This window comes from Scomber scombrus, chromosome 23, assembly GCF_963691925.1.
Source record: "Scomber scombrus chromosome 23, fScoSco1.1, whole genome shotgun sequence".
NCBI classification, from domain to species: Eukaryota; Metazoa; Chordata; class Actinopteri; order Scombriformes; family Scombridae; genus Scomber; species Scomber scombrus.
This window is the reverse complement of record NC_084992.1, coordinates 23,839,107-23,911,195: the sequence shown is the minus strand read 5'-3', so window position 1 is coordinate 23,911,195 and position 72,089 is coordinate 23,839,107. Positions and strand designations below refer to the sequence as shown.

The window sequence follows — 72,089 nt, the reverse complement described above, 5'->3', positions numbered from 1 at the left end:
TTAGCATTGATTTATATGTTGACATCATGCACTAGGGTGTGTGATATGATGATATTAGATCGTAAACGATTAGAATGTGTCCACATTCTTCTTTACAGAGATTGTTAGTGTTGTTCTTCAGTTTAAATTGTATCAGTTCAGCTCTGTGATGCTGTGCAGTCTGCTAGCTGGATGCTAACGGATAACAGCACCGACATGGTGAGAGCCTCCTTCCACATCTCCACCTTGGGGGTGAGCTCCACAGCAGTTTTAATGTCCTGTTAGGAAGCTCACCTGCTGTACATTATATTAATCTGACAGCTGGGCTGCAGTTAAACGCCACGGTTTAGCTGTTAGCTCGCCTGCTAGCTGGTAGCACTAAATCTGTCATGGTGCAAGCTAGCATGATTCAGCTCTGGTGTGCTGTGTTGGGCAAACTATCAACACTAATATATAACATCAACTGTTTGCTTTTCAGCAGTGAAATTAGTTTGGTTTTACTGTTTTATAATATTCATTTTAAACAAGTCCAAATAGGCTGTCACTACTTTTTAATGCAGCTCTGCACACCTGCTCTTGTTTAATTATGGACTTGTTTGTGTTTTAATGTCATTTTATGTGAGCCTTTAAGTACATGTTTTTATGTTGTTTGTGATCCTCTTGTGTGATACACAATAATGTTTTTTGAATCTTGAGCACTGTTCAGTAACTTATAAATAGTAAACAAACATGAAAAATAATGTTGATAAGATCGTGGATCGTGATCCTGTCTGAAAAAATCATGATATGATATTTTGGCCCACCGCATCATGCACTTTGTCATAGATAGATATTGTGATGGCTCTGTAATAAGTCCTGTGTTGCTGTGTGTTAGATGTAGAAGTAGGCAATTGTTTCCTAACATGATTGCAGTAACAACTTCATAATTAGCGTATGTCAGGAGTAGCAGTGTCTGCTGGTTCCATGCTGCGTCTTTAAGGTGCTCTCAGACAGTGTTAACCACTGAATTCTGCACTTGTCTGCTTTAGTCTGTTCCACTCTGAAGACATTTAACCAACTAAAAGGAAGTAGACAGCAGTGATGTTTTTCAGCTTGCGGCTGTCTGCTTATCATGTGACTGTGGTGACCACAGGAACCACACTGAAACTGTGTCAGAGCTAAATGTACTGGTTGTACTTTTAATCACAGGACACCTCCTCACTAAAGATACAAATATGTCTCTGTTAAACACAGGCCAAGAGCAACATCAAAGTTAGATTATGTTAAAAAAAAAAAAAAAAAAAAAAAAGATGTAGTGAGGGTGGACTGTGTACATGCATATAGACATAAAAACTGTGCAAAAAAAAGGAAGCAGATTAGAAGCAAATAATGAATAAATGAATATAATACCAATGTAAATAAATAAATAAATAAATATTAATTTGAGTGTAAACAAACTATGTCTGTATATTAACACATATGTGCAGTTAACCATTTAAAAAATAAAATCTTTATACTAGCCGCGCTAACGTCAGCAGCGGTTAACCACCGCTAACGTCAGCAACCGTTGGTGGCTGTTAATAGCCGTTGGTGCTAATGGTGCTAACGTTAGCAGCCATTAGCAACCACTAGCGTTGGTAGCCATTTATAGCCGTTGATGCTAACGACGCTAATGTTAGAAATTGTTGCTATTAAGTTGTTATCTAGTAGCTATTTTGAGTTGTGTGTGTATATAGAAATCAGTTTGTATATAAGTTAATGTTAAAGTTGTATTAGTTGTACTGTAATTATCATATTTTGTGGTCTTAAGTTTATATAACCTGTGTGTAATTGTATTATTGATTTTTAATGTCTTAATGATTGAAAAGGAAAAAAAGAGAGAAGAGAAAATATGATAAGATGATAAGGAAGAATGCAAGATTTATTTTATTTAGTTTATTAAAATTTCAATCAAATGATAATTTGTAAATATAGAACAAGAGTGATTTTGAAAAAGAAAAAGGTATTTGATCTGTGTAGTGATTATTACTTTTTTTTGGCTTTGTGATTACAAGGCCAGGTTCCCCTCCTCTGCCTCTTCTTCGTCTACGTGATCCCCGTCCTCTTCTTCATCCACTCCATCCTCTTCATCCCCTTCATCCTTGTCATCATCTCCATCGTCTGCTTTGTAACCACCAGAGATCTTCATTCTTCAGCTCGGCTGGTAGTGAACATTACAGTAGGCCTGAAGTGGCGAGCCAACCCCTGAACCTGATAGAAAAGTTGATGTCTTGTTTTGTTTCTTTTTATTGATAATTGAGTTTTTGATATTGTTGTTATTGTTATTATTATTTTGTTAGCATTTTATTTTGTTGAGTTTATAAAGGGAAGAACAGGGTTGAACGAACCACCTGTGGGGTAGAGACAACAAAAAAATAGGATTTATCAAACCAAAATAGGAATAAATAGTTTAGTTATAGCCTAATTAGTAAAACAAACAAATATAAATACATTTACCACTTAATATTAATATTAAATTAATAATGAACAATAATTAGATTCTTACCTGATAGGATTCCTAATCAGAGGGAAAAGTGTATTTATGTTTGTATATATATATTTTTAATTTATACATGTGATAGTGATTGTGATTGTTGTATTTGGTAAATGTTGAAAATATAAGAAAGTGATTACTGATTAATGATCTTTTGACCTTTTAAATCAAAACCGTTAAGTCTTGTGTTTTGTGTCCAGTTTGCTGTTCAATGCCCATTTCTCCTAAGCAACTTTAGACTTCAGAGACACTGGTACAAATTGTATGTTGAGTCCTCTCTTGTGTTATAGAGAGGCTATCTAATTTTAAAGGAAACTACTTCTGGTTGTTTCACACTCTCGAACTGACCTTGGAATTGTAAATGACTGTTAGGGGAGGGCAGTGTGTGTCTGATGATCTTTTCTGCACACCGCACAACATGCTGCAGTTTAGAGTGATGATGCAGAGTCAAACCACACAGGATGGATGAGGAAATTGTTTATTTGATGATGTCTCTGAAGAACTCACCAGCAGCACTTGTGACACATTTTTTAGCTGCCTTAAGAAGTGCAAGTGCTGCTGGGTCTTCTTGGTGATGCTTGATATTGGTCATGTTCCAACATCAAGTTGGTCAGTTTTTCTTTGCTTGAGGTTAAATCTGAGGGTGTCTGGGAGAGACATCTTTGTCTTGGAAAAGCGAGTGGAACAACATTGTTGAGATGAATCGTAGTTGAGGGAGTAAATGGTGAACTCTGAGTAGCACAGAAAGCCGGAGAACACCAGTAGGAATGTAGATTCTAAGACTTTGTCAATGTAGGGAGTCCGTGTGGCAGCACCTATCCTGAGGGAGTGAGGGAGTACTGCAGAAGGCTTTTTGGGTCTCAGTAAATTAAAGAGGATGGTCTTGACTTGTGTCATGAGATAACTTTTGTTGGCAGGGAAAATCAGGACTTCCTTGTTGAAGGCAGTGTGTGACGTCATTGGTGTGTGACCTCATCAGTGTGCGACGTGCAGCGGGGTGACATTAGACAGTGAACCCCGAAGAGCGTGAGTGAAGGGTAGCCCATCTGGTCCGATCCCACAGAAGGGCTACTCTAGCACAAATTACTGATAAAGTGAAAGCTGGCTGTGATAGACAGGAGTCAGAACACACAGTGCATCACAGCTTGTTGTGTACGTGGGCTGCATAGCCACAGACCAGTTAGAGCAGGGGTGTCAAACATGCGGCCCCTGGGCCAGAACCGGCCCGCCAAGGGGTCCAATCTGGCCCACTAGATTACTTTGCAAAGTAAAGACACCTTTTAACAGGTTTTAACTTATTACAATGGTTGCGGCTGTTTTGCAGGTTTGTTAAAATGCACATTTTGTATTTTTGTTGGTTTTATGACATTTGCAAAACATTTTTACCAAAAGACTGAATGCTCCTGAAAATGTCAAATGGTGTAACCACAAAAGAATGATAAATATTAAATATTGTATCCACCTACAGTGTATTAAAGTGTTCTTATACAAATAATTACTTCATTTAAAACATCAAATGAAAAGAATTTTTTTTGGAGTATTTCTATATTTAAATTTTAAAGCATTTTGTCAATATTGAGCAGGACATATCCCAAAAACACCCATATTATGTAAATAGGTTTTGACAAATTATGTAAAATTAGTTAAAAAAACATAGTGTTGCATTGCTATAGGTGAATTATATTTATTCCACATTTATTTAATCTCTATATAATGTGATTTTTATGAAAAATACTGGTTACACCAATTGACACTGGGTTACATCATGTCATTGACCCACATATATACACTTAACAACAATATAAACGCAACACTTTTGTTTTTGCTCCCATTTTTCATGAGCTGAACTAAAAGATCTAAAACATTGTCTATATACACAAAAGACCTATTTCTCTCAAATAGTGTTCACAAATCTGTCTAAATCTGTGTTAGTGAGCACTTCTCCTTAGCCGAGATAATCCATCCCACCTCACAGGTGTGGCATATCAAGATGCTGATTAGACAGCATGAATATTGCACAGGTGTGCCTTAGGCTGGCCACAATAAAAGGCCACTCTGAAATGTGCCGTTTTGCTTTATTGAGGGGGTCTGGGGGGGTCAGAAAACCAATCAGTATCTGGTGTGACCATCATTTGCTCATTTAGCGTCACAAGGGGGAAACTACTACTACACAATATTAGACAGGTGGCTTTAATGTTTTGGCTGATCAGTGAATATATAGTTAGCTAGTTAGTTTGTTAAATGTCAAAAGACAAAAAGGTTGGAAACCACTGGTTTCATCTTTAACAATGTGTTGTATTTAAAAGCTTGTTATATTATCCATTGTGTCAAATCTTCATCTGAAAAGTAACTAAAGCTGTCAAATAAATGTAGTGGAGTAGAAAGTACAATATTTCACTCTGAGATGTTGTAGATTTGAAACATAAAGGACAACACATGGAAATACTCAAGTAATCTACAAGTACCTGACAATTGTACTTGAATACAGTGCGTCAGTAAATGTAATTGGTAACTTTCCTCAGCTTAATACACACAATCACAGCTTGGTATCCAACTACAATACTTCTTCAGTCTTAACGGTAATGTGTAAATAGTATTAAAACTGTTAAGTACCAATAGTGGGCATCATAGGTCTGGTGAGATTCATGATCTTGTGGACTAAAAAGTCAAACAGCTCATTAAAATTAGGATTTTGCTAATTCGAGACAGTGTTCTGTAAAAACACGTTTTTGAACAGCACTGATACACAGAGCACTGATACATTCAAGAAGTTTGGGTTTTGTATTTTAATGTTTTTAGTTAAAGTTACTTTGATCCCAAAGCAAGATATCAAACCAATAACGCTGAGACACTATGACCCCAATCTAACCATAACCCACTTTCTGAGTTTGTGTCTTTTGTGTAACAAAAATGAACTCAACCTAAACATAGTTATCAACCCTGAAGTAGAATCTTGTCTACAGAATAAGCTTAACAAAAATGTTGTTACTGTTTTGAAATCAAACCAAGGATAACAGTACACGCACGCACTCGAGGGCCTCTACAAAGCTTTCCATCTAACTCCTTTACTGTATCCTCTAAACATCTGGCTCCAAGGGCTCTAGGGGAGTTCACGTTGCAGTTTCTCCGCCTGTGGAAAGCATTTCTGTGGTGTTGTTCACAGCCAGTGCATAAAAGTATCTACATCTACCTCATGTAACATATGCAATAAGTGCAACATGTGCAATAGACTGTGTGTGTGTGTGTGTGTGTGTGTGTGTGTGTGTGTGTGTGTGTGTGTGTGTGTGTGTGTGTGTGTAAATAGCTCTTGAAGTAGTTATTGTTTTTATGTGTAGTATTTATTTATTTACTTTTTATTGCACCACGGGAAGAGATGCCGAACCAATCTCGTTGTTACACTTGTGTACAATGACAATAAAGGATATTCTATTCTATTCTATTCTAAAAACTGCACATCACCCTTTAAATTACTCGCATAAGCCTGATGAAAATCTTTAGGCTGATATCATATCAATTGTTTGGGTTAAGCTGTTGTACAGGCCTCTGCTATACTGAGAAAGAGAAGGGATTATGTCTTTTGAAGCCCTAGCACCATTGACTGTATATGACTGCTGTGCTGTTTTGATGCCATGCCATGTATGTCATTTAACTGGAGACTGTGGTAGACCAGTGTTCATTGTGTACTTGCCTCTCACCTAATGTGAGCTGGGATTGCCTCTAGCTCCCAGCGAGTGAATTGCCTTTTTTTTGTTAACTCTGGCTTTAACCTCTCAGGCTCCATGGTGTCTTTGAGGAAGTTCAGCATTCACTACTCAGGACTAAAGAAAAAGTCTTCTTGAATCTTGGGATCAAGAAAATTAAAATGTTTTTATTTCTAGATGATTCTCCTTAAAATCAGTCAAATTATGATCATCACCCAAGACGATGCAGTAAAAGACAAGATGCAAGTAAAACATTTGAGTTTAAAGCTTCATTCTTGACATCTAAAGAAGTATTTTAAAACTTTAGTAAAATGTTTTTATAATTTTAATTTTATTATTATAAACCACCAGGAAATTATAGGTGATTTAAGGGTTGGTTTAATATAATGCAGCAATTTTGGTATACTGCCATTCTTATTGAAAGCTTGATAACCAATTTGATTCAAATTGGTTATTTGCTAGATGACGTGCATTTCCTGCTTTTTCTTGGGGGTGAGGGGCCTTTTGAACACAAAGGTAAAATTCTCCTTTCATCTTTCCTCCAGCAGTGTCCAGCCAGCTGCTCGCTCCATCTTCTCGTCCCCTGATGCTCAGGGGCCCTCTCTGGGCTCCTGTCAACCTCACACCCACATCATGTTCCTCAAGACCCACAAGACAGCCAGCAGCACTGTGCTCAACATGCTCTACCGCTTCGGAGAGGAGCGCAACCTCCGCTTTGCCCTACCACTGGGCTACCAGTTGGGCTACCCACTGCCCTTCAACGCTCATAGGGTCAAAGGTTACCGAGGTCCCAGAGCCATCGAGTTCCACATCATGGGCAATCATATGAGATTTAATAAGCTAGAGGTGATTTAATCAGAATAGAAGTGGCTGGAAGTGGGATATGTGCTTGACACAATGATGATGTTATATTCTGTAGTCATGTGTACACACTGTAGCTAGGGGGCTCAGTGGGGAAAAAAGAAAATACCAGAGAAAGCATGAGGGAGAGTGTGCAGGTTCAAAAATATATATTTAAAAAAAAAAAAAAAAAAAAAAAATTAATAAATAAACATTGAAATATATGAACATTTGTATAATTATACTTTTATATTGTATTTGTCTTTATATTTACACATTTATTTATCTTTATGTTTACACATTTATGACATTTCTGGCATTGTATGTTACTACCCACACTCAAAACTGTTTGTCTTCTTCTGTCTCTTAGGTAGAAAAGGTGATGCCTGCAGACACCTTCTACTTCTCCATCCTCAGGGACCCAGTGGCTCTGGCTGAGTCCTCTTTTGCTTATTACAAAGAAGTAGCACCTGCCTTTCGGAAAGCCAAAGGCTTGGGTGATTTTGCTGATGACCCAAGGAAATACTATGACCCTCGTCTCCGCAACAACCACTACGCCCGCAACCTGCTGTGGTTTGACTTTGGCATGGACCACAATGCTAATTTCTCAGTGGCTTTGGCTCAGCGTGGAGAGGCCATGATCCATCAAGCTTTTAAGCTGATTCTGATATCAGAGTACTTTGACCAGTCCATGATCCTGCTGAGGCATGCGCTCTGCTGGCCACTGGACGCTGTTGTCTCATTCAGCCTCAACGCTAGGCAGCAGAAGCCGAGCAGCACGGGAGGGATGAGTGGCAGCTGGATGGGCAAGGCAGCAGCAGTGGCTGGTGTCAACGTTAGAGGTGCACGCTCACAAGTCAAGACACCGCCCAATCTTTCCCTAACAGAGGAACAGCGGGAGAAGCTGCGGCAATGGAACGCCTTAGACTGGTCCTTATACAAAGCCTTTAACCGGACCTTCTGGGAGGAAATAGATAGGTTTGGTCATGCCCAGATGGAGGAAGAAGTGGCTCTTCTTAGGATGCGACGGGACGATCTGGCCCGGGTTTGCCTGAGGGATGGTGGGAAGCCTGTGGAGGCCCACAGGATCCGTGACAAAACCATCCGGCCATTCCAGAGCGGATTAGTGAAGATTCTGGGCTACGAGCTCCATCCAGGGCTGGACAACATCACAAGGACGGCCTGTCTGAGGATGATCAGGCCTGAGATTCAGTACAAAGACGTGTTGGATGTTAAACAGTTCCCACGGGCTCAGCCTGTCCAAGCCCAGCCAGGGCAACTGGGCCAGGGACTGATGATAGCAGCCGGTGGTTCTTTTTTAAGACAAGACTCGTCCAGGACAGGAGGAGAGAAGCTGGTGGGGGGAGGGGCAGGGGGGAGGATGGTGGAGGAGAGGGAGAGAGACTGGGATGGAAGCCATTTAATAAGGAGCAACCAGACTTTGATACAAGCGCAAGAAAAAGGAAGGTTGAGATAGTTTGAGGTGAGTCTTGTCTCTAACTATAGTACCTTTGACTAACAAAACTGAGTGGAGAAAAATAAAAGTTCCTCCTTTGCACTTCCACTTTTGGTCATTTGCTCGTTTTCTTAAAAACTGTCTCTGCTTTTAGTTAGTTTCATTATCGTGGACTTGCCCTTTGACCTCTGAGCGCCTGGGATGCTTTCATGGCTGCAGTTACTAGCTGAAGGATGATGGTGTGTTTTCCGTCAAAAAGTGAAGGGACCACTTTGTTTTTGGTACAGTAAAATACTCCCAAAGTGTTGGCAGGTGCTTCTGCTGCTGTGAATCACACAGTGATATGTGAGGGTACGCACATAAGCCTGTTTTGTTCCTGGTTCATATTAGTATTATTATTTTCAATGTTCAGTTTTCATGTTGAAGTTGGTACACACGCTTATAACTTTTTTGTGTCTCTCATGTGTCTCTCATGCAGTTATCCAAGTCAAACAATCAAGAATCTGATTTTCTAAAATATAAATACCTGATCTTTGAAAACACAGGCCTTTAAAAATATAGGAACAGGGGTGAGGAAAGCCACACAGACAGACAGAGTGAATGAGAGACATCCTCCTGTCACACAAATTGTTGTTACATGTGCTGCCAGTGTTTTGCTGGTCTGCATCCAGCTCGCACTCTGATTGGTTCCCACGAGTTCCCAGCTTCTCTGCTCTCACCAATGTGTTGCTTCTAAAACTCTCTCTCTCTCTCTCTCTCTCTCTCTCTCTCTCTCTCTCTCTCTCTCTCTCTCTCTCTCTCTCTCCCTTTCCCTTTCCCTCTCTCTCTCTCTCTCTCTCTCTCTCTCTCTCTCTCTCTCTCTCTCTCTCTCTCTCTCTCTCTCTCTCTCTCTCTCTCTCTCTCTCTCTCTCTGTCTGTCTGTCTGTGTCTGACAGGGAGAGATAGCAAATAGAGCTGCTGCTGCTGCTGCTTCCCCACCAGAAGAAGCAGCAGCTTCAGAGTGAGCATGACACAGACTGACAAAACACCAGCAGCATGAGTGACACCAAGGTGGTCAGTGGGGCAGAGAGGAGGAGGAGGCACCACCATGACAACACTCTCACATGCTGCCTCTGTCATCTTTCTCTCTCTCCCTCTCTTTCTCTCTCTTCATTCTCCTCACATCTGGCTCTGAGTCAGCATTTGGTACATGGATCTGTCTTGTCAGGCTTCCAGTTCTGCATTTGTGACCAGAACAACTGCGTTTGGAAACTGTGTCTGGCAGCTATGTGTATGGTGTGATGATAGAAGAAATTAGCCTATTTATATAGATATAGACAGTGATAGACAGATGGTTCATCTGCCAAGTATTTTTTAAAGTGCCTGCCATGTAACAAACCAACTAGCACATCAGGTTATGATGACACATGAGAGGCACAAACTGGACTTAGAGTATCTATACTGCACTAATGTTCCATTGCTGATATGTTCTGTAAAGTCAGAATTGCCTGGTCCTTTTAGGAGAAATAAACTTCTCTTTGGATTTAAAATTTCTCTTGTGCACAAACTTAGTTTAGCTTTAAAGTCAGTATTGAGCCCCCATTCATCTGAACAGCTTGTTGAATATCTCTAACTAATAATCCAAAAGGGAATGCTTCTGTTCTCACTCAGCCTGTAGGAGTCTGGTAAATAACAATCCTTTCTTCCACTGTCTGATAAAGTAGATGGAATGTGTCCGCATGCAGAGCCATCCCATGTAGATCAACTTCTTTGTTATGATGTCAGGAATTAAAAATGCAGTTCATCAATGTGGGCCAAAACTACATCTTAAAGCAACCGCATGATCCACACTATCCACAATAATGTCCTCAATTCCCCAGAATTCCTCCCAGATCATTGCTGAGTCAGCAAACACAATGACAACGTGTATCTTTGAATTTGAACCTTGTGAATATAACTAGACAGACACAGCTGATGATGTAAAGACAAACTAACACTACATTTATTGTTTAAGGAGCTCACAAAGCTGGTAGCTTAAAAAGCAATATAGATACAATTGATTCTTTTTTAAGTGATGCCTTAAAATGAATATCAATAAAACAGCTCAAATATGGAACTAATTAAAGAAATGATTATGTCAAAAATATAACCCATATTTTTGTTTTGGAGTTGTGATTGTGTGTAAACTATCCAACTTCCCACAGGACAGTATAGTGTGTTCTCCATCCTGTGTAGAGTGGTGTCAGCTTGCAGCACATGGCCCTCTGGGAGATTGGGTGTACTGCATTTTTTCAGAATGGCTTCCTCCTCTGTTCCCTGTGGTGAAAGGAGATTGTTAATAAGCTTTTACAGTCACCTGCTTTAGACACTGAGTCAAAGGGATGATAAAGAATGAACTAAGCTTTAACATTAAACTACTGCATTATATTTATTTCACTAAATCTCAAACTCCACATGAAGACTTGAAAGGTGCTTCAGTTATAAAGTCCATCATTACAGTGACCTTTGTATGCAAAATAGAATGTGACCAATACTTATAGTCAGCCCTACATCTCCTGGTAACATTTCAGTGGTTCAGCAGCTAATCAAATGTGTTACAGGACAAATGACTCTCAATACACATACAGTACCATACAGTTTCTCATGGATACCGTGCCACATGTAGATGGTGTTTTTAATACGGTATCTTGTATTAACTTGAAGGGATCTTTCATGATCAGAATTATTTGTATTTTTTGTTACTTTGCACTGTCTGGACAGTGTGTTCCCACATTAGAAGTTGCTACAATCCACTGGGTTTGTATCTGTGACATTAATGATTGACATTCATGAGCTGCTCATTCACTGAGATGCCAACATTCCAGGAGATTATAAATTGGAGCCAAATTAAAAAAAATAATCTGCCAATGTTTGTTTTTCTGATTTAAACATAGAACATAAACATTTTTGATAAGGGTCACTTACAGACTTGTGCCTATTATGACATTGCTCAGTTAAAAAAAACTAGCTGTTGGCATTTCTGCACTGACATTACTTATCAAACAAAATCACTATCTCTGTGATCTCAAGGTCTCAATGTATTGGTCAGGCTCTATCCATAACCCATGTGTGCATATGCTTATTAATGAATAAAACATATTTTTGATGAAGCTCTAACCTTCCCTCCAGAGCCACCAGCAGGTCAGAATTTACATTTGTTCACCACAAATACAAAATTCAAACGGCCACATTTAATGTCCATGAAAAATCAGCATATTGACCAATCAATAAGCTTTTTTTTAATTCATTTTTTAAAGCAAAATGTCAGGTGTGGATACAAACATATTCTTATCAAATTCATGCTCCCAGTTTTTAATTCAAGTGGTCCTGTGACCTTTCCTCTAGCCCCAGCATCAGGGCAAACTTTGTGTGTTTAGCTGTAAAAACAATACATTTGCTCTTGTGAGAGATATTATTTGCACCAATGCCATACTTTTATTGTGCTGATATAAACAAGCTCTACATGCTCATATTACAGAGAAGAAGTGGAATAAATCTGTGCTTACTGAACTGAAACACACTGATGCACAGAACAGTAACACTAGGATTAGTCTCATGCCTTAGGATGCAGTCATATTATTGACCAGAGTCCTTCTCTATTTATTATTCAAACTGATATTTGTACATACTGTATTTATAAGGGTTTGTTCTTTGTGGTGATCAGTGGTGACATGAGGAGGAGTGGGTATGTCACAGTATTGATGTTGATGAGAACGTATGGAATCTGCTCACACTCATCCCATGATTGAAACACTGATGATAAATGCCACTCTGTAATTAGGGCTGGGTGATAATTCAATATTATTATGTTCAAAGTAATTTTATTTTGGTTTCACTGGTATTGTAGCGTGATTATAACGTCATGCCGTGTTTTTGTTTTATTAAATGTCATCGTACAAAATTCAGAATTTAAGCAAATGGTATTTAACAGCTAACAAAAAAAAAGACTTGTTTTAAATGAAGTTTGTTTTGCATGTTGATGAGAGTTTGTGTAATACATGATAATTGAATAGTTCAGTACATGAAAAAGTACTTTGATCATTTCATATGTGATTGATTTTGTATACATATTATAAGTGATTTCAGCCACATCGCCCAGCCCTGTCTTTATGAAAGTATCAGTATTCATTCATCAATAAGTAAAGAGTAGGCATACAAATCATTGAAATATTCATATTACCATTATTACTGACTGTTGTTATCTCAATATAAAGAGGTCATTACATCATGATCATCAGAACATGGTACGATCTCCCAGTATTTAAATGACAGTATTGGGATAACTAAAACAGATATGACATGTTGATCTCAGTAACCACAGTGTATTGGCTTCACTGAACAAAAAGAAAAAGTAAATGGCTATCTTGTAATTATGACCCTGTATCTTTATTCCGTGTCTCAATATCTTGTGATAACGAGATGAAGATCATAATTACTGTCTGTTACACACAAGATGTTTATTTCATAACTGAGAGATGCAGATCTTGTTATTCTGATATATTTTCTTTTAATTATTATACACAGATATCGTAATTATGAGATGCTAAGTTACATTTAGAAGATACAAAAGCATCTCTTTGTTTTCTATGGTGAATACAGTGTGGTTCATCCCTATGAACACTCCCATTTCCACAAACACACTATCTCTGCTGATTGGTAACAGAAAATGAAAACCTAATGTTCATGCTTGTCTTCCTAACATACTTTGTTTTTATTCGTTCAGGCAAAATCTGGTTGAAAAAAGTCTAACTGATGTGGTAATGTGACTCATTTTGTAGCTTGTTACTATCATCCTAGTTTTCATATGTTACATAGTGTGTAGGAATGGTACAGAGTATAAATGGTACGTCTGGTGACTTGAGGACAGAATGAGCAGAAGCTGTGGTACACAGTATGATTCATCTTTTATCATGCACACTTCATTTTAACAGCTTCCGTCACTGTCCTTCAATTCCACAACCCCAGCTTACTACTGACAGGAGATACTTCATCTAACTGATGTTCTCTCACTCTCTCATTTCACTGAATTTGAAGTGCAAGAGTTCATTCAGAAAGCAGCAGTGTACCTTGGCTTGGATTTTACTTGAAACTGTGTATTTTTGTTGACATTTTTAGCAGATCAAGCTCTTTGTGTGCATCAACAGAGTTGTTTTTTTTCTTGTACTGAATAAAAGCAACATTTCTTTCACTTAAGTCATTTGTGTCCTTGATTTTCACATTAGTTAGTCATATCAAGTGATATCTGTCCATAAGCACACAGGATTATAGCACACAAAGCACAAATACACAGAGAATATCAATGTAAACACAATGGGTCATAATCCTGTAACCAAACTTTTTTTTTTTTTTTGAATTGATGAGGTAGTTAGCTATGTGATGAAAATGTGAATGATTGTAGAAATGTAGCAGGTTGATGAACAAGCTTCACCAACATTTTCCCTTTGCTATAAAAAGTTTCCCAAGGTTTTTTATGCACTTCTTCACTGTCATGAAGATCACTGAACTTTGAACATTTATAGTGATGCGTACAGTAGGTCATCCATGAACAGACTAACAACACATAGAACAACCTCCTGAAGTCCCTGCTTAAACTAACATATGTGCTGTCAATAGGCTGCAGTGACCTCTGTTGGCTAATGTAAATAGAGCAACATCTAAATCACATCACAGTATAATTAGCATTTGGCTTAAAAGTTTACAGAAAGTTTTCAGTTTTACTGTCATGTAACCTCTTACTTGTAGATTGTAGCGTTCTCCCATTTAAATATTAGATAATAGACAAATATAAAGTTTGATCAGCTGGTAGCAATTCTTTTTTAATAGAAATAATAATATAATAATAATAATAACAAGAACAAAATCATAAACAAACAATACAATCAACAATGAATTGAAAAAACATGATTATTTAAATGAATGACTTCTTTTTTAGTGAAAGTGTGGAACTCATGTCCTGAAACATGGCAGCATAATATGGATTATTCACATCTGATGGAGCTCTGTTCTGCAGGTTGCTCTTTTATCAGTACACTTCAGCTGACGGGCTGTGGTGGCAGTCTTTCATTTCCATTAAAAAAAAAAAAAAGGTTTACATGCCAGATAGTATAGGCACTGACTCTTAATGTATTTTTGATTTGCCCAAACAGCTCCTTTTAACAGATTTTGCAGATTATTATAAAGATGATTTTGAATTGTGAACATATTAGAGTCTGACCCACCTTGCTCATTTATGTAACACTACCAAAAAACAAACAACAACAACAACAACAAAAACGAATACAAGACATCTGATCAATGACCATATAAAAAGGAGTGCCCACTCTGAAAAAAAAAACCCTGCTGGTAATTTTGTGGCGCCAGCTCTGTATAAGGGGCTTGTCTGTCAGCAATAACATTAACAGATTATAAAGTGTTCTAGTGCCACAGCAGGATTAGTAATAGAGAGTATAACCAATGTCAGAGATGGACAAATTATTTAACAAATCCTGAAGATTAAAGTTCTTAGAATTTCTTGTGGTCATAATCTGAGATTGAAATTTAGTGAGACAACAATGAGACAGTGAGCACTAATGTGAAGGGTAAACACTCTAGAAGTAAGTATGATATCAATTAATGTGGATTTAAAATAATGATTTCAAACAGGTGTGGTGGGTTAGTTACAGGTGCTGTTTACATTTGTTAGAGTGGTCAGTGAACCAGTTCAGGTTAAGATTCCCAGTTATTAACTCAGAGGAGGTATATAGTGACCAGAGCTTTAAAGCATCCAACACAGTATATTCATGTTTCTTTAGCTTAGAACACGAGGTGATTTTGTCATCAGTGAGTCTTTTACATAGATCAGTTCATGGAAGTCATCCTGTGGAGATCATTTAATGGCAAGCATGGCATCAACCCCAGTGTCAATCTGTAACACGTTTCATTCCAAATATACAAATATTATTAAATGCACACACAGAAATATTTGCATTTGCATTTTTAATTAATTTCAGGTACATATCTGGGAACAAATTACATTTTCAAAAGCATAAGTTAAGAAAGCAACACATGGACATATGAACAATATACATAATATTCAATCCTTTCACAGGGCAAAAACTACTTTATTTTTCTTTAAGATTGTGCATGTTCCTATTATACAGCAGTTGTTTGTTATGTTCAGGTAAGCGCTAAGCAGGTATTACTGTCATCACAGTTTTGTCAATTTTTCATTTCTTTGGTCATCGATGTTTGTGTATGGAAAACCTAAAAGAGAAAAAAGGGATAGGTATTAGAGCTGATGATCACCATGAGGCCATCTCACAGGTTAACGTGCCAACAAATGTAAAATATCTGTTTTAAGGCAAGCAAGTGTGATGTTTCCTTAACTGGAACCTCAAAAATAAACTTCAAAAGCTTCCTTCTTGCATTCAAACATATTTACACAGTAGCAGATTTTCTTTATTTAGCTAGAGATAGCTTCAGACCTGCACAGGAGTTGTAGTCATAGTGATCATTCTTACTTGTGGGTTTCATGCTGAGTTTTTGCTCCTCACGCTTGATTTTCCTGTGGAGATAAAGATGTTAAAAATTCAACAAAATAAGAAATATTTCCTTTAACAAGTTCAACTCTTAAATGTCACTTTTCAAAGAGTTTAAAAGTAAAAGTAAAAGAATACTCCCCACAGAAGCAGACATCTTTCTGCACGTTATTAACACGTTAAAAAGAGAAAGTAGTTTTTCATGCCAGTGAAGCAAATTTGAAGTTTGAACGGAGGTGAGAGACTTAAACCTGGATACGACCACATGCCTGAACAGAGGAACTATAGATATATAGTTACAGTATGATGAGTGCCTCAGTGAATCAAACCCTTCTCAGTGCTGATACATTATGTTCCCAGAAATTCCCACAAAGGTGATAAACTTGGAATTTTCTCTCACCCACTGTGAGATGACCGCTGCTTCTGAATTACATAAACTTGTGACCTGGAATGAAAATTAAACTTTTTTCTTTACCAAACTGGACAACAGAAAAGAAGAACTGATATAGTCTAACCCCATCATAAAAAAACCTATTGAACATATATAACATTTTGAATTCATTTAGCATGTGGTTTATGTGTTTTCAGTGTAGTTTTATATGTCAAATATGTGTGTTGTATATATCAGGGCCTTGATGCGGTAAGAGTATATTCTGTGTGTCTGGCGGCGGTGTAGACTCACTTGGATTTGCATTTGCACACACACACAATTGTTGTCACAATAATGATGATGACAGCCACTGAGACCAGGACCGCAATCAGGATGATCCATTTGGTTTCTGTAAGACAACAATTAAATCATCTCAAAACTCTGATTCTTATGGAAGTATCTGTCTATGTAGAAAGGATCTAAATATATTTTAAGAAGTCAAAACAAGAGAAATAAAAATATAAAAATTCTGCCTCATCAAGTCCTTCATAACTTGAAGACTTTTATTTGATTATTTTAAAAGAGTATCTACAGTCTGTTAATCAGTTGTCCTAATGCTGCAGAAGTGGGATACCACACATAGACTTAGACTTATAAAACCATGGTTTAGTTGTAGTCATTAGTTTATTATTTGCATTGGAAGAGTTACAGTTGATGTGTAAGCTTCAGTTTTTGTTTTTGTTCTGAAGAGTTAAAAAGATGATTAAGCAGGTCTTACCAAGTCCTCCAGTCTGTGTGATCTCCACCTCACAATTTGTGCCCTCGAAGCCCTCAGCACACTGGCATGTGTACGTGGTGTTGCTGCTCTCCTTACATGTTCCTCCATTCTGACAAGGGGAACTGAGACAGGGGCTCGCTGTAACACAGAATGAGACATTATTAAAATGATGATTATTGTAATGTTACACTGACAATGCAAACAGCCTACACTCTCAGGCAGAGATTAGGAGACAATGGCATTCCATTACATATCAAGAGGAGAAGTGTAAGTTCATTATAAGTTGTAAGTTAAAAATAATAGTTAAGAGTTTGTTTACTACAATAGCAGAGAGCTCTGATATTTATTAACACAGGACAGAGCTGGTGGAAGCCTTTTGTTGCCAGTCATATTAACTTGAAGTTTGTACTGATTACATCAGAAACATAATAAAAGAGTATTACGATTTATTAACAAGCTTATCATGTTTTTCTCTTTGTTTTTCTCTTGAGTTTCAAACATTTTTCAAGGACAGTAACGGCACGAACAGAAAAAGCTACAAAGGCTACAAAAAAGACATTGTGAGGACCAGACACAGAAAACACAAGTCTGTTTTCACATGAAGTCCGCCTCAGTATCTTTAAAAATCATCATCATTTTATTTCCAAAATGCAGTACTTTTCATAAATGCACACTGGACTATTTTAGCCACGTGCATTTGTAAAAAAAAATATGTAAATGTTCTGAGAAGAGTTTATGAGAAGGATGATATGGTGGCTAAATATTGGTTATTAATGTTGGCCAGAAATGACATTGGGTAGATGTTTATGGAGACCCTTTTCACAGAGAGACAAACACACACACACACACACACACACACACACACACACACACACACACACACACACACACACACACACACACACACACACACACACACACACACACACACACACACACACCTCTGAAGCAGTCACGTTTAAAGTCGTAGATGGTGCAAACATCGTTGGGCTGGCAGGTTTTAGGTTGGCACACAGAGCCGGTGCTGCTGCATTCACAGGACTGAGAGCAGTCTTCAGTCACAAACTTCTCCTTTAGCTGCAGGATGGAGGGAGAGAAGAGAGAGAGACAGGATGAAAAAAACATATCTATGTCTGTTGCCAGTGCAACAGTTCAATGAGTTGGTGCACTTACAGGGTAGTATCTGTCAAGGAAGGTGCAGCCACACTGTGTGTATGGCACACAGATTCCCTCACTCATGACGAAGCCTGCAGCACATTGGCACCCCTCCATACAAGAAGTGGTGTCACACTCGGAGGGTGCTGCCAGGTTGGCGCAGGAAGCGGGGCAAGGTGACATACAAGAGGAGTAGGTGCTGTTGCCACCACAGGAGAGAGCTGGCAGGAGAGAGTTTGACACAAAGAGGTCAAATCATTTGCGCTCATACAGTTCCATTATAACAAGCTAGTTGTTTTTTTACAAAACCACAAAAAGCATTTTGGATGTGCATGTACAAGACATAATAAGAGTTTTCTAGTCAATTTTCATACAGTATAGAAATGAATGGATGTTTGGAACAATCGGAAAAATGCACCATTTTCCTTCAAAACAGTCATAAAAAACATCAAGTGTACAGGATTTGAGGTACACTATGAAAAATAATGCTTCTCAAGTATTTTCTTCAAAGGGTTATATGGTTCTACAAAGAGCCAACACCAGCTGAAGAACCTCTTTATTTGGGGGATGGTTATTTGCATACTTTATGTGGTTCTTTAAAGTTCTAAAGGTTTTACTTCAGTTATTGGGTGGCAATAACACAGTAATAGCATGAAATTACGGTTGCAAACACATTTTTTTCCACATTTTCTTTTAATCTACGATACTTAAATGAATCTTAAAATGCTCACTTAAGAACCTTTTAAAGAGGTTCTTTAATCAACCAGTTAGGGTCAACAAAGACCTTTCTTGAAAATGGTTCCATAAAGAACCATTTATGGTGCCTCAAAGAACTGTTTTTTGATGGTTCTTTGAGGCATGTTTAGAGGTTCTTTACAGAACAGTTTGTTGAAATGGTTCTTTAAGGAACCTCTTGCTAAATGGTTCTTTGTTGAACCAAAAAAGGTTCTTCTATGGCATCACTCCAAAGAACTGTTTTTGGTTCCAGTTAGCACCTTTATTTTTCTGGGTGTAGATGGGCTGCAAAAAGCAAACCACTAGTATGATGTGATACTAACATACTTGTTGTGTATGTTCATCTTACCACAGTCCAGCTGCTGCCTCCAGTATCCCAGTTTTACTCCTGCCTCCTGACAGGCTGCAACGTACGCCTCATAACTGGCACAGCGCAGTGCTGCGTTGCCTTGCTCAGCACACAGGTCAAACACACAGTCACTGAGGGACAAACACACACATACACTAAGCATTAACAGGCTGCTGACTCACAGAACCACAGTATCTCATGAAGAGACAATATTTCACTCCCCCCTCCCACACACACACACACACACACACACAACACACACACACACACACACACACACACACACACACACACACACACACACACACACACACACTCAGACAACTCACTCCTGATAGGTTTTGGGTGGCAGGGTGGTGTGGCATGCAGCAAATGGTCCCTTGGAGTCAGACAGGGCTCCACACTGAGTTAAACTGTTGAAGTCATTGAGCTGAGACTGAGAGCAGTCTGATGTCTCAAATCCTGAATCTGGATCTGTCTCCACATCTCGCCTGCAGACAGACAGCAGGAAGAATGAAGGGACAGAGGGAAACAGAGCTTTGTTAATGTTGTTGACATTTAAATATAACAGAGAGAGCATTTATATTCATGCTTTTAACCTTTTTGCATGTGCATGATGGTCCCCAACATTTGGACACCACTGGATAACTTTTCAAAGTATGAAAATTGCAAAAAGCAAATTCCAATGTTTCTACTGCTTCAAGGGTTTTTTGCACCCTGACCAGAATACAACTCTCTGAAAAAACAACAAATACATATTGTTGTCATATTTAAACTACTAATATATTCATCATTGTGCAAAAGGTTGTCAATCAGCAGCTTCTGTGAAAAATAAACTGAAAAACAGACACAAAATTGCGCTCATTTTCCTTAAGTAAATATATAGTTTATTATAGTAAAGCTATAATATATGTTTTTTAAAACTCATGTTTTATGTCTTTATTTTATAATTTATTTCATTTTTATTTTATATGTAATGTTATGCCTCATGTGCACTGTTATGTCTTTTATTCATTCTTCTGTACAGCACTTTGGTCCACTGTGGTTGTTTAATAAAGTTGGATTGGATTTGTATTATATATTATTTGTATGTTATTATGCAGTGGTTTTCTGGTGTGGCCCCTTGAGATCAAACAGGCTGTTGTCCAAAAGTTCAGGAGATCACTAATAAAGTGTTCCTAAGGTCAAGAATTAATGTCTTACCTGTGAGCATGAACTGATTTAGGGAGGTCATAGGTCGCCAGTCCTTCAGCCTGTCTGTCAGTGACTCTCCAGCTTTCTCCGAATGCATTCAGGTCCCTGATGACTGTCCCATCTGGCTTCATGTACTCGTTTCTGGTGATGCCGTCAAAGTTTCCACACAGCCCTCTGACAGAGTTTTTATAGGTGCTGGGCAGTATGATCTCTGATACACAAACAGACAAAAGAGGGGAATGATTTCCAAATAAGTAAAAGAAAAGCTCAGTTAGTGAGAGTTAGCAAAGGTTTCTTCTTTGTTTACCTCCGCGAATGTTGCCATCAAATCGTACAGTGAGTCCAAAGTCAGTGGTGAGCTGGACCTGCCTGGAGTTCATCGTAATGCTCAAACCATCAACTGGACTGAGAGGAGGTGCAACACGTTCCCCATTCACCTAGAGGAGATAAAACAAATGCAGTGTTTAGTTTTCTCTGGAAGGAACAGCTAAAAAATAAACAGTGCTCCCATCAGACAAACTACTAACCAAGACTTCCTTCTTCTGCAGGAAGCGGACATTTACACCGTAAACGTCAATGTACATCTGATCAAGGAATGACACCCTTCTGTTCCCCCCACGTCTGATGTTCTTCCCCCTGACCACCAGTGGCGACAGTGAGTTCGGCAGGTTGTGGCCCTGAGTCAGGACGTAGGTGTAAGGCCCTTGGAAGTGATGGGTGAATTTGTCAAATGTTCGGTAGTGAGGATCCCCAGAGATGCTGCATTTTTCAAACTCTAGAAAGGATGATGAAGTACATGAAATATTTAACATGCATTATGATCAAAACATTTCTTACATATATTTTGTAATATGACACATAAGGCCATTCAGACTGATAGACTCACTTGTGGGTTTGCAGTAGAGGTCTCCATATTTGTCTAGGGCACACACTGAGTTGGAATTACAGTTGTGGTCTCTACATGCAATTTTGCCACCAAGGTTACAAGTACATGAGTCAGCACATGTATCTGTCAGCCACGAGTCTCCCACCTACACAAACAAGCACACACACACACACACACACACACACACACACACACACACACACACACACACACACACACACACACACACACACACACACACACACACACACACACACACACACACACACACACACACACACACATTTAGGTTTGTATGTTGGACTTTGAAATAAATTACTTTTGGGGGATGTATTGCTACATGTGACAACAGGCCTCATACAAGAAGCCATATATAAACAAACTCCCTTTATTTTCATTTGTATCTATGATTTGTGCTTATTTTGTTAGTACCCATTGATTTCTGGGATTCACCAATGTTTTCTTACTTCTCTTAGATAAGTAAAGATTTAATGAATGGTCGAGAGCACTCGTAACAAGATGAGAAAAACACATCTTGTTTTCACAGTTCACACATAGAAAATAAAAGTTTTAAATTTGAGGAATGCAGAAAAATCTTATAATCAATGTTAGATTATCAGCATAATTATAATAATTATAGGGGTCAATACTGGCAATTCCTCTCACTGATTTCCTGGTACACTTTAAATGGAAGATGCATCCAGGACGTGTTGAGTCAATGACTAAAAGTTAAAAAAAAATACTTCTGATTTCAGTATTAAGGATATCCTGCAATATGATACCTAGACATCTAGTCAGCAGCAGTAATGACCCTGCTTCACTCACATCATGGTACTCTCCATCTGAGGTCAGACAGCCACACTGGTCCAGACGGACACACCTGCTGTCACTGAGGACAAAGCCAGCATCACACTGGCAGCCCTCCACACAGGCAGTAGGGGGGAGGTGACAGGACATGGGGAAGAGGTCGGAGCAGGTGGGGGGGCATGGTGCGCTGCAGTCTGAATAGTGGCTGTTTGGAGGGCAGGGTAGGGCTGCAGAAAGAGAATTAAGTATTACAAGAGTAAGACTAGAATTTTTTTTCGTTCAAAGTGTTAATTACTGTAACTTACGACAGAAGGTGTTGTTTCTCCAGCTGATGGTGACTCCAGAGCTCTGACAGGCCTGAGCGTATGCATCCACGTTATCACAGAGTGTCGTCTGCATGCCGTCATACTCACACATGTCATAGACACAGTTACCCAAGAAAGCCTCGGGGGGCACCAGAGAGTGGCAGGGCTTGAAGCGGTCGGAGAGGATGACCTCAGCACACTGAGCCTCGTACAGCTTCTCTTCCTGTGTGGTACAGTTGGGATGGATGTCTGGACGAGTGTCTGGCTGACAGCTATACAGAGGAGAGTGTTGGTATGAGTGCTTTTTTAAAGTCAGGTTTTGGGTGACTTAGCTGACATAAGAAGTTGTTCTATTGAGTTCCTGTCATATAGATGACCATTTATATAGATGACATATTCCTTCACAAAAAGCTTTCGTTATATTAGCTGGATATTTATAATAATACATTTCCACACCCAGAACAGCTGTAACAATGGTAACAAATATACTGTCAACTTGTTGAAAACATAGTGCTGTAATGTTATTAACTAGTTGCACTAGTCAGAGGCCAACTAGAGGCTTTGTTAAAAACTATAAAGTACTACTATTATAGTATTAAAAACCATACAGACTACAGTGCAGTTTGTGATTTCTGAAATGCTTATGGTACATGGTTGTCAATGTGATTTTATGAGATAAGCCCCACATTGTAAACCATGAGTTGGGCAGAGTTCTACTGACCCAGGATCACTGTCTCCATCTGATTTCCAGCTGTTGCCCAGTTCAATCACATCCTTGGCTGGTTTCTTGTTGGGCATCAGGTTGTCGTCAGATGAATTGTGGTTGTAGTTCCCACACATGCCACACAGCTGGAGAGGAGCGAGGCATAGCAGGGTTATTCACACTGAGAATTTGGATTGCAGACATTTGACAAGCAGACTGGTCATATATATTTATACCTTGTTGAAGTATTCTCCAGGCACAGTGATCTCCAGGTGATGGACTCCGTCAAACTTCACCTGAAGACCAAAGTTTGTATCCAGCAGACTGTAGGATCCACTTGTTATCACCTTAGCTCCAGCTGCGTTAATGGAAAGAGGGGTTCGCACTCGCCGTCCATTTAGCTAAGTCAAGAGAGAGAACACAGACATGATTTCAGTTCAGTTTCCCATACCTGTTTTCTCACCAATATCCATTACATCTAAAAAAAAAAAAAACCTGTCAAATGTTCCTTACCAGAACTCTGCGGCTCTTCATCAGTTCAACCTCAGTGTCATGAGGGAGGTAGACCTTCACCGAGCGAACATAAGAGGCCTCTGGTTGTCCACGCTCTTCATTTTTAGCCACTATCCTGAATGGAGTTGCGTTGGTGACGTTACACACCTAGAGGAAATAACATTGTTTTGCTTTTAAGTTTTCTATAATTGAGTAGTCACTATAGTGGCACAAATATGAGAGATGCTTGTGAAGACGAAAAAGAATGTGATATGTTGGTAAAATCTATTCCATACCTCCACCAAAGTATAAGTGCAGGTACCCATGAAGGTGTGCATCACATTGTCAAAGGTGTAGTAGTGAGGATCTCCAGCCACGTGACACACTCCTTTACCTGAGGAGTGACATGATATTCAGTAAAATGTGACAAATATATTTGATAATTTTGTGGTTTTGTCCATGATTTCAAAAAGACAAATATAAGACTAAAGGTGTATTAACCAGAATAACCATACTTTAATCTGAATGTTTGTAAAGGTTAGGGTTAAATGATCTCCAGGGCTGCTGAACAGCCACATGCTATTCATATTTTAAACACTTGCAAATGATCAATACGCACACAGGAACTCTTATGCACTTGTATTTTTATACCTTACATATTTTATGTATTTATGTTATGGATTCTATGGTTTTTATGTAATTTCTGTCTATTGTATGTCTGTTATTGGTGAGCAAAAGACAATTTTCCACCATTGTGGACAATAAAGTTCTATTCTATTCTATTCTAAGTTTACCTGTAGAGTGGCAGTCCAACACTCCTTCCACCACTTTACACTCCTGTGCAGGGCTGCACTGCCAGGGCTCGCAGGTTACATTGTTGTTGCCGTTACACTTACAGCGCTCTGAACAGTCCATCTCTGTGAACCAAGAGTCTCCAGCCTACACACATACACATATAAGTAAGAAAAACAAAAACAAAAAAATTCCCCACGTGCATTCCATAGCAGAGCACACCTACCGGCCTGTACTTTCCATCTTCATCAGTACATCCACACTCACTAAGTGGGACACATTTGTCTCCACTGAGGACGAACCCGGGGTTACAGTTGCATCCTTCCACACAGGGCTCGTTGCAGGAGCCACCTGGACCTGCAGGGTCCTGACAACTGGGCTGGGGGCAAGCAGGGCCACATGGTGTGTAATGACTGTTTGGGGGGCATTTCAAAGCTGGATGGGAGAAGAAATTGGGAGATGGATGTTTTTATCATATTTTGTGAAATACATAATTTTATATTTGTCATTCCTCCACAAATACAATTAAATGAAACATAGTTGCTGTATGAAGAGTCTAAATCTAAAATCATAGTGTCTTACAAAAAATTATAATTATAGAGGTACCAAAAATATATCATGTAAGAATGTGTCAAACTAAAATTTTGCTACTGATTTGCTTAATCACCAACTTGTGGATCAGGAACACTTTGTCTGCTTTCATAAAGGAAGATCCTGTGTTTCCTCAGCTAAAGAAGACGTTTTATTTCCTTCAATCAAGTCTATGTGACATGGTAACAAACAGTAACAAGTGGCAATTGAAGGAAACACCCTTATAACCACAAGATACTGGTCAAACCTGAACAAGCGTGTGTCGCATTAGTTCAACTATTCTTTTTTTTTTTTTAAGTTTCAGAAACATCATTTAAAATGTAAGTAAGACACTTCCAGGCCAACTCTTAAAACTCTCTAAAAAGTTCATTCTGACACACTGGATATGCAGACTTACGACAGAAGGTGTTGTTTCTCCATGTGATGGGGACTCCAGCAGCAGCACACATGTCAGCATAGCTTTCTATGGCTTGGCACAGAGCTACTGTCTGGCCTCCGGTGGCACACATGTCGTACACACAGTTTTCAAAGTAGGGTTCGGGAGGTACTACAGAGTGGCAGGGCTTAAAGATACCTAAGATTAGAGAGGAAAAGAAGAAGAGAGGTAGAGGAGGTCAGTGCCAATACATTTATTTTGCCCATTCTTGGGGCCCTAGGAAAAATAATTTGTAAACATCTGGTTATGGCCTTTTTTTTACTATTTATTTATTAATTTGTATAAATGCTGACTTTATTTTAAACATATCTGTGGCATTTTATTCACCACACCATCTCTTTGCAAGCTGAGTCTAGTTATTATTATCACCCGCCACTCCCTTCTGTGCTGAGCTTGAGGTTTCCTTGTCGGGAGTGACAAGGTCAGAGATTAAATAAAAATACTACACATAGTATACATTCATAGTAGAATTGGTTTCTCTGTGAGCTGGCTGACTGAACCAGAGCTTAGAAATCTGAAAAGCATTAAAGCTGTAAGTAATGTATGTTTGCTTATTTTAACTCTTAGGGCCAGATCATCTTTTTAAACTTGCTAGTACAGCGCCTACTTTAAAACACTTTATAATTTACCTGTTCTGTGAAAATCTGCCAATATGCTTTCTGAAATATCAAGTGTATCTACCAGGAGGTTGTTTGATTTTGATGAAAGTGGCAATAATGAGTGAGGACAGTTACCATTGGGATCAGTAATCATTCCGCAGCTGGTGGGCTTGTTGGCCTCCTCATCCACTTCTTCGTCACAGTCCTCATGTCCGCCACCGTTGGTGCAGCTAGAGAAGAGGTGGAAGATTCATTCGAATGCCATAGAATGATGAATGTTGGTTATGTGCTTGAGCATTTGTATGTTTGTGTATGACAGATGACTGTCAGTCTGTCACCTAACACTTTGATCTAGAGCATCATATGTCCAAACCTTTTCTCGCAGTAAAATTCTCAAATACAACCACAACTCAGTCTTTAGTAACATGTATAGTAAAAAGACAGAGCCGTCCTTCATATTTAAGCTTATATTTCTTATTTTCAGAATTTCCGCTAAAAAACACCAAGACGGGGTGGAATGATATGTATTATAATGGATCATACTTTATGCATGCCTCATTGACAACTGAACAAGGGTCATAGAAATAGTGAAAAGACATTAGAATTTGTGAATAAGATTGCATTAAAAAGTATTAAAAAGAGAAAGTGAGGACATCAGATGGGAAAGTATGAGTGTGGAAATGAACATTATACTGACTTTATAATTCAGCGGGTAAATATGGAGAAGTGGTTAGTTTACTTGTCTCTAATACAGGCCTGTTGTAAATGCTATTTTCTGTTCCAGCAGTAATTTGTGTATGTCTGACTGGAGCCTCAGTCCTGTTTGTGTGACTTACTCGGGCCGTGGGTCAGGAACCTGCCAGCTGTCTCCAAGCTCATTAGTGTTGTCAGCGGATGTTTTGTCTGGTTTCATGTTGTCATCTTTAGGGTTTCCATTGAAATTTCCTGCAGAGAAAACAAACATTAAGACTCACCACACAGTGATAAAGTTTTATGATAAAAAAGACATGAAGTAACACAAGGCTTCCAACTGAAAATATCTCACTCTGCTTGTAGTTATTATATGAAGTTAATGGTAGAATGAATGAAATGGGACACAGATAATCACTGATACTGGTTCTTACCACACATTCCACAAAGCAGACCACTGTAGGAGGTTGGCACTGTGACATCAGCATGATGGTTACCATCGAAACGCACCCTTAGGCCAAAGGATGTCTCCAGGACAACAAACTTGCCACTCAAGTAGATCTTCACTTCATTGATGGAGGTGACAGGTGGGACGACCACTGTCCCATTGACCTGCAGAGCAGATATTTATTTTGACATTGTAATTTCTGCAACAGTGGCCACTGTGGTAATTCAAGATAATACAGTATAAACTCCTTATTATAACCATGTTCTGTGATATGGTGAAAATAATTCATTTGTCAGGACCAAACTATACTGTCCAGGAATTTGGATAATGTATTGAATCAATATCACAGTATCCTCACATATTGTGTGCTGGCAAATCACAGAAACAAAGAAACAACTGACAACTTGACAACTGTCTATCTGGCTGAAGTCAAACATAGTACAGAACCTGGAGAGACAACATTTAGCCATCCTGACATAGGCTGAGCTACAACAAGCACACGTTTTACTTTTGCTCTACTGCAAAAGTGGCAGTTTTCCCTTCAAGTCAGACAACATAGTAAACACATGGTTGCCAAACTTTTTGCTACCTTAGACAGGTGACATACCTGCACAGTGCGGCCCTTGCCAAGGATGACGGTCTCACCGCTCACATTGATCACCACAGCCCTGACATAGGAAACCTTCTTGTTACTTCCTCTGAGCTCATTCTGGGTGTCCACAGTGAAGTATGGCAAGCCAGAGGAGATGTTGCATGGTTTTGTCAAGGTGTAGGAGCAGGCTCCCATATAATGGTGGGTGCGTTTGTCGAAGGTGGTGTAATGAGGGTCCCCAGACACTGAGCAGATACCGTTTCCTGTGGTAGAACAAGAGAGAGAATTGAGCTTGATTTGATGCGTGCAATGAAACTCTCTCTGTTGGGATTTGCTGATGTATCATAGTCTAAACCACTGTAGCATGCAGTACATGGAATGGGTTGTAATAAAAAGTTGTTATTCAAAGATATTGCATAACAACAAATGATTAGTTTCCATCCAAATGTTTTCTTGGGAGTCTGGAAAGTCCAAGGCTGGATTTACCTGCCAGGCGGCCCAGGACAGAGTACTGAGCTAGTGGAGGCCTATTAACCTTGCTCTTCCCACTCTGTGTGCATTGTATACAGTGTGTATTCTGCTGAAATGATACCTGGCCCCAGGTTTATAGTGTGGTGATTAGGCACAAAGTTATTTATGAATATACTTTGCACTAAAGGCACAATGTCAGCTGACATGATGAAGACACATTTTGACACAGGACCCCACTGAGACAGGGCCTCCAGGCTTTAAGGGCCTTGTGAGTTGGCCCTAATGCAAAAATGAGCTGCTGGGTGCCAGTACAACCCTTCATTTTCTGTGAAATAGTATAATACAAAAACATACCCAGAGGGCGGCACTCATACTCTCCATCTTGTAGCTGGCAGCTCTCAGTGGTTGGTTTACAGCTGCTGTTGCGACACTGGATCAAACCTCCACTGTGACATTCACACTTCTGCTCACAACCTGGCAAGTACCAGTCATCACCCACCTGTCAAACACACGCACACAAAGCATGAGGTTTTTCTCTCAGTCTCTTTACTTACATACTGGTCTGCACATAGATCTGACCAGTATGACATTTCCAAAGACCAAAATGTACATTAAGTTTCCACTTGCTTTCTCGTATTTCACACAAGAGTAATAACAATAATAATAATTAAAGCTGCAAGCAGCGATGACCGGGCCCAAGCTCCCCCGCCCCGCCACGAATGAACGAGACATGCCGCAACGCATCTTCAAAGTCTTGAGATGACACAGAGTCAATATGAAGTCGGTCGGATTAAATCTGTAGGAGGAATTCATTAAAGTGTGGAATTGGTATTTTACAGTGCCAAAATGGCAAATTTGATTAAAAACCGCCGACTTCCTGTAGGAGTGAGGGTATGGGTCCAAGAGACTTTTTTGTGCAACTTTACACAATACATATATATATATATATATATCAAATTTTGTTTATCTACGTCAATCTGAAGGGAGGGGCTCAATTTTCTTAATCTTCTACAGGGTGCAGTGGTGCCGTTTGGCCAGCAGTCTCTGTTTAATGGCGAAACATCAAAATTCCTCACATCGCCATGAAGCAACTAAACCAGTAATCAAAAACATTTTGATAACTTTTCATCTCCAATGTCTCAAGATGTTTCTGAGTGAATTTGGTCAGATTAAATCTCTAGGAGGAGTTCATTCAAATACGATTTAAAAATGGCCGACTTCTCGTTGGAGTTAGGGTATTGGTGTAAGATACTTTTTTGTGCTTTACATGATACATATGTGTACCGAATTTCGTTTGTCTATGTCAATCTGAGTCGAGGGGCTCAATTTTTTTAAAATGTTCTAGGGGGCACTATTACATCCAGTAGGTGGCGCTATGGAGCTGACACAGTATTGATGCATAGACGTGTTCAGGGCAGGACCTTCTAAACGCGTGACTAATTTGGTGTAGATCGGACGATGTCTGTAGGAGTTATAAGGACTTCCTGCTTTTTGGCGAAGGATCGAAAGGCAAAGGAAATTGTCGGCGCTGCCACGCCCAAACCAGATCCCTTATCAGAAAGTTTTTGATAACTTTTCATCTCCAATGTCTCAAGATGTTTCTGAGTGAAATTGAAGTCGGTCGGATTAAATCCCTAAAACAAGTTTGTTAAAGTACGAGGCGTGGAAATCGCCAAAATCGCACATATATTTAAAAAATGTCCGACTTCCTGTTGGAGTGACGTCATGGGTCCACAGACTTTTTTGTGCGTCTGGACATGATACATATATATATACCAAATTTCGTTCATGTAGTCAATTTTTCACATTTTTATATTTGTTAGGGGGCGCTATTGAGCCATTTTGCGATGGCCATTTTGGCGAACCATAAAATATTATTATTATATATTATATATTATATTATATTATAATATATTTTTCGGCAGGTCTGATGTGCGTGCACATTTTCGTGAGTTTTGGGGCACGTTTAGGCTGTCAGAAAGGCGTTTGTTTTTTATAATAATAATCTCTACAGATACAATAAGGCCTTCACACTGTATAGTGCGTGGGCCCTATTAATGATAACATATGTTGACATATTGTTAATCAATGCTGTAAAAATGAATACCTGGAATATTTTGTTTCTGTTCAAATATTTTACAAGTTGTAAAATAAAAATAGTATTTGTAATGATATTATTATTGTAATATTATTTTTGGCTCTTTTTTCACTTTTCTTTTGTCTTTTTAATCTATTTAAACCTAGTTTTTACTCTAAATTTTAACAAACCCTTCCTATTTTCTCTTTTATTGTACTTATTTATTTATTTATTTATTTATTTATTTTTTTTAATTTATTTACTTTTTTACTAATTTTCTAATTTTTTTTATCATTCTTATTTTCTCTTGCATGCATTGCTCTCAATTTTTGTCCTATGAGGTTCTTTGTTTTTTTTATTCCTTTTCTTTATGTTATCACTTGATTCTTATTATCACCATGTCAATCAACTCATTGTAAAGCATTTGAACTACACTAGCTTTTATGAAATATGCTATTTAAATAAAGTTTGATTGACTGACTGATTGATTGGTTGATTGATCAAAAGCATCAATGTAGACTCACTTCACTTATTTGATAAATGAAAGGTGAGCATATCACTAAATATAATATATCAGGAGGGTGAAAAGTGAGAAACTTACTTTTTTTCCTAATGAGCTGTGGACCATGTATTATATTTTTGTTACTTTACACCATCTTAACTTTTTTTAACTCTCCCAGCTTCCCTTTGGTCATTTTATATTTTCAACATTCTTCTTAGCACACGTTCTGAGCAGTTTATACCTACACTTGACTGTACATTGGAGAATGTCAGCATTATAAAACTAGGTAGGCATTAGCGTAACCCTCACATACTGTTCATATACTGACACACAGTCACTGTATTTCTTCTATAATTAGTATAGTTAGTATAATTAGTCTCTATAACAAACTTTTGAACCACAAATCATTCATAAATATCTCATCAGTCACTAATAAGCAGGAAGAGTTTATTCTCTAGTTTTTATGAGAAAAACACTATGTAAAAAACACTATGTTGTGGTCCAATGTCACATGAAACATGAGAACAAAAATATTTCAATGAATTACTTTAAATGTAAAGAATGAACATTTTTGTAATTTTGGATAAATATGGGTCAAACACGCTAACGTTGAAATATTTCCTTTTTTGTATGTTCTGACTCACATTAGGGGAAGTCATCAAATCTTAGGCAATTTTGGGTCAAAAATGGGAAAATTTGACACTGAACAGTACGTAAGGATTAAGATTGATGACATTCCAAAGCTATATAATATGATCATGAATAATTCCTCCACCTGTTGTTATTGCTCTTTGGTTATAATTCATCATAGTGTACCATTCTTGTTCTGGTTATGTTGTGACAAACTTCCCTCTTATGTCAAAGTGAGCATCAGGTTAGTACTGCTTTATGTACATTAGAAATGGAAAGTGATTAAAGTCACTTACAGGGTGATAGTCTCCACTGGTGTCCACACAACCACAGTCTTTCAGTGACACACATTTATCATTGCTGAGGATGAATCCTGGATTACACTCACAACCCTCCACACACACGTCCTCACAGCCGGGCGGTCCGACCACACCCAGACATGTCTCTGGACAGGAACTCACACACAGAGAGTAGGAGCTGTTGGGAGGACAGGCCAGTGCTACATGGAGGAACAGAGGGATGACAGATGGAGGGAATATGGACAAAGGCAGGGTATTAAGGAGGAACAGGTGGAGCAGAAGATGGATGAGTGGAAGGAGGGTAGGATAGAGATATAGATTGATAAGAGGAGTGACAGTAGGATTAAAACAGGGACAAACAGATTGATGTTAGGTTGTGGGTCAGATGATAGTTGATGTTAGAGCAATAACAGTTGTAACCTTCTGGCTTAAGATGAATTTCAACTTCTCTGCTGAGGTGTTGTGGTGGTTAAACTATATGTCATGACTACAGAGATTAAAGCCACGGCACTAGATCATGTGTATGTCATTCATTTTGGATAAATGGTGAGGTTTTTCTACATATCAAACACTGGCTCTAGTGAGGGTCTGCACTGCAGGTTCTCCTACACACTCAGAGGGTGAGGGGATGGGTAGATGCTACTAAATCCTACACACTGGTTATTTAAAGCTTAAAATATTTCATTCTGAGCTAAGTGGCATACTGACTGACTGACCAATTAACCATCACCATCTCTAGAGCTTCATCCATTATTCCTAAAGGTTAAATACAGAAACGTTTTATCTAAATTTATCATTTTCTATTATTTTAAAAGTGACTTGTTGAAAATCCGTATACATCACTGACCCATATACATTTGCCAGGAAAAAATGATGAATATGTTTAGATTGACAGGGATATTATATTCCATGTCCTCAAAGAGAGAGATATCAGCAGCATTCAGGATGTCCTGTGCTCCAACCAGAAGCAGGAAGGAGTATGATCCTCTGTTAAAATGATAAACTACGTCATAGTAAAGCGATGACAACTTACCACAGAAGTCTGGAGTCCTCCACTGGTGGACTTTGGCTCCAGCACTCTGGCAGGCATCAGTGTAGGCCTGGAGCTGGTCACACAGAACATTCTGCTGGCCATTGAACTGACACATGTCATACACACAGCTCTGGAAGAAGGGAGTGGGATCCACCACACTGATACACTCCCTGGAACAGAGAAAACACACTGATTTTGCTGACACCATCCTCATAGTTGTTAGTTAGCAAATAGTTGCCAACTCTTTTCTTGTAAACTGAGATATATAGCAATACATGAAACCACATCCTAAATAAAATAGGTATTCTAAACATTTTCACAAACTGAAGTGAAACTAAGAATAAACTGTAAGTATGCTCCATCATCCACATTTAGTCAGATGTGTAGCTCCCTTAGAAACGTACTACAGTGTTATACAGAAACAAGTCATAGAAATGCAGCAGGAACGCATTCAGTGGGCTTGATTTCCCACAGTACATTTGGTTGAATATAGATGTATTTCAGTGTGGTTATTATTTGGCAGTTGCTGTCCTTATGAATACATGTTAGTGTTTAAACAAAAACTAAAGAGTTTGGATGTGAGGATGTAAATATGTAAAATGTGCTGCAGGTTTGTTGCTTGTTTATGTTTGAGATAGAAAAGTATTCAAGAAACTTGAAGTCTGTAGTCACTGAATACTTTTTGTGAGTGTCACAGTTAGGTTCACAATTGTTGCTGTTGTGTTGACTATGTGCAGAGTTTTGAACATGTGGACTCAGTATTTCAGTGCACCAGTACCATGAAAGCAACCAATCATAAAGAAAACTTTCATCCATATCTTAAATTATCAACTACTGTCCTCCTGTTTGATTAACATTTGATATATGAAATGACACTTAAACACTCGTGTGTGCATGTTTTATGCCTTTTAGTGTGGTCCACAGTCCAACGCTGTTTGATAATATTCCAAGAACAAACCCTAACTGTAATCTTAAAGTAAGATAAATGAGATGGATAATCTTTGTAAGGATACCAGGATCTGTGTGTGTGTGTGTGTGGGGGGGGTGGGGGGGGGGGGTGTGTGGTGGCTTACTCCACTAGATAGATAGATAGATAGATAGATAGATAGATAGATAGATAGATAGATAGATAGATAGATAGATAGGAACAGAGGGATGACAGATGGAGGGAATATGGACAAAGGCAGGGTATTAAGGAGGAACAGGTGGAGCAGAAGATGGATGAGTGGAAGGAGGGTAGGATAGAGATATAGATTGATAAGAGGAGTGACAGTAGGATTAAAACAGGGACAAACAGATTGATGTTAGGTTGTGGGTCAGATGATAGTTGATGTTAGAGCAATAACAGTTGTAACCTTCTGGCTTAAGATGAATTTCAACTTCTCTGCTGAGGTGTTGTGGTGGTTAAACTATATGTCATGACTACAGTTGCTATTAAAGCCACGGCACTAGATAATGTGTATGTCATTCATTTTGGATAAATGGTGAGGTTGTTCTACATACCAAACACTGGCTCTAATGAGGGTCTGCACTGCAGGTTCTCCTACACACTCAGAGGGTGAGGGGATGGGTAGATGCTACTAAATCCTACACACTGGTTATTTAATGCTTAAAATATTTCATTCTGAGCTATATCTATCTATCTATCTATCTATCTATCTATCTATCTATCTATCTATCTATCTATCTATCTATCTATCTATCTATCTATCTATCTATCTATCTATCTATCTATCTATCTATCTATCTATCTATCTATCTATCTATCTATCTATCTATCTATCTATAGATAAATAGATAGATAGATGGAGCACACAAATTGGTCCACACTGAAAACTGCACAGGGTCCTGTTTAGTCATATTTTAGCTATTGAAGCCAAAGACTTGATTCTGAATCTGTATCCCAGCAGGGTGATGGTTTTAGTTATTTTTTAGCTTTGGTTTTAGGCATTTGAACAGTACATACAGTGTAGTCCAACAGGTGCACCAGGTTAATAAATCAGACAAAAAGTGGTTTCCTCACCTGAAGGGACCATCAGAAATGTTGATTTTGCCACACTTGTCTGGTTTCACCACCTCAGCCTCGAGTTTGGGGTCACAGTCTGGGTCAGGCTTGGTGCCCGGGGTACACCTGATCAAACACACCAATAGTGTCACGTTTATGCCACTCCTTAAATCAACAGCCCATACAATTTAATTAATTCTCAAGAATTGTAGCAGAATGAAATGTGAAAGCTAGTGAGAAGGTAATAGAAGACATTCTCTGGCTTGTCTCAGTTCTAAACATGCAATGAGACAGCACAGACATATTTTGTGATCTTGCTAGAAATACATTTTGTCTTCAAAATGTCTATTTGTGTGTACAGAATTGAGACATGCAAGGACAGATCCATACACTGCCTGCATAGCTTATACTATAGGTTTATATTTTTAATTGTCATTCCCAAACCATCATACTGAATGCATTCACAGATTATAGAGAGATTATAAAGAGTGTATCCATCAGACTATTCACATGTAACTAAGTCACATGTATGAATTTCCAAGAAATCTGTCACTTCTTAAATTACAGCACAGGGATGAATGTGTATAAACTCACGAGTCATCCTCATCATCTTCTGTCTGCCAGCTGTTGCAGAAGTCATTGACATTTCCTAACAGAGTGCCATCTGGTGTGGTGAAATCATTGTCTCCATTTCCATCATAGTCACCACACAAACCACACATCTGGTCATAGTAGGAGCTGGACAGACAATAACACAGGGGATACAGGATTAGGAAATGAGGAAGAATGTCTTAAGAAGACTTAAAGGACAAATACTGTTTGGCCCTTTAATGTAATTCTAGAAACAATGAGAGTGAAAGCAGAAATCTCTTCATCTTATAATATCAGCAAGACCATCATCAATAAGAGATATATGACCAAATGTAGAATGTAGAGAGGATTTATTAATAATAGCAGTGACCTTTGAACTACAGTTCAGCTTGTCCAGATGTTCTTATTTCTTCTTTTAATGAAATATACCTCTGTAGTTGAGTCATCCTACACCTAACACGGTGATTGGGTGTTAAATTCTGGTTAAAGAAGAGGGCAGACCTTCTGGGCTCTGACTAGACTTTTCAATTGGAGGGTGTACTGCTGGAGACCCAGAGAGGTACAGTGTCAAGTGTGAGGTTGTATGGACAGCTGACACTTGTTTATTTAAAGTGAATTAATTCACTTTAAATAAACACGTGCACAGTGAACTGCTTGGCTCCCTGTCTGAGTTTGATATAATGACCAAGGAACACACATTGCTCAGTTAATGTTGAGAGAACACTGAAGAAAAAAAACACAGACGGACACAATAAAACTAGCCAATAGGAGCCCTGACATATTTTACTGACAGCAGAATCAACCAATAGAAGGCCGTAAATGGCTTCTACAGTTCAACCTCTGTTTTAGTGTCACTGGTGAGGTTTCTGTCTGGATTTAAACCATTTCACCAACCTCAAAACTATGCTACTAAATCTTACAGATGCTACTGTAGAAAGCATTCATGTTGGATAATTTATTTTAACAAACCAAGGGAGTTCCACTAGTTCTCTGTGGGTTTTTTGTAAAATGTCAGTAAACTGTATTATTAATATTTACAATTCTAACTTTTGACATAGTTGATAAACATATACCTGCAGAGGATGGTCAACCTCTGACAGAGTGTCACCATCTGTTTGTTAACTTTAAACCTCTATCCATACTAACCTGGGAACTGAGATCTTGGCGTAATGGTTCCCATCCCAGCGTACCTGGAGGCCAAAGGTTGTCTGCAGGGTGATGTACTGACCAGCAAGACTGAGAGACATGAGAGGAGAAGGGGAGTGAGGGAGGGCCACCCGCCGTCCGTTAACCTGCAGGATGGGGAAGAAAAGGTGACATAATGATGGTGTTAAATAGAAGCTACAGGTACAGTTTATGTTTGTTACATATTTGCAGTTTCCATTCAGCTTTTCCAATTGAACACGGCACACAGGGATGTTTTCTCTTGCTCTATTTTTGTATGTTAAGATGATGTGTTTAGAGTGAGAAAACAGACGAGAATGAGCAGGAAGAGTGTGGACAGATTTCTGGGATTATGGCATTAAAATGGGATGAAAGTCAAGGAGCAGGGATAAGCAAGAGAATGAAAAGATCAAAAGAAAAGGTGAAGAGAAGAAGGGACAAGATTTGAGTTGTAATTTTACTAAACCAGAGGATTAATACTGATATATAGAGAGTGATACAGCTGGCACCAGTATGTGTATATTTGTGTGTGTGTGTGTGTGTGTGTGTGTGTGTGTGTGTGTGTGTGTGTGTGTGTGTGTGTGTGTGTGTGTTGCCCAATCATCCTCTTGTAATAATAGCAGGGTGTAAAGGTTATCTGCATCCATAGAAACAGAATCTATCATGTACTGGGCTATATGTTGTCATACTGACCAGAGTCCTTCTTGCTTTCATCAATGTCACAGTGATTCCATTCACAGTGATGTAGAGCTTTCTCAGGTAAGATACACCTGTCACTCCTCTCTCCTCATTTTTCCCCTCCACTGAGAACCAAGGACCTGCACAAGGAACACAACACCATACATAACCACAGATTTAATGAGTGTTAATATTAAGAGTGATATGGTGTATGACTCGGACTCTACCAAGTTGTTGTGCTGTAGCAGGTGTGGACTAAACCAAACTTCTGTGCCGGATCACGTCAAGACGAAAAATCTTTGTTTTCATGTGTTGAAATTCTCTAATTCTCTAATCAATGTCAAAGCTACATTCAGTGGTCACTATTCGGATGTCCCTCCTACCTAAAGCTGTCACAGTCAGTGCATTTACACTTATATAAAAACAGTTCACTGCTGGCTTTTTGCAGTAACTAATGAAGTTATGGTTATTTTAATTTATCATGCAGTTGTAGTGCTGTAGTGAGTTTTGTAATAATTATAGGTGACAAAAATAAAACAAAACCTCTCATGCTCATTTAAATGATAAAACACAATTTTATGAACACTGGATTAATTTGTAGTTGCAATGATAAAAGAAAAATCTGTAATATCACTTGCAAAAATCTAAACCTGTTCCTACCTGTGTTGTTCTTGCAGGTTCTGGCCAGCGTGTAGGTACATGTTCCCATGAAGCTGTAGAACTTCTTGTCAAATGTGTTGTAGTGAGGATCTCCAGATACCACACAGTCCTGAGAGCCTGAGAGAGAGGAACTGTTCAGTTCTCATCTGAATTTGACTCATATCCAGCCACATTTTAAGCTACAGGGATATTGCTATCAACCACTGCAGGGATTAAAGCAAAGAAAAAATCTTTGGACAAACATTTTTTTCGGCCAACTCATAAGCTGTTCACCATCTACCTTTTCATAAAAACCCTTTCTAGGATTTAAAGTAAAACAAAGTGGAAACAGCTGAGAAAACAGCAACCTGTTCTCCTGCTGAACAAGATTATATTTCACCCATTGCATTCACCATTGCTGCTCTTTTCTAAATGAAATGGAAAAGCTTACAGGCAATAATAAGGCATACTGCGGTCTGTATAACCACAGTGGGGTCAGAGGTATAAATGTTCAGAAATGGTTTGTATTTTATTTTAGCACCTTATGGGCTTCAGAAAATAGTTATTAACATTATAAAAACTCAAAAGGTCCACCAGACCGTTGCAGTGACACAGAAAGGATTTTTATTTATATTTATGGTGCTCTTGCCTTGATGACAACATCCAGTCTCAGAATATGAGAAAATGGGTCTCGTTTGTCAGTGATTTTATCTTTTATTATTCTAAATAGGCTATGAAAAGAAATTCAAACCATTTTTAAATTTCTGCTCATCACTATTTGACCAGGAAAAAGAAAAACAGCTTGTATTTAAATTTAATATTTTGTATTTTAAAACGAAAATCAAATAGCCACTTGTCTTTTGGGTGGATTCAATTCAATCTTGTTTGTTTTTTACTCCGGTAGATTTTAATGCACTTACAGTAACATGACGAGTGTAGTTGTCACCTCCAGTTTTCACCTGGTTCACTGTCTCTGTGTGAGCAGCACACACTGATGCTCAGTTCCACCAGAGGTGAAACATGCGGGTCTTTAATACAGAGATCATCATCATAGCCATAATGAAGATCTCTCATTAAGACTTTGCTTTCTTACATTGATTGAACCAACCAAAACCAGCATAATGTCGCTGCCATTTACTTTTAAACAACATGCAAGTGTTTTAGATTCAGAGGTTTGAAGCTGAGCTGCAGGGTTGAGTGGAGGTGTGTGGGGAAGTTTATTTGTGCTGTTAAATGTAACCGCTGTGAAACAATCAGAAAACAAAGTTGTATTGATCTGATTCAGCGGCTTTCTTATTGTCAGCACTCTCTCTCTTCATTCACTCCCTGCGTCGCTCGACCACAGCTAACAAAACAGCGTCCTGTAGCCGCGGAATAAAGGAGGAATAAAGTAGAAGTATTCCTGCCGTGAACAGACTCTCAAAGGAGAGCAGCGCGAAGACAGCTAATAGCAGCAGAGGCTAATGTTAGCTGCTCCTCTCCTTCATCTCGGGGGCGGAGCTGAGTCCTCCGAGCAGCAGGCACAGACAAAGCGGTGGAGAGTTGTGACAATTTAACTCAGTCATTTAGATGCAGTAATGGTCTGCTTTCTTCCAACACCATTTTAACAATTTACAGATATTTAGAAAATGACTCGTGGGCAGCCAATGTCTGATTTGTGTGTTTGTTGTGATAATAATGTAGCCTAGTGTATCACATTTTATATTATTATTATTATTATTATAACTCTGTAATTCCCATCGGATCTGCATTGATCTCATATATGGCCTTTCGGCAGTCCAATTTACGGAAATCGGTCGAGGCGAAGGAAAACTTTAATCACTGTGGTGACTACTGTGATGGAATGAAAGTTAACCCCCTGACCTTTTTAACAAGGAAGAAGAGGAAGACGTTTAATGGAACCATCCATATTTTATCGAGTCAAAAAGGAGGATTTATCTAGGGCATCCTTACTCTCTTACTAAGAGACTATTTGTTTTGATTTTCTATCTGTCACTCAATCACTACTTGTAGCATGATGGGTATAAACTTACCAGTGGGAAAGCAGCCCAGGTCTCCATCCTGGAATTTACATTCGTGCATTGGGGGACATTCAGAGGCCGTACAGGTAACGAAGGGAGCGTCACACCTACACTTCAGCTTACAGTCCTCCACATAAAACTCCTCTCCAGGCTAAGACACACATACAAACATGTGCACAGTGTCAGCAGAAAGACGCCTTAATTATAACAATAGACATAGTAGCAAATATTCATCTAAGGAGGACAGCATGTAAACAGAAAGATGCCCTGAGAAATGTATAAAGCTCTCACGCTCATGCACGCACATGCACACACACACACACACACACACACACACACACACACACACACACACATACACACATACACACACACACACACACACACACACACACACACACACACACACACACACACACACACACACACACACACACACACACACACACACACACACACACTTCCTTCTAGATAGACTTCTCTGTACCTCATAATACTGCCCATTGGTGTATGTGCAGCCACATGAACTCCTCCTAACACATTTGCCGGCACTCAGGACATAGCCAGGATCACACACACAGGCCTCAGAGCAGGGCCCGATGCAGGAGGGAGGTTTCCCAGAACATGTCTCCTGACAAGGGTCTGCACAAGGCTCATAGTGGCTGTTGGGGGGGCAACTCAGGGCTAATGGGAGGATAGTAAGCTGAAGTCAGTGATAGGGAGGGCATAGACTTGACTACTAGCAATTTAGGACTCCTCTAGTACTCTCCTAAATATTGTCTGAGGTAGGAGCTTTTTCTACAGTAAGAAAGTAACAAGTAGTGATGAAAATGTGTAAAATATTTTTACTTATACACCAAATTTGCAAATCCATTTGTTCACCCAACACTCACGGCAGAAGGTTTCATTCCTCCAGGGTCCAATGTTGACCCCACGGTCCTGGCATTCATTGACATAGGCTTCGATGGCCTCACACAGAATGGGCTTGGCTCCATCCAGCTCACACAGGTCAAAGATGCAGTCCTTGAAGTAATTCTGAAGACGCGCATATAGTTTTTGAGTTACAAATTCTCACATCAAAACAGGGAACTGCTTTTAATTTCTGAGTACTCTGTGTGAGTGTGTGTCTTACATTGGGGTTGACTTTGCGGTGACACACAGCAAATGGACCCTTTTTGTCCAGGAGGATGCCACAATATCCAGAGCTCTCATATAGTTCCTGCTCATCTTCATCACATTCAGGGATGGTGGTGTTGGGTTTCTTATTACACCTGTCAATGCAGACAGTCAGTTAGAAAAGCTCTGTGAGTGTTAGTCCCTTGTTATCATATTGATCTGCATCCATTTGTTGGTATGGAGACCCAGTATTCTGTATTTTAAAAAGTTGTATATTGTTTTTTTCTCTTTCTTTTCAACAGTTTTTATTTGAGAACTTGAATGATTTATTATGATTTGGGTGAATTGGCCCTTTACTTTAACAGCTAGTTTAATATAGATAGTCATATATGGGATAGTTGGATTTAGTCTTTGTATGAAGATTGTCTGTACAACTATCTATGTATGCTTGTTTCCATACACATGCCTCTGCAATACTCACTCTGGATCAGTGTTCCAGCTGTCTCCAAAGTCTTTTGGATTGGTGGCCAACAACCCATCTGGTTTACGGAAGTCATCTTTGGTAACTCCATTGTAATCTCCACACAATCCACACAGCTTGTCCTGATAGCTGCAGATTACAAGAAACATTAGTATGATTATCAAATTTTACTGTTAGCAGCATTTCAAAACTTCAATGACAAATATTATTCTGTCTTGGGCAATAATGCCTGTAAAGAGACAGCCTCCAATGATAGCATGTGTTCAGTCTGCACTTACTCTTTGATTACTTTGATATCCATGAAGTGATTTCCATCATAGCGAACAGTCACACCAAAGTTCATGGACACAGTGTAGTGCTTTCCTGACTTGAACACAGACACACCAGGGACTGGTGTAACTGGCAGGTTTGTATTGGTCCCATTCACCTGTATTTGGAGAGCAAGTGTAATCGCATAATCAATGATTATTGACAAAACAGAAACTGTCAATTATTAAAAAGTCTTTGTATAAAATCTTACACTTTAATGTTACAATGGTATTAGGAACTGGAACGGTGCATTTTCAGCAGCGAATGCAAGTGACTCGAAGACAACAGTGTGTTTCCTCCCCCCCATTTCTTACCTGCACAGTGCCACCTTTGAGGATGGAGATCTTCACCATGTGTACATGTACATGTACAGCCTTCAAATAGGAGATAGTGGGCCTGTTAAAGCGATTCTCATTGTCAGCATGGACCTCAAAGTGTGGAAGAGTTGTTTGATTGCAGGGTCCAGACATCAAATAGCTGCAGTTGCCCATGAAGTTGTACTTGCGTTTGTCAAAGGTGGTGTAATGGGGATCACCAGACGCTATGCATGTAGATGTACCTAAGGGAATAACAAATAAGAAACTGTATGTTAGCAGTTATTTTGTTACAAACAGGTTTCACTGGCCTGAGAAGTCATTTTAAGAGTAAGAAGGTGCTAACTAAACCCTCTGTAGAATAACACTGATATTGAAAACAAATCACCCAGGACTTATAGCATATTTCAGAGTGTCAATCTAAAGCCTAAAATATAACTTTCACTTAATAACAAAAACACAATCTAACAGCAGCACAAGTAGAGAAGAATCATAAAGTCAACATACTGACTCAGTCAGTGTAACATTATAAAAAGGCATAGTCTAAAATAATAACTCCTTCATTTTGGATGCAGTTGGACAACAAGTTACCAGACATTATTACCTTTAGGATAGCAGCCTGAAACACCATTAACCTCACGGCACTCTTCAGTTGGGTCACAGGAGTTATCGAGACATTCCAAAGTGTAGTTCCCTGCACAGCGACACAGCTTTGAGCAGCCATCTCCAAATATGATCTCACCAGGCTGGAACACATTTGAACAAAGGATCAGACAGGCTCAGACTTAGGGGATGCAGTAACACTTTAATAATGACAACCAACCTCATAATAGTTATTCTGGTCATCCAGGCAGCCACATTTCTCCAGTGGCACACAGCGGGATCCCTTGAAGACAAACCCTGGTTTGCAGAAGCAGCCACTTATGCAAGAACCAGTACAGTTGGTGGAAGGCTCCTGACAGGTAGGGATACAAGCTGGACCACAGTCTATATACTCTGCATTAGGAGGGCATGGGTCTGTACGGCACAGAGACAAAGGAATTGGTTGAATGGAATATATAAGGGAATATACATTTGAGAATGAAAGAAAGACAATGAGATGAATAGTTCACGAATTCATAATTATTGGAAAGGACATGTCATACTTGGTGGCTTGGTTGTTGGTCTGGCAGTTGTTGGTTTGGGTGTAGTTGGTCTGGCAGTTGTTGGTTTGGGTGTAGTTGGTACTGGAGTTGTTGGTTTATTTCATTATTTTAACAAATGAGAAGAGGAAGACTTTAAATGGAACCATCCATATTATATAATAATCAAAAAAGAAGGAGTTATCTGGGGCATCCTTACTCACTTACTAAAAGACTTTTGATTTTGATTTTCTATCTGTCACTCAATCACTACTTGTAGCATGATGGGTATAAACTTACCAGTGGGAAAGCAGCCCAGGTCTCCACCCTGGAGTTTACATTCGTGCATTGGGGGACATTCAGAGGCCGTACAGGTAACGAAGGGAGTGTCACACCTACACTTCAGCTTACAGTCCTCCACATAAAACTCCTCTCCAGGCTAAGACACACATACAAACATGTGCACAGTGTTAGCAGAAAGACACCTTAATTATAACAATAGACATAGTAGCAAATATTCATCTAAGGAGGACAGCATGTAAACAGAAAGATGCCCTGAGAAATGTATAAAGCTCCCACGCTCATGCACACACATGCACACACACACACACACACACACACACACACACACAAACACACACACACACACACACACACACACACACACACACACACACACACACACACACACACACACACACACACACACACTCCCTTCTAGATAGACTTCTCTGTACCTCATAATACTGCCCATTGGTGTATGTGCAGCCACATGAACTCCTCCTAACACATTTGCCGGCACTCAGGACATAGCCAGGATCACACACACAGGCCTCAGAGCAGGGCCCGATGCAGGAGGGAGGTTTCCCAGAACATGTCTCCTGACAAGGGTCTGCACAAGGCTCATAGTGGCTGTTGGGGGGGCAACTCAGGGCTAATGGGAGGATAGTAAGCTGAAGTCAGTGATAGGGAGGGCATAGACTTGACTACTAGCAATTTAGGACTCCTCTAGTACTCTCCTAAATATTGTCTGAGGTAGGAGCTTTTTCTACAGTAAGAAAGTAACAAGTAGTGATGAAAATGTGTAAAATATTTGTACTTATACACCAAATTTGCAAATCCATTTGTTCACCCAACACTCACGGCAGAAGGTTTCATTCCTCCAGGGTCCAATGTTGACCCCACGGTCCTGGCATTCATTGACATAGGCTTCGATGGCCTCACACAGAATGGGCTTGGCTCCATCCAGCTCACACAGGTCAAAGATGCAGTCCTTGAAGTAATTCTGAAGACGCGCATATAGTTTTTGAGTTACAAATTCTCACATCAAAACAGGGAACTGCTTTTAATTTCTGAGTACTCTGTGTGAGTGTGTGTCTTACATTGGGGTTGACTTTGCGGTGACACACAGCAAATGGACCCTTTTTGTCCAGGAGGATGCCACAATATCCAGAGCTCTCATATAGTTCCTGCTCATCTTCATCACATTCAGGGATGGTGGTGTTGGGTTTCTTATTACACCTGTCAATGCAGACAGTCAGTTAGAAAAGCTCTGTGAGTGTTAGTCCCTTGTTATCATATTGATCTGCATCCATTTGTTGGTATGGAGACCCAGTATTCTGTATTTTAAAAAGTTGTATATTGTTTTTTTCTTTTTCTTTTCAACAGTTTTTATTTGAGAACTTGAATGTTTTATTATGATTTGGGTGAATTGGCCCTTTACTTTAACAGCTAGTTTAATATAGATAGTCATATATGGGATAGTTGGATTTAGTCTTTGTATGAAGATTGTCTGTACAACTATCCATGTATGCTTGTTTCCATACACATGCCTCTGCAATACTCACTCTGGATCAGTGTTCCAGCTGTCTCCAAAGTCTTTTGGATTGGTGGCCAACAACCCATCTGGTTTACGGAAGTCATCTTTGGTAACTCCATTGTAATCTCCACACAATCCACACAGCTTGTCCTGATAGCTGCAGATTACAAGAAACATTAGTATGATTATCAAAGTTTACTGTTAGCAGCATTTCAAAACTTCAATGACAAATATTATTCTGTCTTGGGCAATAATGCCTGTAAAGAGACAGCCTCCAATGATAGCATGTGTTCAGTCTGCACTTACTCTTTGATTACTTTGATATCCATGAAGTGATTTCCATCATAGCGAACAGTCACACCAAAGTTCATGGACACAGTGTAGTGCTTTCCTGACTTGAACACAGACACACCAGGGACTGGTGTAACTGGCAGGTTTGTATTGGTCCCATTCACCTGTATTTGGAGAGCAAGTGTAATCGCATAATCAATGATTATTGACAAAACAGAAACTGTCAATTATTAAAAAGTCTTTGTATAAAATCTTACACTTTAATGTTACAATGGTATTAGGAACTGGAACGGTGCATTTTCAGCAGCGAATGCAAGTGACTTGAAGACAACAGTGTGTTTCCTCCCCCCCATTTCTTACCTGCACAGTGCCACCTTTGAGGATGGAGATCTTCACCATGTGTACATGTACATGTACAGCCTTCAAATAGGAGATAGTGGGCCTGTTAAAGCGATTCTCATTGTCAGCATGGACCTCAAAGTGTGGAAGAGTTGTTTGATTGCAGGGTCCAGACATCAAATAGCTGCAGTTGCCCATGAAGTTGTACTTGCGTTTGTCAAAGGTGGTGTAATGGGGATCACCAGACGCTATGCATGTAGATGTACCTAAGGGAATAACAAATAAGAAACTGTATGTTAGCAGTTGTTTTGTTACAAACAGGTTTCACTGGCCTGAGAAGTCATTTTAAGAGTAAGAAGGTGCTAACTAAACCCTCTGTAGAATAACACTGATATTGAAAACAAATCACCCAGGACTTATAGCATATTTCAGAGTGTCAATCTAAAGCCTAAAATATAACTTTCACTTAATAACAAAAACACAATCTAACAGCAGCACAAGTAGAGAAGAATCATAAAGTCAACATACTGACTCAGTCAGTGTAACATTATAAAAAGGCATAGTCTAAAATAATAACTCCTTCATTTTGGATGCAGTTGGACAACAAGTTACCAGACATTATTACCTTTAGGATAGCAGCCTGAAACACCATTAACCTCATGGCACTCTTCAGTTGGGTCACAGGAGTTATCGAGACATTCCAAAGTGTAGTTCCCTGCACAGCGACACAGCTTTGAGCAGCCATCTCCAAATATGATCTCACCAGGCTGGAACACATTTGAACAAAGGATCAGACAGGCTCAGACTTAGGGGATGCAGTAACACTTTAATAATGACAACCAACCTCATAATAGTTATTCTGGTCATCCAGGCAGCCACATTTCTCCAGTGGCACACAGCGGGATCCCTTGAAGACAAACCCTGGTTTGCAGAAGCAGCCACTTATGCAAGAACCAGTACAGTTGGTGGAAGGCTCCTGACAGGTAGGGATACAAGCTGGACCACAGTCTATATACTCTGCATTAGGAGGGCATGGGTCTGTACGGCACAGAGACAAAGGAATTGGTTGAATGGAATATATAAGGGAATATACATTTGAGAATGAATGAAAGACAATGAGATGAATAGTTCACAAATTCATAATTATTGGAAAGGACATGTCATACTTGGTGGCTTGGTTGTTGGTCTGGCAGTTGTTGGTTTGGGTGTAGTTGGTCTGGCAGTTGTTGGTTTGGGTGTAGTTGGTACTGGAGTTGTTGGTTTATTTCATTATTTTAACAAATGAGAAGAGGAAGACTTTAAATGGAACCATCCATATTATATAATAATCAAAAAAGAAGGAGTTATCTGGGGCATCCTTACTCACTTAATAAAAGACTTTTGATTTTGATTTTCTATCTGTCACTCAATCACTACTTGTAGCATGATGGGTATAAACTTACCAGTGGGAAAGCAGCCCAGGTCTCCATCCTGGAGTTTACATTCGTGCATTGGGGGACATTCAGAGGCCGTACAGGTAACGAAGGGAGCGTCACACATACACTTCAGCTTACAGTCCTCCACATAAAACTCCTCTCCAGGCTAAGACACACATACAAACATGTGCACAGTGTTAGCAGAAAGACGCCTTAATTATAACAATAGACATAGTAGCAAATATTCATCTAAGGAGGACAGCATGTAAACAGAAAGATGCCCTGAGAAATTTTTAAAGATCTCACGCTTGCGCGCACACGCACTCACACACACACGCACACACACACACACACACACACACACACACACACACACACACACACACACACACACACACACACACACACACACACACACACACACTCCCTTCTAGATAGACTTCTCTGTACCTCATAATACTGCCCATTGGTGTATGTGCAGCCACATGAACTCCTCCTAACACATTTGCCGGCACTCAGGACATAGCCAGGATCACACACACAGGCCTCAGAGCAGGGCCCGATGCAGGAGGGAGGTTTCCCAGAACATGTCTCCTGACAAGGGTCTGCACAAGGCTCATAGTGGCTGTTGGGGGGGCAACTCAGGGCTAATGGGAGGATAGTAAGCTGAAGTCAGTGATAGGGAGGGCATAGACTTGACTACTAGCAATTTAGGACTCCTCTAGTACTCTCCTAAATATTGTCTGAGGTAGGAGCTTTTTCTACAGTAAGAAAGTAACAAGTAGTGATGAAAATGTGTAAAATATTTTTACTTATACACCAAATTTGCAAATCCATTTGTTCACCCAACACTCACGGCAGAAGGTTTCATTCCTCCAGGGTCCAATGTTGACCCCACGGTCCTGGCATTCATTGACATAGGCTTCGATGGCCTCACACAGAATGGGCTTGGCTCCATCCAGCTCACACAGGTCAAAGATGCAGTCCTTGAAGTAATTCTGAAGACGCGCATATAGTTTTTGAGTTACAAATTCTCACATCAAAACAGGGAACTGCTTTTAATTTCTGAGTACTCTGTGTGAGTGTGTGTCTTACATTGGGGTTGACTTTGCGGTGACACACAGCAAATGGACCCTTTTTGTCCAGGAGGATGCCACAATATCCAGAGCTCTCATATAGTTCCTGCTCATCTTCATCACATTCAGGGATGGTGGTGTTGGGTTTCTTATTACACCTGTCAATGCAGACAGTCAGTTAGAAAAGCTCTGTGAGTGTTAGTCCCTTGTTATCATATTGATCTGCATCCATTTGTTGGTATGGAGACCCAGTATTCTGTATTTTAAAAAGTTGTATATTGTTTTTTTCTCTTTCTTTTCAACAGTTTTTATTTGAGAACTTGAATGTTTTATTATGATTTGGATGAATTGGCCCTTTACTTTAACAGCTAGTTTAATATAGATAGTCATATATGGGATAGTTGGATTTAGTCTTTGTATGAAGATTGTCTGTACAACTATCTATGTATGCTTGTTTCCATACACATGCCTCTGCAATACTCACTCTGGATCAGTGTTCCAGCTGTCTCCAAAGTCTTTTGGATTGGTGGCCAACAACCCATCTGGTTTACGGAAGTCATCTTTGGTAACTCCATTGTAATCTCCACACAATCCACACAGCTTGTCCTGATAGCTGCAGATTACAAGAAACATTAGTATGATTATCAAAGTTTACTGTTAGCAGCATTTCAAAACTTCAATGACAAATATTATTCTGTCTTGGGCAATAATGCCTGTAAAGAGACAGCCTCCAATGATAGCATGTGTTCAGTCTGCACTTACTCTTTGATTACTTTGATATCCATGAAGTGATTTCCATCATAGCGAACAGTCACACCAAAGTTCATGGACACAGTGTAGTGCTTTCCTGACTTGAACACAGACACACCAGGGACTGGTGTAACTGGCAGGTTTGTATTGGTCCCATTCACCTGTATTTGGAGAGCAAGTGTAATCGCATAATCAATGATTATTGACAAAACAGAAACTGTCAATTATTAAAAAGTCTTTGTATAAAATCTTACACTTTAATGTTACAATGGTATTAGGAACTGGAACGGTGCATTTTCAGCAGCGAATGCAAGTGACTCGAAGACAACAGTGTGTTTCCTCCCCCCCATTTCTTACCTGCACAGTGCCACCTTTGAGGATGGAGATCTTCACCATGTGTACATGTACATGTACAGCCTTCAAATAGGAGATAGTGGGCCTGTTAAAGCGATTCTCATTGTCAGCATGGACCTCAAAGTGTGGAAGAGTTGTTTGATTGCAGGGTCCAGACATCAAATAGCTGCAGTTGCCCATGAAGTTGTACTTGCGTTTGTCAAAGGTGGTGTAATGGGGATCACCAGACGCTATGCATGTAGATGTACCTAAGGGAATAACAAATAAGAAACTGTATGTTAGCAGTTATTTTGTTACAAACAGGTTTCACTGGCCTGAGAAGTCATTTTAAGAGTAAGAAGGTGCTAACTAAACCCTCTGTAGAATAACACTGATATTGAAAACAAATCACCCAGGACTTATAGCATATTTCAGAGTGTCAATCTAAAGCCTAAAATATAACTTTCACTTAATAACAAAAACACAATCTAACAGCAGCACAAGTAGAGAAGAATCATAAAGTCAACATACTGACTCAGTCAGTGTAACATTATAAAAAGGCATAGTCTAAAATAATAACTCCTTCATTTTGGATGCAGTTGGACAACAAGTTACCAGACATTATTACCTTTAGGATAGCAGCCTGAAACACCATTAACCTCACGGCACTCTTCAGTTGGGTCACAGGAGTTATCGAGACATTCCAAAGTGTAGTTCCCTGCACAGCGACACAGCTTTGAGCAGCCATCTCCAAATATGATCTCACCAGGCTGGAACACATTTGAACAAAGGATCAGACAGGCTCAGACTTAGGGGATGCAGTAACACTTTAATAATGACAACCAACCTCATAATAGTTATTCTGGTCATCCAGGCAGCCACATTTCTCCAGTGGCACACAGCGGGATCCCTTGAAGACAAACCCTGGTTTGCAGAAGCAGCCACTTATGCAAGAACCAGTACAGTTGGTGGAAGGCTCCTGACAGGTAGGGATACAAGCTGGACCACAGTCTATATACTCTGCATTAGGAGGGCATGGGTCTGTACGGCACAGAGACAAAGGAATTGGTTGAATGGAATATATAAGGGAATATACATTTGAGAATGAAAGAAAGACAATGAGATGAATAGTTCACGAATTCATAATTATTGGAAAGGACATGTCATACTTGGTGGCTTGGTTGTTGGTCTGGCAGTTGTTGGTTTGGGTGTAGTTGGTCTGGCAGTTGTTGGTTTGGGTGTAGTTGGTACTGGAGTTGTTGGTTTATTTCATTATTTTAACAAATGAGAAGAGGAAGACTTTAAATGGAACCATCCATATTATATGATAATCAAAAAAGAAGGAGTTATCTGGGGCATCCTTACTCACTTACTAAAAGACTTTTGATTTTGATTTTCTATCTGTCACTCAATCACTACTTGTAGCATGATGGGTATAAACTTACCAGTGGGAAAGCAGCCCAGGTCTCCATCCTGGAGTTTACATTCGTGCATTGGGGGACATTCAGAGGCCGTACAGGTAACGAAGGGAGCGTCACACATACACTTTAGCTTACAGTCCTCCACATAAAACTCCTCTCCAGGCTAAGACACACATACAAACATGTGCACAGTGTTAGCAGAAAGACGCCTTAATTATAACAATAGACATAGTTGCAAATATTCATCTAAGGAGGACAGCATGTAAACAGAAAGATGCCCTGAGAAATTTTTAAAGCTCTCACGCTCATGCACACACATGCACGCACACACACACACATGCACACACACACACACACACGCACGCACACACACACACACACACACACACACACACACACACACACACACACACACACACAACACACACACACACACACACACACACACACACACACTCCCTTCTAGATAGACTTCTCTGTACCTCATAATACTGCCCATTGGTGTATGTGCAGCCACATGAACTCCTCCTAACACATTTGCCGGCACTCAGGACATAGCCAGGATCACACACACAGGCCTCAGAGCAGGGCCCGATGCAGGAGGGAGGTTTCCCAGAACATGTCTCCTGACAAGGGTCTGCACAAGGCTCATAGTGGCTGTTGGGGGGGCAACTCAGGGCTAATGGGAGGATAGTAAGCGGAAGTCAGTGATAGGGAGGGCATAGACTTGACTACTAGCAATTTAGGACTCCTCTAGTACTCTCCTAAATATTGTCTGAGGTAGGAGCTTTTTCTACAGTAAGAAAGTAACAAGTAGTGATGAAAATGTGTAAAATATTTTTACTTATACACCAAATTTGCAAATCCATTTGTTCACCCAACACTCACGGCAGAAGGTTTCATTCCTCCAGGGTCCAATGTTGACCCCACGGTCCTGGCATTCATTGACATAGGCTTCGATGGCCTCACACAGAATGGGCTTGGCTCCATCCAGCTCACACAGGTCAAAGATGCAGTCCTTGAAGTAATTCTGAAGACGCGCATATAGTTTTTGAGTTACAAATTCTCACATCAAAACAGGGAACTGCTTTTAATTTCTGAGTACTCTGTGTGAGTGTGTGTCTTACATTGGGGTTGACTTTGCGGTGACACACAGCAAATGGACCCTTTTTGTCCAGGAGGATGCCACAATATCCAGAGCTCTCATATAGTTCCTGCTCATCTTCATCACATTCAGGGATGGTGGTGTTGGGTTTCTTATTACACCTGTCAATGCAGACAGTCAGTTAGAAAAGCTCTGTGAGTGTTAGTCCCTTGTTATCATAATGATCTGCATCCATTTGTTGGTATGGAGACCCAGTATTCTGTATTTTAAAAAGTTGTATATTGTTTTTTTCTTTTTCTTTTCAACAGTTTTTATTTGAGAACTTGAATGTTTTATTATGATTTGGGTGAATTGGCCCTTTACTTTAACAGCTAGTTTAATATAGATAGTCATATATGGGATAGTTGGATTTAGTCTTTGTATGAAGATTGTCTGTACAACTATCTATGTATGCTTGTTTCCATACACATGCCTCTGCAATACTCACTCTGGATCAGTGTTCCAGCTGTCTCCAAAGTCTTTTGGATTGGTGGCCAACAACCCATCTGGTTTACGGAAGTCATCTTTGGTAACTCCATTGTAATCTCCACACAATCCACACAGCTTGTCCTGATAGCTGCAGATTACAAGAAACATTAGTATGATTATCAAAGTTTACTGTTAGCAGCATTTCAAAACTTCAATGACAAATATTATTCTGTCTTGGGCAATAATGCCTGTAAAGAGACAGCCTCCAATGATAGCATGTGTTCAGTCTGCACTTACTCTTTGATTACTTTGATATCCATGAAGTGATTTCCATCATAGCGAACAGTCACACCAAAGTTCATGGACACAGTGTAGTGCTTTCCTGACTTGAACACAGACACACCAGGGACTGGTGTAACTGGCAGGTTTGTATTGGTCCCATTCACCTGTATTTGGAGAGCAAGTGTAATCGCATAATCAATGATTATTGACAAAACAGAAACTGTCAATTATTAAAAAGTCTTTGTATAAAATCTTACACTTTAATGTTACAATGGTATTAGGAACTGGAACGGTGCATTTTCAGCAGCGAATGCAAGTGACTTGAAGACAACAGTGTGTTTCCTCCCCCCCATTTCTTACCTGCACAGTGCCACCTTTGAGGATGGAGATCTTCACCATGTGTACATGTACATGTACAGCCTTCAAATAGGAGATAGTGGGCCTGTTAAAGCGATTCTCATTGTCAGCATGGACCTCAAAGTGTGGAAGAGTTGTTTGATTGCAGGGTCCAGACATCAAATAGCTGCAGTTGCCCATGAAGTTGTACTTGCGTTTGTCAAAGGTGGTGTAATGGGGATCACCAGACGCTATGCATGTAGATGTACCTAAGGGAATAACAAATAAGAAACTGTATGTTAGCAGTTATTTTGTTACAAACAGGTTTCACTGGCCTGAGAAGTCATTTTAAGAGTAAGAAGGTGCTAACTAAACCCTCTGTAGAATAACACTGATATTGAAAACAAATCACCCAGGACTTATAGCATATTTCAGAGTGTCAATCTAAAGCCTAAAATATAACTTTCACTTAATAACAAAAACACAATCTAACAGCAGCACAAGTAGAGAAGAATCATAAAGTCAACATACTGACTCAGTCAGTGTAACATTATAAAAAGGCATAGTCTAAAATAATAACTCCTTCATTTTGGATGCAGTTGGACAACAAGTTACCAGACATTATTACCTTTAGGATAGCAGCCTGAAACACCATTAACCTCACGGCACTCTTCAGTTGGGTCACAGGAGTTATCGAGACATTCCAAAGTGTAGTTCCCTGCACAGCGACACAGCTTTGAGCAGCCATCTCCAAATATGATCTCACCAGGCTGGAACACATTTGAACAAAGGATCAGACAGGCTCAGACTTAGGGGATGCAGTAACACTTTAATAATGACAACCAACCTCATAATAGTTATTCTGGTCATCCAGGCAGCCACATTTCTCCAGTGGCACACAGCGGGATCCCTTGAAGACAAACCCTGGTTTGCAGAAGCAGCCACTTATGCAAGAACCAGTACAGTTGGTGGAAGGCTCCTGACAGGTAGGTATACAAGCTGGACCACAGTCTATATACTCTGCATTAGGAGGGCATGGGTCTGTACGGCACAGAGACAAAGGAATTGGTTGAATGGAATATATAAGGGAATATACATTTGAGAATGAAAGAAAGACAATGAGATGAATAGTTCACAAATTCATAATTATTGGAAAGGACATGTCATACTTGGTGGCTTGGTTGTTGGTCTGGCAGTTGTTGGTTTGGGTGTAGTTGGTCTGGCAGTTGTTGGTTTGGGTGTAGTTGGTACTGGAGTGGTTGGTTTATTTCATTATTTTAACAAATGAGAAGAGGAAGAATTTAAATGGAACCATCCATATTATATAATAATCAAAAAAGAAGGAGTTATCTGGGGCATCCTTACTCACTTACTAAAAGACTTTTGATTTTGGATTTTCTATCTGTCACTCAATCACTACTTGTAGCATGATGGGTATAAACTTACCAGTGGGAAAGCAGCCCAGGTCTCCATCCTGGAGTTTACATTCGTGCATTGGGGGACATTCAGAGGCCGTACAGGTAACGAAGGGAGCGTCACACATACACTTCAGCTTACAGTCCTCCACATAAAACTCCTCTCCAGGCTAAGACACACATACAAACATGTGCACAGTGTTAGCAGAAAGACGCCTTAATTATAACAATAGACATAGTTGCAAATATTCATCTAAGGAGGACAGCATGTAAACAGAAAGATGCCCTGGGAAATTTTTAAAGCTCTCACGCGTGCGCGCACACACACTCTCACACACACACACACACACACACACATACACACACACACACACACACACACACACACACACACACACACACACACACACATACACACACACACACACACACACACACACACACACACACACACACACACACACACACACACACACACACACACACACTCCCTTCTAGATAGACTTCTCTGTACCTCATAATACTGCCCATTGGTGTATGTGCAGCCACATGAACTCCTCCTAACACATTTGCCGGCACTCAGGACATAGCCAGGATCACACACACAGGCCTCAGAGCAGGGCCCGATGCAGGAGGGAGGTTTCCCAGAACATGTCTCCTGACAAGGGTCTGCACAAGGCTCATAGTGGCTGTTGGGGGGGCAACTCAGGGCTAATGGGAGGATAGTAAGCGGAAGTCAGTGATAGGGAGGGCATAGACTTGACTACTAGCAATTTAGGACTCCTCTAGTACTCTCCTAAATATTGTCTGAGGTAGGAGCTTTTTCTACAGTAAGAAAGTAACAAGTAGTGATGAAAATGTGTAAAATATTTTTACTTATACACCAAATTTGCAAATCCATTTGTTCACCCAACACTCACGGCAGAAGGTTTCATTCCTCCAGGGTCCAATGTTGACCCCACGGTCCTGGCATTCATTGACATAGGCTTCGATGGCCTCACACAGAATGGGCTTGGCTCCATCCAGCTCACACAGGTCAAAGATGCAGTCCTTGAAGTAATTCTGAAGACGCGCATATAGTTTTTGAGTTACAAATTCTCACATCAAAACAGGGAACTGCTTTTAATTTCTGAGTACTCTGTGTGAGTGTGTGTCTTACATTGGGGTTGACTTTGCGGTGACACACAGCAAATGGACCCTTTTTGTCCAGGAGGATGCCACAATATCCAGAGCTCTCATATAGTTCCTGCTCATCTTCATCACATTCAGGGATGGTGGTGTTGGGTTTCTTATTACACCTGTCAATGCAGACAGTCAGTTAGAAAAGCTCTGTGAGTGTTAGTCCCTTGTTATCATATTGATCTGCATCCATTTGTTGGTATGGAGACCCAGTATTCTGTATTTTAAAAAGTTGTATATTGTTTTTTTCTTTTTCTTTTCAACAGTCTTTATTTGAGAACTTGAATGTTTTATTATGATTTGGGTGAATTGGCCCTTTACTTTAACAGCTAGTTTAATATAGATAGTCATATATGGGATAGTTGGATTTAGTCTTTGTATGAAGATTGTCTGTACAACTATCTATGTATGCTTGTTTCCATATACATGCCTCTGCAATACTCACTCTGGATCAGTGTTCCAGCTGTCTCCAAAGTCTTTTGGATTGGTGGCCAACAACCCATCTGGTTTACGGAAGTCATCTTTGGTAACTCCATTGTAATCTCCACACAATCCACACAGCTTGTCCTGATAGCTGCAGATTACAAGAAACATTAGTATGATTATCAAAGTTTACTGTTAGCAGCATTTCGAACTTCAATGACAAATATTATTCTGTCTTGGGCAATAATGCCTGTAAAGAGACAGCCTCCAATGATAGCATGTGTTCAGTCTGCACTTACTCTTTGATTACTTTGATATCCATGAAGTGATTTCCATCATAGCGAACAGTCACACCAAAGTTCATGGACACAGTGTAGTGCTTTCCTGACTTGAACACAGACACACCAGGGACTGGTGTAACTGGCAGGTTTGTATTGGTCCCATTCACCTGTATTTGGAGAGCAAGTGTAATCGCATAATCAATGATTATTGACAAAACTGAAACTGTCAATTATTAAAAAGTCTTTGTATAAAATCTTACACTTTAATGTTACAATGGTATTAGGAACTGGAACGGTGCATTTTCAGCAGCGAATGCAAGTGACTCGAAGACAACAGTGTGTTTCCTCCCCCCCATTTCTTACCTGCACAGTGCCACCTTTGAGGATGGAGATCTTCACCATGTGTACATGTACATGTACAGCCTTCAAATAGGAGATAGTGGGCCTGTTAAAGCGATTCTCATTGTCAGCATGGACCTCAAAGTGTGGAAGAGTTGTTTGATTGCAGGGTCCAGACATCAAATAGCTGCAGTTGCCCATGAAGTTGTACTTGCGTTTGTCAAAGGTGGTGTAATGGGGATCACCAGACGCTATGCATGTAGATGTACCTAAGGGAATAACAAATAAGAAACTGTATGTTAGCAGTTATTTTGTTACAAACAGGTTTCACTGGCCTGAGAAGTCATTTTAAGAGTAAGAAGGTGCTAACTAAACCCTCTGTAGAATAACACTGATATTGAAAACAAATCACCCAGGACTTATAGCATATTTCAGAGTGTCAATCTAAAGCCTAAAATATAACTTTCACTTAATAACAAAAACACAATCTAACAGCAGCACAAGTAGAGAAGAATCATAAAGTCAACATACTGACTCAGTCAGTGTAACATTATAAAAAGGCATAGTCTAAAATAATAACTCCTTCATTTTGGATGCAGTTGGACAACAAGTTACCAGACATTATTACCTTTAGGATAGCAGCCTGAAACACCATTAACCTCACGGCACTCTTCAGTTGGGTCACAGGAGTTATCGAGACATTCCAAAGTGTAGTTCCCTGCACAGCGACACAGCTTTGAGCAGCCATCTCCAAATATGATCTCACCAGGCTGGAACACATTTGAACAAAGGATCAGACAGGCTCAGACTTAGGGGATGCAGTAACACTTTAATAATGACAACCAACCTCATAATAGTTATTCTGGTCATCCAGGCAGCCACATTTCTCCAGTGGCACACAGCGGGATCCCTTGAAGACAAACCCTGGTTTGCAGAAGCAGCCACTTATGCAAGAACCAGTACAGTTGGTGGAAGGCTCCTGACAGGTAGGGATACAAGCTGGACCACAGTCTATATACTCTGCATTAGGAGGGCATGGGTCTGTACGGCACAGAGACAAAGGAATTGGTTGAATGGAATATATAAGGGAATATACATTTGAGAATGAAAGAAAGACAATGAGATGAATAGTTCACAAATTCATAATTATTGGAAAGGACATGTCATACTTGGTGGCTTGGTTGTTGGTCTGGCAGTTGTTGGTTTGGGTGTAGTTGGTCTGGCAGTTGTTGGTTTGGGTGTAGTTGGTACTGGAGTTGATGGTTTAGGTGTAGTTGGACTGGGAGTTGATGGTTTAGGTGTAGTTGGTCTGGGAGTTGATGGTTTAGGTGTAGTTGGACTGGGAGTTGATGGTTTAGGTGTAGTTGGTCTGGGAGTTGATGGTTTAGGTGTAGTTGGTCTGGGAGTTGATGGTTTAGGTGTAGTTGGACTGGGAGTTGATGGTTTAGGTGTAGTTGGAGATGTAACCGGTGGTAGAGGTGTTGTTTGCTCAGCTGTGAATTGTGAAGATGTGTCATTGACACAGCAAATACTTCAAATGGTGTGGAGAGTTACTAGAATTTGCTCTGGTCAGTTTCTCACCTTTGCAGGTCATGACACACACGGCATCAATAGCAATATCTGTCTCAGGAGTTTCTCCATAGGTACCCACTATCACAAACTGAAATACATATAAATGTGACAAGAAAGTTAATTTAAACCTATGCACTCACATTGAGAGTAACACAAATTCTGGTACTTACCTGAATGGCAGCAGATCCCAGGTAGCGGACTTGTGCAGGTTTCCAGGCTTGGCCCTGATTCCCCTTGACAGTGAAAAGAGCAGGTCCAAGAGTTCCACCTGGTAATTAGAGAAACAAATTAAAGACAAAACACATTTATTATCCGTGTTTGTGCAGTCTGTGTTCCTGTCTGTATAGACATTAAATGAATAAATAAATACATTTAGTCTTTACCTGTGCTGATGGTGTGAACACTGATCTGCATGTTGGTGCTGGTGCCGTACAGGTAGTAGTGAAACATGAGGTCCAGACATCCCGAGGACGGGGTTACTAAAGGACTTCTGATCTGACTCTGGTCTCCAGGGATAGCGTCAAAAGAATCCATCAACATATAGGCGCCCACTGAATATATATTTGAAAATAAATGACATTTGGATAAGAACCCAAATACAATAAAATAAAGATGTTATGTCGTCCATTGGCTGTCTATACTACAATAATGTACATATATTCTACTATTTATTTCTCAGAGTTGCCACATATGGTCATGTGTTTCCAGCTTTACTTGGAAACACATGACCTGACATGTATGGAGGGTATTGTGGTATTAATTAAAATTAATAATCCAAATAGAAAATCAAAATTAAAAAGATTGTTATGTACTACACAACTACACTACTAGCAATAATCAGACCATAACTAAACTTATGCTAGTTTGGAAATACCACGTGGCAATGAAAAAGGTGAAATTTAAAATGCAAAAGCTCAGATAAAAATGTTCACTCTGAAAACTTAAATTCTAAAGATGAAATTGAAAAGGGGAAGAAAGGAGAAACATCAAATACGAAAATGGCAACACTTGAATAAAAGCCTAAATAGAAAAATGTGGCATTTCATGTTTTAACTTAACTTAAAATATTTACAGAACTAATGATGATTGAATCGTTCAGGCAGACTGCGAAAACAGTCAACTGCAATTCCATAGAGACTTTTGAAAAGAAGAATCACTTACACCCAGGCTTGGAGAAGTCATCCTCGGGTCCAGTGCCTTCAGTGTCTGTCGGCCCAAGCCACTGACTGAAACCAAACGCATCTGGATTTTCTGTTATAGTTGTCCATCCACACAAATCATCCAAGGTGTCAAAATCACAGCCATAAACGCAAGCTGAGGAGAAACATTTAGACAGTCAGTGGTACATAAGTGTGTGTGTGTGTGTGTGTGTGTGTGTGTGTGTGTGTGTGTGTGTGTGTGTGTGTGTTGTGTGTGTGTGTGTGTGTGTGTGTGTATGTTTGAGAGTGTGTGTGTGTGTGTGTGTGTGTGTGTGTGTGTGTGTGTGTGTGTGTGTGTGTGTGTGTGTGTAGACATGCTCAGCTATACTCACAAGGACATGCTCCTTCAGTGATGACAATGTTGTCAAGAGCTGAGTCACATGAAGCAGACATTCCTCTCTGAGCCTCAAATACAATCTATAAACAGAGAAAACATCATCATGCAATTCATAGTATGAAAAACCCCCACCTTACCTTACTGTAAAGTCTGGATATGAGTTATAGATTAATTTTAGCTTTGCAGTCTGATTAAACTGAAGATTAATTTAAATGTAAGTTAGCTCGACTTTCTGCTTTTTTGCCCTGAGACAGTAGCTAGGTTTCCATCCAGTGCTGTCATATGAATATTTGGACATGGGTCATCAAGATAAACCTAAGGTGCTGCAAATCTTTTAAATCAATCCGATTCCTAGATTAATCCTGGTTGCCATATTGCTAAATCATGTGTCTCCACATGTTTGATTGTCAAAACAACACAAAGCAGTGACCTGCTGACACTCACAGTGACGCTCTGACTGCTGGGTTTGGGCACGGTGATGGAACCCTCTAGCCAGGATGGACTCTGGATACCAGTCTTCTTCCAAACCTCTTCATCACTGCCAGATCTCCTGGCCAGAACCCTCAACACATTGTAACTGTCAGAGCCGTACATGTAGTATTGGAACTTGACACAGATCTCAGAGGCCGATGATGTGAGGACAGGACTGAGCAGGCGAGCTTTCTGTCCATTTGCCACATTGTCACACTCATGGTAGATATAGTATCCCTCTGCAGACACATTGAGACAGAGGGAAGATATGTTTTTAATTTATCATTAATGAGAATTCAATGTTTACAATCTCAGAACTCTAAATTACAGATGAGGTTAATTTCCATGAATTTTAATGAAATGTTTCAATGAAACCGTGTGTTCAGGACTGACTTCCATCAGGGTAGTCTCCACTGGGGCCTGTACCAGGTGTCGGGGTTGGGCCTTTGTGTCGGGTCCAGTCACTGTTATCTGTGGAGTCCTGACTGAACCTGCAGAATGGCTCACTGTCCTGGTTAAAGTTACAGGAGGTCAGCACTGCTGCTAGAGAAACAATCACAACACAGGCAGATATGTTAGTTCAAGAATAACAAAGTAATACAATGTTTTATCATTTACCACCATTGTGATAAATAATTATAGTTACCAGCAAGATTTTGCTTGGTTTGTGTGAGAAATTACTCAACTTACTTAAGAATTTCAAAATTTCAAGAATTAACTCTTTAACAGTGAAGTCTGAATAAATACTAAATAATCATAATAAATGTGATAAATGGCTCAATTTACTAACTGATAAAATGTCATTATTAGGTTAATGTGATGATCAGTTTAGAAATGAGTGTTTGTTTTTTAATTTGTTCTTTTTTTTATTTATTTGACGGTCATTTGTAGATTCTTTTAAGGGAACATTTACTCAAATTCAAAATATAGACAATCCATTTTTTACCCAAAAAAATAGGAACATATGGTACACACTTTAATACATAGCTTTTAGGTTCATTTTAACCTACATTCATTAAAAGCTTGAAATTCAGGAATGATGCATTCTGCTCATTCAATATTTACCACAAAAAACAGTAAATAAGATGCACCTTTGATACAACATTTTTTCTTTCAAAAGTGTGATGCACCGGTGCATCTTATATGCCAATGAAATGCAGACAGAGGTTAGATCTGGATATGGTTACAGGTCTATAAAATACCGCCCACACTAAAAGTGATAAATATAACAATAACTATAACTATAAAGATAACGATGTGAGTATCCACACTTATGAACTAGAACATCCTGTAAACTGCACACCAGTTGTGTCACCAGCTAAAGAAGATAGATCTGCTATTGGGCTGTACAGAGAAATAAAAAAGACCCAGAACGGTTCACAGGCGGGTGCTGATTCAGTGTGTTGTTCAGAAGTATTTCAGACACTAATTGCTGTGATGTTTCAGTATTTACAGACCAAACTCATGTTGAATGTTGAAGAGGATTACATAAGATAGTGAAGATAAGAGGTGTTAGACAGATAAAGTTCACAACCATCTCAAGGACAGTGCGGTGGATGCAGCAGATCACATGTGCTACTGCTGTGAGCTCTGTGTGAGCAAGCCATAGTTATACTTCTATTCAAAGTTACATTAGTTTGCTGTTTATTTTATTGTGTTAAAGTTTGCTGAAGAGTATCAACTTACCACCATCTCTGTGTGTTCTGGGGAGGCTGGGGAAGACATAGGAACAGATTCAGGTTAAAGTGTATTTCCATTAAAGTAAAGTACAGAAGCCTAAAAGGTCAAGCGAGAATATCACCAAGGATGAGAAGGCTTGAAATTATGTGAGCTTATCCTTTAAGTCACAATAAAGTCACAGATGAATACTGCAGACACACTTCTGAATGAGTAAATGGTAAATGGTAAATGGCCTGTACTTATATAGGGCCTTTCTAGTCTTTTCAACCACTCAAAGCGCTTTACAATACATTTCATTCACCCCATTCACACACATTCATACACTGATGGCAGGAGCTACCACGCAGGGTGCCAACCTGCACATCAGGGGAAGCTAATCATTCATACACATTCATACACCGTTGGCACAGCAACGGGAGCAATTTGGGGTTAAGTGTCTTGCCCAAGGATACATCGACATGTGGACTGGATGAGCTGGGAATTGAACCGCCAATCTTCCAATTGGTGGACGACCACTCTACCTCCTGAACCACAGCCAGTAATGTGATTGTGCTGTCTTAATTTAGTTATGGACTGACCAAATAAAATAAATCATTAACCCTTTTGATAACTAATGATAGATTATTAGTATTTTATTTCACTTATTCAAGAATACTGTTATGTTCATTTTAAATTTCCCCCTACCCTACCCTGGTTGTACAGAACATTTTCTACTTCTCAAATTGTGTGTAAACTGACTTCTGATTTTTGTAGTATTACTATGACAAAGTACCTGTTTATTTTTTATATATAATGTTGACACATAATAGATTAAATTATTATAAAAACTTCATTTTTTTTAATTATGAAAATTTTAATAAATGTTTTCAAACAAGATTGTATTGTCATGATGGATTTGAGAACGGTTGAGGAGTGACTCACCTGAGGTGTGAATGTTTTCCAGCTCTGCAGCCACACATCCATAAGAGCAGAATTAGAAACTTAAGTGAATCCATGATTAACAGTTATTAACAAGAAGGCAGACACAGACAGAATAGAATGCCTTATATACAGGGTTGGGACAGGTTAGAGGGGCGTTGTGTGGAAACCAAGGTGGATGTCTTGGGTGGTGGGTGGGTGGCGTGGATACTGAGTTGTTGCATTACTCAGTGTTACAAAACGTGTAAATGAATAACTGTGAGCGATAGGGACAGGGTGTGTTCTTTTTGGGTGTGAATTTATAGGTGTGTATATGCATGTGTGTGTACGTGTACTTTCTGACCTCTCAGCAGTTCACAGGGTGGGTGGGGATGCCCATCAAACACTATATTATGCATAAAAACGTGTACTGCAAGTCATTATTGCGCTTATTGTGTAATAAAACAGTATACTTTGATCATATCAGCACACCTTTTCAGCAAATACTGTACAAAAAGGCTTGGCTCTCATTGGGTTATCTGAGACATTTTAAATACTTACCTCTGTTCACATATTTATTCTCGAGCAAAAGCAATACCATGCTATGACTACACATACAGTAACTCAGGCCTTTTATTAGCGTTCATGCTGCCAGCTTATCCCTCACCCCCAACTAATGGACAGTGCCTACACTGCCAGCTGGACCTCGGACCAAAACACATCACAACATAAAGAAATAGAACATATTGCAACATTATTTTCCCTGTTGTAATGTTTGTTGTGTTGATGTCACCATGTTCCCAGATCTCTCCTTTGGTAACTACAATGTTATTGTAACTGATACAACTGACGGAATTATTCTTTTAACCCTTACATACTGTTCATATTCTGACTCATAATTAGTCTCAGCATCAATTCACATTCATAAATTCCCCATCAGTCATTAATACATGTTTGATTAATCCTTCTGTTTGATTACTCTTATGGAAAAAATACATTCACAATCACTATTTTATGGTCCAGGGTTAGGGTTAGGGTAGGGTTTGAACTAATTTCAATGCTGAATTTTGAATTTATTTAATAAGTACAGGTTTAATTTATACATTTGTATATATAGAAATGTGTATCAGCTGCACACAAATAAAAAAAGATGCATTTTATATACTGTTAGCCAGACATTAGGAAAGGTCTGGCTAATAGAAATGTGTATATGGTGTTTTTACAGCTCTTAAATGTAAAAATGGGTCAGATTTGGCCCTGAACAGTATGTAAGGGTCATATTGTTTTACTGTTTAAGGCCTACTTATTAGCTTTTTAGAGTCACATATCAGGTCTTCCTCAGTGCATGCAGTTTGTTCAGTTGTCTCATGTTTTGTTTTGTTTCCTACACGAATGGAATGATTTGAACATTTAACTAGAGTCTCTCCTGTAAAATATGGGACTAAAATGTAGACCTCTGTTTGTTAGTATTACCACACCTCTTTTTGTTCTGAAATGTAAGAGGAGGAGAACACTTTCTTAGCCAACATTCTACTAAATGTATCATGCAAATACAGTCTCACATCCAAGCTGGTTTAGCTGGCAAAGAAACTTATGTTTCTTTACAGAGCTATCCCTATCCCGTTTGTAGTGTACATTTATGTTACATTTATGTAATGTTGGGTTTCAATGAGCTCAAGGTGGAGGCGGGAGGAGGTGGGTTTAGATGGGGGATGTCTACTGACATGCATAAAGCTGCTTTAACTGTACTGATCCAATGGTGTCACCCACAATTATCACAAAAACCAGTGAGATGAGAACATTACAAATAATATTTAGCTCATCATTCATACAAACAAACAAACAAATAAAATAAAATTATGAGAGGTTGTATCCAGGCAGAAGGTTATACCTGAGCTGTTAGCATTTATATAACAAATAAAGCAATTACATTGTTATATTTACAATTTCTTTTGTAAACAGGCCTGAGCCAAGTCAAACTGAAGGACTTAAACTGACTCTTGAACAAAGGCAGCTCTGCATCTATGGGTGCATTCATGCACACATGGACCTGGGCCTCTGAATGTCAAGCTCTGATTTTCAAACTGCAGTTCATCTACAAGCAGTATCATCATAACTAGATACATGACTCATAATCAAACGTGGATGTTATCTATAGGAATCTAGTAAAGTAGCTTCATGTGGTACATGAACTCAACACACCACAGCAAGTGTAATGCCATAAACAGAGAGTAGCCTGCAGCAGACTTTTCAAACCAAATGATATAAAGCTAGTTTTTTAAATACATATATATGTACCTTTGATCAAATAATTAATTATATATATATATATATATACTGTATGTGTGTGTGTGTGTGTGTTTTGTTTAATTAAACTTTATTTAACAAAATATACAAAGTCAGAATCGACTAATACATGAAACAATGACAGAGCTGAATATCTACAATACATGTTCATACATGTACAAATATAAATATATAATAGAATATATCTAACATATATGCACATAAACATAACTAAATAAATAAATAAATAGACAAAGGATGAAAATAAAATAGAGAAAAATGTATTCTATATGCATTACAATAAATGATACAAGAACTTATAGTACAGAAAAGGGGTAAGTTCTAGTTTCAAGGGAGTTCTACAAATATATTTTTTATAATGTTCTATAAAACTGTTACTTCTACAGAAAAAAGAAATGAAATGAAATCAAAATGAAATTTTATTTTTTCTGTTGTCTTAGTAACATATTATATATTTAAGAGTAAAAGTATTAGTGATATTGGTTTTGCATTTTCAGCATCACCAGTGTCCAGCATGTCACAGTGTTCAACTTAGACACAAATGTTTTCAAAATGTGTTTCCACGGCAACTAACTAGACCGAAGTTTCCATGTGCACTTTGACCTCTGGTTCACTCCTTAAGCAGTGACGCTCACACTGCTGCTCTTTATCTGGGAAGTGGAGACAATCTGATCATTTCAAATACTGTAACAGGGCATTATTACAGTTTCCTGAAGGAATCTTTTTGTGGCAGCCTAAATTTGCCCGAAAAGTCACAAAAATGTGCAACCATGCCAAACCCGTCACCCTTTAACGACACCAAGTTATCACATTTATATAGTTTAATTTATACGCCTATATGTCTTAATAGTAGGGGTTCCTTTTAAGAAACCTGGTCTAAACACAACAATCCCCCATAACTACCATCATATATCCAAAGGGGTAGCTAAGCAACTGTTAGAAATACTGGAAGAAAACAATTTATATGACAAATTCCAATCTGGTTTTAGAAAGAACCACAGCGCAGAAACAGCCCAACTCAGTGTTACCAATAACATCTAGATGAGTGAGGATTCTGGACAATTCGCCATTCTCATTTTACTGGACTTAAGTGCGGCTTTTGGTACAGTGGATCTTACAGTTTCACTCAACAGACTCAGGAACTGTGTTGGCATAGGTGGAACTGTCCATAATTGATTTTCTTCATACTTAAAAGACAGACCTTTAGGTCACTGTTTGAACTTCAACTCCTCAACAGCCCTCATGTCATATGGTGTCCTGCAGGGCTCAGTCCTTGGTCCTATATTGTTCAATTTATATCTGTTGACCCTTGGCTACATTATCCAACAATACACACTTGTGTCATACCACTTTTAATGCAGATGACTCCCAGCTATATATGTCTTTCAGGCCTAAAAATGAAAAACAACCTGGATTCTCTTCAATGCTGCCTTGTTGCCATTTAGGACTGGATGGCCTCCAACTTCCTGCAACTTAACACAGATGGGAATGGAGTCCTGATTATTGTTCCTGATCGCATTTCCAGTAGTATCACCACCCATCTAACAACTAACTGATGATACACTCTTCCAAACATTTGCGAGTAATTTGTGAGTAACACCTCAACTTCAACAAACACATTAAAAATCGCATTCAATCCTGTCAAACCCATGCCCCTCAAAAAGATTATTGAACAACGTATTTACATCTTCGTTTTCTCCCATCTGGGCTCCCTATCCGTTACAGAACTCAATTAAAAAATGTTACTTCTAACTTTTATATCCCTAAATGGTCTGGCTCTGCTTTACATTTCAGAAATCACATTACTCTTACACCAAGATCCCTCAGATCTAAAAATCAAATGTTGTTAAACATTCCAAGGTCCAGGCTTAAAACAAAAGGAGACCATGCTCTTACTGTTGTAGCCCCAATGCTGTAGAACCAACTCCCCCTCAGTATCACATCAGCTTAGTCAGTGCCTCATTTTAAAAGGCTTTTAAAGACCCACTTGTACAGACAGGCATTTCTGTAATACTTTATAATTGCTGCTTTTTGTTGTTTTATTTATTGTTTAAAATTTCATCGATTTATGCTAGTTTATTATTTTTATTGGTTTTATTTGTGCATCCTTGACAGAGATGGCAAACCATTTGTACTTAATGTACCAAGAGGAAGACACTTTTCTTTTATCTCCTTATGTGGTGATATTGGTATGGTAGGACTGTATTACCCTACAATCCCTTTGGTTTTTACTATTGACCTCAGAAGTAAGAATTGGATGGACACACACTCTCACACACACACACACACACACACACACACACACACACACACACACACACACGCAAACACACACACACACACACACACACACACACACACACACACACACACACACACACACACACACACACACACACACACACATCCTCCTGTTGTCCATGGGTCAATTTTGACCCAGGAGGACAAAATGGCATGGTCAACAGGAAGGCAACAGGACATATATATACATATACATATACATATACACACACACACACATATATATATATATATATATACAAATACACTGTATCATTTTATTATGTTACAGGCTCATATTGAACCTACCCTCTAGCCTCTGACTGAGCCATTTACTTATCTTCAACCCCTCCCTACAAATTAACCTGTGTTCATTAGTTGTTGCAGGGATTACATAACCAAGCATCATCAGCTATCTTGTCATAATCAGTAGTAGTCATGAGATTGTCCAGCAGCTGTGCTATAATAACTGATGATTTTGCTTCTAAAAAATCTAGAAAGCAAAAGTTTTGAAGATGGTGGTGATAATGTTAATAATGCAGCTAAGTTCCTTAAATTGAAATTGAGTTTTTTTTAATGTGTAAAAAGTAGAATTTGCAGATTCAATGGGTATTCATGAGTGCTTAAAATTGGTTTGGGGCCGGGAGTTGGAAAACAAGATTTTGCATAGGGCCCCGAAATAGCTAGAAACGGCACTGCTGTACTGTATTCAGAGTTGGCAGAGTCTGATATAATATTCTGTGAGGAAACAAAGTCAAGTTTACCAAAGCACCACAAAGTTTGTTGCAAAGCGACCCTCAACAAAATATTGCTCTTTAAGCTGCAGCTATAATGCCCTGGTGGTCACTTTCTCCTACACACTGATTACAGTACAAAGCACAATATAACTAATAAGTTATAACAGTGGTGCCCAGGGCCGGCCCAAGGCATAAGCGAACTAAGCAGCTGCTTAGGGCCCCGTGACCACTAGGGGGCCCCCAAGAGCAATTAACTTAAAAAAGAAAAAAGTAATTAATTGTTTTTTTCCCATGTGTGAGTGATGATGATTCATATATTATCAAATGTACGTTCTTGTACAAAAAAACAACTAAACTAAAACAAATATTATGTTAACAGAGATGCAGTAGGCAACTACTTCCTACTGCCTCTCTGCTCGAAATGTAAGAGCTCCGCTAGTAACGTGTGCAGTGCGCACTGAGCATCCATGAGCTAGGAGCAGGTGAATAATGTCGCAAAAAGGATCTACCCTTCAGGGCCAGAAAAAAAGAAAGAGAAAACGGACGAAAAACGACAAGATAAAGTATGTCTTGGTAATGTAACATTTGGTGTCAAGGAGAGTTTGAAAAGTTTCCTCAAATTAGGAAAGTCCATAACTACGTTAGCCTATAATAGCAAATTAGCTAGCTGACGTTTTTGTGTTTGTGTAATACTTTGAATAAGTTGATTCTCAGTTTTATTCTCGGTCGCTTTTTGGCATCAAAACAACGTTTTTGATAACAAAGTTTGATAGCAAATGTTTAATAACTAACGTTAATTACAAACGCGGTGACGTTTGCTAGCAATATGGTTTTGCATTAATGAATTAACTTAGTTAACTTATAGTTTGAGGTATGTTTGCAATTGTTGTGCTGCAGAGCACAGTAATTTATGTGAGTAAATAAACATATTCCTTTTACATCAACTCCCTATTATGGTCGTACGTTATATGAAACTTCCCCAGCAGCACTGTTAAAGTATTCTGGAGGGGCACTGACTCGGCCAAGTAGTCCGTGAGCCAGGGCCTCAAAATATGGAAACCGTTACCGAAAAAGTGGCAGAGGCTACCATACCTTTTCTGAAAGCCTGGAATCTCAGCTTTTCAATGATGTATGATGGCCATCTGACAAGAGTAGCTGTTTTGAGTTATCACACATAATGTAAACTAAGGTTGAGAAAATAATGCGTATTAATCAAGCAGAACACTGACATCTACATTGGACAAATTGGAAAATTTTATTTTGTTATGTTTGGTATCATTTTAAAGGGGAGACTCTGGGCTTTCATTTAAATCATTTTGTGAACATTTGGATAAGTACAGCCAACCCTGGAGCTCTTCAAACTTTTAATCACACACATGTTCCTGCCATTTCCGCCTAAGTCATCTTTTGTCTTTTAATCCTGTGGCACCAGGGAGCATCAGAGAAACAAAATCCAAACACTGAAATACTGGCATGACCCTAATGATTCAGAAAATTTATCATTTACCCATATTATCTGATTTGGAGGGGGTGATTTTCAGTGTTATATCAGACATGGCGTTTGAGAAAATAATGCGTATAAATTAAGCAGAACACTGACATAGCTGAAAATCTAAAAAACAGTATAACAAATAACAAATGAGACATGGATTCCTATGTTTTAAGGTAAACCCAATTATGACATTGCCATTACTGTAAAAGGTCAAGGTCGTGACTTTTAGGCATGGTCAATGACATTTTAGGACATTTTCGCACAGATTGCATCATTCAAGGCCACAACACTAATCAAACTCCTCGCCGGAATCCTCATCAGAGGAATAGGATTGTTTCTCATCAGCAAAGTCATCCTTCTGGTTTTTGCACTGTCTTGCATGGCATAGGTTAGTGCAGGCCAAGTTGTTGGCAATACACTGACATGATGGAGTGACAGAGTCCCTCTTGCATGAGCAAGACAGAAACTCAAGTACTGCTTGTGGACCAATGGAGATATTGAACCAGTCTATGGAGAGCTGCAAGTCACCATCTTGGTCCACTCTAGACCACCCATGCTCAACTGGTAAAAGGAACTTCAGGGTTGCTCTCGAGGCATCTTCTCCAGATAGCACATTGATAGTTAGCTCTGAGACAGTGCTTCCTGAGAGAATCTGAGCATGGAGGTAACTGCCAGGATTCTACGCCTTTCTTTGCACAAAAAAGTGCATACCTCATTTCATTGATGTTGGTGATTCTGGACTTGGAGCTGTACATTTGACATGTGAACTCGTGAAAGGCTGCATACAACTCAGGTGTCATTGTCCAGTCTGCCCCAACCTTCTGAAAGGTCTCCCAGAAATTTTCATTCTTCTGAAGAAGTTTTAGGGCTGACACTTTACCACAACCTGCAAATATACTTACAGTGTCGCAGCCTGTGTATGCGTGTAAAACAGGCAAAGCCTGACACAACTGTGAACCCAGACCACGAGCGAGTTGTGAGATGTTTACGTAACTGGTGCGATTCTTTGTCCCTGTCTTCAGGAACAGGTCACATGTGAGTGCGTCACTGGTAGCCAGGCTTATCTCGAAGACATCAGTGTCATCAGACACAAGGAGGACAGATTTGTGACGAGTCCTTGAAGCATGGCAAGCATGGAGTAGCATACGGGTGTCAGCCTCTTCCTGAGTGGACGACAGGTCTGCTACCTTGTGCACTCCCTGTTGGGTCAGCTTGTAACACTGATCTTTGGATGTAGTGTACAGAACCTTTTCACAGAGTCTTGTTCTAGACTGTTCTTTGCCCCACTCTTTGAGCAAGAAGGTAGCAAGATTTGTTTTGTTGTTGTTGCTTTGTAGGAACTTCTTCCATTGCTGAACTCTGTACCCTGCAGTGATCTGTCTGACCTCTGTGCCTGAGTCTGCACCTCTGGCCACTCTCTCCATGTGTTTGATAGAAGCCTCATTATATACATCAAAAACAATGTCAACACGGGTGCTGTGACTTGCTTCAGCTAGCACAGTGGACAAGACATAGTCTGCAATATCAGCAAATGTCTTGCCATCATCGTTCAGCTTCTGAACAAGTGCCATGCCATCTATTACGCAGGTGGAATTTAATGGCAATGATTCAGCAACACATGGGAACTTGAGCAGTTGCTTGGCAAGTGAGGATTTGCAAGTCTTCCTCACATTGCCATCTGGTGAAGCAAGAGCACACGGAAGTGGTCCAAGGGGATGAGATAACACCTCCTTCAGGTTGAGCTGTCTACTCTGTGCAATCAGTACCATGTGGGCAAATATTCGATTATCAGCTTTGAGGATAACTTCTTTATTCCCAGTTTTGCACGTCTTTGCCTTTCCCTGCATTGAGGAGAACGTTTTCAGTTTCTTCTTGGAGAGTGGTACATGGAACTGCTTTGCAGGAGGATTACTCTCAACACGCTCAGCAGAGAAGGTTCTGTAGGCATTCTCGCCAATGGCGTGTGCATTCAGAAGGTCTTCAGCAACATCTGCTGGTGCTGTACTTCCAGTAGACAGAGAAACAAGGGACTCACCACCTGCAAATGGATTTATCCAACTAGAATCCAACAGATCCACAGTGCTTTTACTTATTTAATTTAATTTATCCTTTTTTTAACCAGGCGAAGTCCCATTGAGATATTAAAATCTCTTTTACAAAGGAGCCCTGGGGCAAAAAATAGACAAGTTACACAGAAACATTGATAACAAGACTGATAAGAACAAAAATAACATGGAAGAAAGACATGATGACAAGACAGGCCAACAGAAAAACAGCAACACAAGCCAACACAACAAAACAAAACAGATTTATATATATTACATGTAAAAGCAATTTAAAAATGAGGGGGGTCATTGAAAACGTGCATTGTTCAGATTTGGATTGTTTAAGTAATTGTTTAAAATGTCCAAGTGGGATAAAAACAGAACTTTTTGGAGCAGATTCCAAC

General features: G+C 39.4%; 2 protein-coding genes across 2 annotated transcripts in view; one reads left to right on the top strand and one right to left on the bottom strand.

Annotated features, from left to right (window-relative positions):
- Positions 1 to 8,581, top strand: part of gal3st4 (galactose-3-O-sulfotransferase 4) — a 13,512-nt gene extending 4,931 nt beyond the window's left edge. The window contains exons 3-4 of the mRNA XM_062445041.1: positions 6,738 to 7,038; positions 7,403 to 8,581. Coding sequence (XP_062301025.1) covers positions 6,738 to 7,038; positions 7,403 to 8,509 — 1,408 coding nt within the window. The 3' untranslated portion in view covers positions 8,510 to 8,581. The remainder of the gene's footprint in view (positions 1 to 6,737; positions 7,039 to 7,402) is intronic.
- Positions 8,582 to 15,692: 7,111 nt separating this feature from the next.
- On the bottom strand, positions 15,693 to 71,211 carry zanl (zonadhesin, like). The gene is made up of 84 exons (XM_062444527.1): positions 70,352 to 71,211; positions 61,934 to 61,959; positions 60,641 to 60,790; positions 60,221 to 60,486; positions 59,772 to 59,856; positions 59,402 to 59,554; positions 58,624 to 58,791; positions 58,411 to 58,508; positions 58,250 to 58,328; positions 57,825 to 58,161; positions 57,516 to 57,759; positions 57,297 to 57,438; positions 56,693 to 56,937; positions 56,348 to 56,496; positions 56,071 to 56,199; positions 55,606 to 55,744; positions 55,367 to 55,508; positions 54,961 to 55,157; positions 54,478 to 54,616; positions 53,056 to 53,300; positions 52,711 to 52,859; positions 52,433 to 52,561; positions 51,968 to 52,106; positions 51,729 to 51,870; positions 51,323 to 51,519; positions 50,865 to 51,003; positions 50,267 to 50,460; positions 50,048 to 50,189; positions 49,444 to 49,688; positions 49,099 to 49,247; positions 48,821 to 48,949; positions 48,356 to 48,494; positions 48,117 to 48,258; positions 47,711 to 47,907; positions 47,288 to 47,426; positions 45,867 to 46,111; positions 45,522 to 45,670; positions 45,244 to 45,372; positions 44,779 to 44,917; positions 44,540 to 44,681; positions 44,134 to 44,330; positions 43,697 to 43,835; positions 43,099 to 43,292; positions 42,880 to 43,021; positions 42,276 to 42,520; positions 41,931 to 42,079; positions 41,653 to 41,781; positions 41,188 to 41,326; positions 40,949 to 41,090; positions 40,543 to 40,739; positions 40,068 to 40,206; positions 38,056 to 38,172; positions 37,411 to 37,535; positions 36,700 to 36,845; positions 35,557 to 35,700; positions 34,981 to 35,088; positions 32,958 to 33,127; positions 31,922 to 32,124; positions 28,771 to 28,915; positions 27,961 to 28,208; positions 27,340 to 27,517; positions 27,052 to 27,160; positions 26,351 to 26,445; positions 25,578 to 25,754; positions 24,816 to 25,024; positions 24,592 to 24,736; positions 24,094 to 24,191; positions 23,819 to 23,965; positions 23,542 to 23,706; positions 23,324 to 23,451; positions 22,603 to 22,874; positions 22,316 to 22,524; positions 21,491 to 21,635; positions 21,132 to 21,379; positions 20,912 to 21,041; positions 20,614 to 20,815; positions 19,740 to 19,901; positions 19,411 to 19,541; positions 18,345 to 18,547; positions 18,113 to 18,248; positions 17,172 to 17,309; positions 16,706 to 16,802; positions 15,970 to 16,049; positions 15,693 to 15,748 (listed from the first exon to the last, which is right to left on the bottom strand). Exons 1-84 carry the CDS (start codon positions 71,209 to 71,211, stop codon positions 15,693 to 15,695), a joined length of 14,046 nt encoding a protein of 4,681 aa, XP_062300511.1.
- Positions 71,212 to 72,089: the final 878 nt, after the last annotated feature.

What these genes read in the sequence shown, in the direction of transcription:
- zanl (XM_062444527.1), bottom strand. Translation starts at nt 71,211, where the DNA reads ATGGCACTTGTTCAGAAGCTGAACGATGATGGCAAGACATTTGCTGAT. An exon ending in AATGATTACTGATCCCAATG is followed by an intron (nt 25,755 to 26,350) that starts GTAACTGTCCTC and finishes CTCTAATCTTAG; the next exon opens with GTATCTTTAAGCCCTGCCAC. An exon ending in TGAAGAGCCGCAGAGTTCTG is followed by an intron (nt 23,707 to 23,818) that starts GTAAGGAACATT and finishes CTCTTGACTTAG; the next exon opens with CTAAATGGACGGCGAGTGCG.